The 72089-nt window shown below is 34.9% G+C and overlaps 1 protein-coding gene across 1 annotated transcript; it reads left to right on the forward strand.

The window, feature by feature from the left end:
* Positions 1–216: 216 nt before the first annotated feature.
* LOC129253021 (putative mediator of RNA polymerase II transcription subunit 26) lies at positions 217–51412 on the forward strand. Its single transcript, XM_054891234.1, has 7 exons — positions 217–307; positions 45041–45134; positions 45722–45803; positions 45974–47119; positions 48230–48361; positions 48865–48942; positions 49766–51412. Exons 1-7 carry the CDS (start codon positions 217–219, stop codon positions 51410–51412), a joined length of 3270 nt encoding a protein of 1089 aa, XP_054747209.1.
* Positions 51413–72089: the final 20677 nt, after the last annotated feature.

Genomic DNA, 72089 nt, shown 5'->3' on the forward strand with positions numbered 1-72089 from the left:
TGCTCGAGCATTGAAAAACCAAAACTCAAAGCAATCAAGGATTTTCTATCAAATAATCGATCAGCATCCAAGCAACAGAGCAGAAAGGAAAACTACTTGTGGATTAGCCGCGCACAAACACACATACATACTTACCTACTCGTGCATTTAATTTCACTCCGTTGCTTTTTTTCTTGTTAGCAATCATTGCACCAAAATTCAATGCAAACAGCATCCATGGATATGGCCGCCAACGAAATCATGGCCGGCAATGAGATAATGGCGCCCAATGTCAATGCCAATTGCCAGTATTCGACACGATATTGTTGTAAGTAGACAAAAATTGTTTTTTACAAAGGACTAACACAAATTAATTTCAAATGGCATATACCGCTTACATGCACGCCTATAATATTAGGGGAAAGTATAAAGAGTGGAAAAATAAGAAGAGATGAAAAACACAGGTGGTGATTAGATATGAAAAATAAGTAGTTTTTGTTTTGTATGTATGAAAAGGATATAAATAATTTTCCGTTCTAAAAGATGCAAAAAATTTCGAATAGTACTGAAAATACGACTTCTTTTAATTTGAAAGCGATGATATTTGAAGTGTACGCAGTAATTTCGAAACCCAGACCATGCAATTATTAGTTCTAAAAATGTACCAACATTTTTCGATAAGCATAAAAGAAAGTTAAAAATATGAATTAAGGTATATTACAATAATATAATTATGGTATATGGAGAAACGGAAGTTTTGAAAATAGAAGGGCGTAAAATTATTTGTTCTAAAAATATACTGATATTTTCGAGAAATAGAACATTCGTAGTGAAGAAATCCGTTTTTTGAATTTAAGTGCAAGCAATTAATATGCCATTTCTAACACATTCGGCGAGTACTAAAAAGTACTAATATAATTATTTGAGAGTGGAATTACAGAGAACAGAAAATTATGATCGTTCCGTTATTGGACGTACATAAAAATCTTACTTTATTTAAAAAGGTACTAAAAAATGAGTACTAGAGTACTAATTTAATTATTGAAGGGTTAAAAAAAATTTAGTACTATAATCACTAATTTAAGTAATCAAAAAAATAAGTACTAAAACACCAAATTAATTATTTAAGAGAGAAATCGCTGAGAAAAGAAGATTATTCTCGTCCGGTATTTGGTCGTACTAATTTAGTACTAAAACTTTTATTTCTGCAGAAAAATATTTATATTGTCAACAATGTATTTTAAAAACAAAGCGCATGCTTTATCAAATATTCTTCATACCAAATATTCTTTAGCTTTAAACAATTTTCTTAAATATTGGAGAAGTACGAAAATGAAGGTACTAAAATAAGGAGAAGTAGAATAAACAAACTAAAACCACTTTGTTTTAAAAATTAAGGACAAATAAGTATTTCTAGGCTTAAGAAAGCAACTTAAAATATTTGAGCAAGTCCTGCTAAGATGTAAATTAATCTAAAGTAATTATTTGTCCAATGGAAGTTTGCGCGAGGGCTGCTATTTACATATATTTTGGCCTAGCAATGGAAAACTGAATAGTGCTGACTAAAAATAGTTTTATTATATTAAAATATTTTCCATGATAGTTAATGCGGTTTTGCATTCGTCTTTTACCAATTTTTGTAGTACTTTGTCTAGTCGCGTTTTTGGTACGTTGTTTGAATTGAAAGGGATCCAACGCGAGCATGCCTTTTTTACCATAAGGTGACCATGCATAATCTTAAAGATACTCGTTTGTTCTGAGTGCATTTGATGTAAAATATTCAGATTTCAGCGGCCGCCGTGGCCGAATGGGTTGGTGCGTGACTACCATTCGGAATTCAGAGAGAGAACGTCGGTTCGAATCTCGGTGAAAGATCAAAAAATTAAGAAAAAGTTGTTTCTAATAGCGGTCGCCCCTCGGCAGGCAATGGCAAACCTCCGAGTGTATTTCTGCCATGAAAAAGCTCCTCATAAAACTATCTGCCGTTCGGAGTCGGCAAAACTGTAGGTCCCTCCATTTGTGGAACAACATCAAGACGCACACCACAAATAGGAGGAGGAGCTCGGCCAAACACCTAACAGAAGTGTATGCGCCAATTATTTATTTTTACTTATTTATTTTATATATATTCAGATTAAACCTAGCAACACTGAAAGTGCCCCATGCCTGAAATGAAAATAGCAACCCTCGTACCAATATTTTCCAGAATTATGAATCACCAGGTACCTAACAACACAATGAGCTCCAAGCGTCTAAGTGAGATATTTTCACACATCTGGCAGCTATTTTTCAATTGTGTGAGTGTGAAAATAGGAAATACTTTCAACAAAAGAATTTGCTAACTACGACTAAAGAATTCCAATTAAAAAATAATAATAATAATTTGTCGAGAAATAATTATGACTACGTCCTTATTAAGTCTGCCATTACATAAAAATATATAATAACAAATAAGAATAAATAATAAAAACTTTTTAAAAAATATTAAAAGAAAGTATTTTAAATAAAAGCAATTTTTTTCAATATACGACAAGCATTAGAAATTCTTATTTTCATCAGAATAATTGAAATATTAATTTAATACTATGAATAAGGTTTAAAGAAATAACTAAAAATTTATCTTAATACTAAGAGTTTTAAAAAGTACTAAGTTTGCAAAGAGTAGGTTCTTGTACTATAAATTTTAAAATTTGCTTTTGAAGAAAGCTCACTAAATTTTGATTTTTGAAAGGATACTAAAAACTGCTACTTTTTTTGTCTATTAAAAAGAAAGAGTGGCATAAAAAAGTATATTCCTAAAACTAATAGTCGACAAGCCCAAATAAGTTTGGAGAAGTACTAATTTTTTCAAAGACCAACTTTTAGTATCTCAAATTTTAAATTGTGTTTTTGATAGAAGCTCCAACAAAACTTAATTTTTTAAAGGGTACTTAAAACTACTAAACTTGTGGCATAAAAAATATGTTCCTAAAACTAATGGACCATAAAACCAAGTCTATTTTAATTTCGGCAAGACTAATTTTTAATTCTGGTTTTGAAAGAAAATTTAATAAATTTTCATTTTTAAGGAGTATTCAAAAACAAATAGTTTTTTTTTGTTAGTTTTTACTAAGCCTTACTTACACGTAATAATAACTTCTTACGATTCTATATTGAAATTCAAAACCTAACCTATAAACTATTCAAAATAATCAGTGCATGTTTCTAAAACTAAAACCTCAAAACCACCTGAATTCTAAGTACTAATTCTATACGGAGTACTAATTCTTGCCCAGTTACTAAAAATTGTTGGTACTTAAAAAAACTAAAAACTACCAAAACGTGTATTTTTTTGCGAATGACGTGCAAACTTCTAAGACATTTTTTGCAATATTAGAATTCTAGTCGGAAAATCGGAATTATCTATACACAATTGGATAAGGAAATATATTTATATACTTAACAAGCCGCGCCACTAAATTAATACTAAACAGGACTAATTTTCCAAAGAGTAACTACACAAAATTTAAAACTGTAAAGCACGGAAAATCGTATTTATTTAGGCAAATTATTATTTTTTTTTTCTGAAGTACCAAAAATTATTAGAAATTCAATTTTCCTATGTTAAATGTTAACCGGTACTAAAAACTGATAGTTGTAACTTGTCTAATCAGCTTATTTCAAACCTCTTATTACTTTGACTTTTCAAAAAGAAAAACAGATTTCAATAATTCCTGTAATTCTCCCTGTGAAAATGCACAAAAACTTGTGCAAGAATAGATATCAGCGTTCTACCCTAAACTGTAAAAGATTTGGACAGACTCCTAAAACGAAGTTCTCTGTTCGAGGATTATATCAAGACTAAATCAGAATTTATCAATTTCTCATTCACTAAAATTCTTAATCGACCAAGACTGCAAGCAAATGCTTACAAACACATACAAAGTTCTGTTCAAACCCCTCTACCTCATACCGCTCTCATATCTACAAATATGAAATGGACTTAGAAGTATCGCCAAAGGCTCTTGAAGCCCATTCGTCATGTGTGTAGCAAGAAATGAAAGTCAAACGAGAACGATGCGCAAACAACCAGTCCACACAGCCAGGCAGTACCCCAGTTGGGCTGAAAACTGTCCGGCAGTAAGGCCAAGTATTCGCTAATCAGCCAGTGCACCAGCAGCAAGCTTCATATACCTATCCAGCCTTTAAGCCGCCCAGCACTTACCAGCACAGACTTTCAAGAAAAGTTTTCGAAAATTACTAACCTGTCGGCAGTGTCATTTATCTTACGAGTTCAAAAACAACAAGAAATACAAACACCAACAGAAAATGTATGCATATGCATGTGAAGCATACAATCACAATTACTTGCAGTGAATGAGCTGCATACAAGTCGAGTTTGCAAGCAGTTTCACTTTGCAGCAGCCAAAGAAGCAAAGAAGTAAACGCAGCGAAAGCAGTTTGCAGACAGCCTGCTAGGCAGTTGAAAGCTCAGCACCATAACGATAACGGAAAATCGAAAATAAAAACAATAGCATTGACTGAAGTCGGTGCGCTGCACATGAAATCTAACCTCGAATGCACCTTTTTCCTCTCTTTGCTGCACTATTTTTTTTTTTGTAATTTTTCTGTTTGCTTTAAATCTTGATTTTTGTTTTGGAAAATTTCTCTGCTCTTATACAAGCAGTCAGCCTTAGATCAATGCGCAGTTGAATGACTGCTTTTGTGGATTTGCCTGATTTGGGGTGAGTTGGAAGGGAGGGGTTCAGTTTGCCCAATAGCTGCCTTGACTGTGTGGCTGGTTGTTCAGAAAAATCTGATGACATCTAAATTGGTGGATATTTGTTTTTTTTTGTACAATTTTTGGTTTGCTTTTAGTTTTTGGGTTTCTTGAATATTTTGGGATTTGTATGCGTGTTGCTGTTGTATGTGCATCCTGGTACGGTTGGTTTTATTTTATATTTGCAGTTTATGTTTCACAATAACTTTAAAAGTGCTTGCGGATTTTTTGCGGTAGTTTCATATTTCATTTGGTTTTTCGGTAATTCGGATGAGGTATTAAATAACTTATTTATTTAATTACTTTTCTCATAGAAATGCTTCCAGAATTTTTTTTGAAATTCTTTTTGCTGTCGTTACTGACAGATTGTGCTGCTGATAATATAGTTTTTTTTTCGATTAAATATAAAGCGAGCTTCTATGGCTCCTTATATTTTAATTTTATTTTCATTTTACCACAACAAAATTGTAAATTCTATTTAGAAAACAATATTTATTTAAAAAATAGTCTAAGTAATTTTAAGTGGTAGTTTTTATTAAAGAAATTAAAAATCTTAGTAAAATAAATTTTCATACATTTTAAAAATAAAATATTAAAAAACATAAAATATTGATACATTTTTTATTTAATATTTAATGACCTTTTAAAAATAAAATGCTCTGAACTGAAACACAGACCATTAAACAATTAAAGTTTAATACTTTAGTACTTAAAAATGACTAAAAAATTAATCTAATTAGCAAATTCGGAACGAATTTAAAGAAAATCAAAAAAAATTAAACAAGTTTCAAACACAAAAAATCTGAAAAATAATCCAATAGAATTTCACACTTATACAACACAAACAGTTTTAATAAATTTCAAAAATTAACTCTAGAAAATAGCCAACAGAATTCACAGTTATACAACAAAATTTAAATAAATTTAAAAAATAAATTATTACACAACAACAACAAATTTTAATAAATTTTAAACATATGGTCTACAAAATAACCCAATAGAAGTTTAAAATTATAGAACAACAACAAATTCAAATAACTTTGACAAATAAAGTCTAGGAAATAATCCAACAGAATTTTACACTTATAGAAGGTGGCACAAAATTAATTAAACATTTTTGAAAATAAAAATAAAAAATAAAATAAAAATCCAATTTTGAGTAACGAAAATCTTTGCTGACATTTACGTCTTGTTTATTTGTATACTGCAGCTGCCTAGCTCACTAGTGTCAAATATGAAAGGGCGGAAATTAGGGTGATTAATTTTAATTTTGCGCCACAAACAAAAAAATATTCTCTTCTTCAAATAAATTTAAAAAAATCTAAAAAATAGACCTACTGCGCTACACATCAAGCAATTTTTATTCAACTTGGCTCAAAATAATATTTGATGATAGTTACAAACAAAAGCAAAAATGTTTAGGGTGAAAGTTTTAGTAGTATCCTGTCCATTCATGTAGCTCATGCAGCTCCTTCTTCCAGGTCTTTTTTTCTAAAATTTTCATTCTGGATGTATAGAAGTTTAGCTAAGACAGTTTTAATAATTTAAGAAAAAGTTAAGTTACTAAAATTTTCAAATTTTCCGAAAACTCTATTTAGCTATATTGGGAAAATAATAACAATATTTTTCGGAGAAAGTGGCAGTACTTACTGCTGATGTGCATATCCCTCAGTGACGATCGCTTCAGCTGAGCTTTATGGACAGTCTTCCCTCAGATATCAAAATTTTATTACCAACTCCAAAAATTTTATCTTACATCCGAAAAAATTATTATATTATTTATTATATTTTATACTTGGCGCACGTATTTGATTCCGGGTGTATTTGATACGTATTTGTAGAACACTTTAACAGTTCACCTGCCAGAAAAATATTTGAAAAAAGGAAAATTTGCCTTTTGAATTAAAATTTACAAAAATTTCTTAAATCTAAAAATTTCAAACTTAACACTGATAAAATGCACAAAATGCAATAAAAATAATAAAAGGTATGAACCCATCAACACCTAGCAATGCATCTGCTTCCTCACTACCTACGTTTACAAAAGCATCAATCGAAATATCAGCAAGCGCGCATCAACTGAAATGACATGGCACTGTGATGTAGGTACTTGGGTGGCGAAACAGAAACCGAAGAAAGCAAGGAAATCTCTTAGCAACTCGAAAAGTTGTAATGCTACGGCTTTTTCTACTACTTCTTCTGCTTCTAGTGACTGCTGATGTTGTTACAGTGTGCATACGCAACAGCCAAATGGTTGCTTCTCAGCTGCCACTTCTGCTTGGTTTTGCTTTGCTGAATAAAAAAAGCGAGTATTCGCATGCTGTTGTTGTTAGAGATACTTTTACTTCTCACACACGCATACATATGCACATATATGATACATAGGTGCCTATAGCGAGAAATATGTGTGCTTTAGCGCCTTCGGGGTAAAATTAGTATCAGAAAAACTATCTAATAAATATCAGCAGCAAACGCCAGCAAGAAATATTTTTGAAAATGTTTGATACTTTCAAGAAATAGTTGCCCAAAGTGCTTGTGAGCTGTAAACCATAAGCAAACCGGGAAAAAGCTGGGCTTCCAAAAACTACGCTCTATTCAGATGAGAAGGATCCTGTGTCAATGTTAGTCTGCTCTTGGTAGATTTGTTGCTATTCAAATAAGAAATACCGAATTCTAAAAAAATGAATGATCTTGTCACTTTTTTATTTTTAATTTTGTTTTCGTGGAATTTATATCTTCACTTTGAATTAACTGTATTCTTCGAGTTTCTACAGCCGTTTTACTCTACTCCTGCCAGGAAGTTTTCAATTTAAGCACTTTAGTTTTCGATCTTGCTTCTATGTACTTTCCTCGTTTTATTGCTACGTTTTCCTTCCCCCCTTTATTTTCTTTCTTTCTACATTTCTGCATTAGCAATGAACGACACGAATATTAATAGGTGAAAGTTGTTGCTGACAAAGGCAGCGCTGCTTCTGGTGCTGCTTCTTGTGCTTGTATAAGTGTTGTTGCTGTTGCTTTTTTTATTCTTTTTATGTAAGCAATTTCTGCTAGTGTACTTTCTATCTTTCTATAACTACAATACTCACGGGTTTACTTCTTTTAACTGGAGTTTTTGTAGTTTTGCTAATAAATTAATTATTTTTTGTTTTTATTCATTGATGGGGCTGTGGTGATGCTGTTTAATTTTTGGGTTTTTTTAAAATAAGTCAAAAGTTATTATAATTTATTTTGTGAGACTCTAACTTAATGGTTTTGAAAGCGAATGTGACTTAATTAATGCATATATTCTAATAAGTTACATCCCCAGCCCAAAAGAAAGGAGCAATGTGGAAGTAACGGAACAGAAACCGAAATAAAAACGAACCACAAAATATATTTTGCCGCAGAAATTATACACTCGTAGTCTAAGGACGGAAAAAGAGCTCAGCATTAATTGGTACTCAGTTAAACGAAGAGATTAAGAAAAGCTACCATGGCTGACTCGAAGAACCAACCGTTTCTAAGTGCTTCGGTTAGCCATATTAATTTTGATAAGTTTTGAAGTCGGTTCTCAAATATTGCTCGAACTGCATGAATTTTTTTCATATTATTCCTAAATATTTTTTTTATAATTTTTTTTATTTATTACTTATTAGTTTTTTCCTCCCATAACTCCTATTGAAGTAGAGGGTGTCCCTAGTTTCAGCTACTGCCGTAAAGTTTCCAGAGCAATAACTGTTTCTTGTTTTTTCTCCGATGAAAAAAAATTGCATCATTTTCTTTGCCGCTGAATTCTGCTGTTGGGCTTTAATAGTTCAATTATAAACTTGTAAGCTCCAAAGATTCTACTATTTCTTAGTTTCTAACTCGCTTCTGAAGGACTAAAAATTATCAACTATAACAAACTGTTACATATGCTAGACTCTACATTTCAATGAAAATGAAAAAATCGAACTCAGGAAACTCATTTCCTCGTGTATCGAATATGATTCCAAATACTCACATCATCACCATAGTATTCAACGTGTATCCAGCCCAACGTCATCCAACCCATTTCAACGACGTGTACTTTCTGAGTAATTGTTGGCTCATCGTCCCTTGTGGGTTGTGGCTCTGGTAACCACACTTTCGATATAACCGAAGATTTTGGGCAACCTTTAAAAATTCGTACTTGACTACAATTTACCAGTTTGGGTCTAAAAAACCACTTTGGGATCACAGTGGTACATTGGTACTCTTTAAATATATCCACCCATTCAAAAGATTCGAAAAATGGCAGGGTAAACCTACTGCAGAATGGGCCGCAAATTGAGGCCAATTCTTAATTCTAAATGTACAGAATCCCTGCAGAATCAAAATAAGCATTAATGTGTATATGTAATGTATATAAGGCACATCAAAAAAAAGTAGATTTCTGATTTATCACATAGGTATACACATATAAAAAATTATCACCCTATCGGAAGATATATTATATAATTTTTGCAAATATCGTCTTAGGTTAATCATATTTGCCACTTGTGAATTGAAAGTTGCTATATGCAAACAGGCAAGTAGTTAAGCTCGTAAAGGTCAAAACAAAGATTTCCGTCACTCGAAATCATTTTTTTATTTAGGTAAAAAGTTATTCAAAAACAAAATTGGATGATTAATTTGGCACCATCTTATAGTAGATTTTCAACACTTAACATCATTTAAGTTTTATTCAGTAAAAAATTATTAAAAAACAAAATTGGATGGTTAATTGTGTGCCACCTTGTAAAGTTGTCAAATTGGCGAGCGTTTGTTAGTCGCTTCATAAATATTAAATATTCATCTTTCTCAAGTTGGGAAAAAAGTATTGGAAATTCGTACCAAGTATAACAAAAGTAACCAGTTGACCCTCTAACATCTCTTAGATATTTATATACATATTTACCACCTACAAAAATTTGCATAAATTTATCAAATCTGAATGTATTACTTGGTTTAGCTCCAGAAACGCGGACTTACTTATTTATTAAATACTTAATTATTTATTCTTGTCTTGATTGGCGGGATAACCTCTAGGAAATGTTGGGACTAAATTAATAACCAAAATTTAATTATTTATTGTATTATAATTTTTTTAAATAGTTATAGGCCTGGAAAAAGTGACATTTAATGATTTTGATTTCAGAATGCCTTGATGCGCTATTTTAGAGCCATCGCTTTCAATTCCCATAATAGCTTCATATCCCTAAATAGCAACTTCGAGATCACTTTTGTGTCGCATTTGAGACAGCTCCAACTAATTATTAATACTAGTAATATTCTCGGCATTTTTTAATTTTATAATCAAATTCAGATGGATAATACTGGCGCAAACAATTTTTGATTCTGGGCTCTGGATATCAAACTTTGGTTTTTTTTCGTTACGAATAGAAGAAATAGTAATTTTTTCAAACCGAAATTTATTTTTAAAGAATCCAGAGCAATTTCGCAAAGTTTCGAATTTATAAACAAATACTATTTTTTCATAAATTTGTTAAAAACTACAGTCAGAAACAATTTTTTTAATTCCTGAATAACAAAAATCTAATTTAATAAAAATAAACCGAGCTGAGAAGTGAAATATTCTTAGTGCACTTTAATTTTTATATAACCAACGTATCCGAATGTGTTGGTACTACCATTCAGAAGTGTACAGGTCCGAAACACCGAATGAAAAACAGGTTTTTTAATAATAGCGGGTTTTTAATAGTAGTCGCACCTCGCCAGACAATGGCAAATCTATGAGCGTATTTCTGCCATGAAAAAAACTCCTCTTAAAGAACCATCTGCCATTCGGAGGCATCGTAAAACTGTAAGTCCTTCCATTTGTGGAAGAACACCAAGACTCACACCACAAACAGGAGGACGAGCTCGATCAAACACCCAAAAAAGGTGTAAGCCCAAAAACAGGCAAAATCAAACTTTAAAAGCTGAGCGTCGATAATTTGTTGCTATTGACTGATATAAAAAACCGATAAAAGTAGCAAAATAGAGTACAAAGAGTAGAGTAGAATAGAGTAGTCAGCAATCTTGAAAATCCAACAAATTACATTTTCGCTAAGAAGTAACGAATTATAAAAGAAATCTCTTCATATTTGAAAAGCCATTTTTCATTTGCCAACTTTTTTTTATTTCAAAGCCTTTAAAGGGTTGAAATTAACAATTAAATATGTGCGGCAACATATACACACAAACATGCAGACAGGCATACCATTAATTATTTGCCTATTCATTGGTTGATTGAGCCACAAATACTTAATATTTATTGTTAATATTACAACATTTTTTGATATATTTCTCCTTTTCTATGAATCATTTTAGTTAATTAAAGCTTGTGCTATTGAAACTGCAATTTTGTGCGCTCGTACACAGGCGATTACGCAGTGATAGTTCCAGTGAATTCGCAACATACACGCACACACACAAATATAGTAAATATGAGGTGAAGCTGGAACAAATGAGCGCAATAAATCAGCTAAACGTTTCAATATATACATGCATGTGTGTATGTGTCTGTGTGTGCAAGTTTTTTTAAGCGCGTAATTATGCTCACAAAGCAATGCACCGCAAGTGAATAAGAAGAAACTGTAAACTATGACCAAAAATCATATCAGCGCATTAATTTGTGGGCGCCTGAATAAGCGAGAAAGCTCTGGATGTTTCATCACTTACATGCAGACATGCGTACATATATGATATGTATGTATATGGCCAGGAGCGTGTAAAAGCGCTAAGGAGCCAAAGAGTGCGCGAAGAAGTGAGTGAATGAGGGAGTGAGGCAGTCAAATAAGCAGTTAGCGCGGCAATCAATTTTTTGCACTGCCAAAATAATTTTGCAATTATGGCTTTTGTTTGTATTTGTGTTTTTTATTTATTTGGGGACGATGATTTGGTAAAAGCTGGTGGGATCAATGCATTGAAGCTTTTATGCGCAGCTTTCTTTACGCGATTAATATGCTTGCATGCCTAACCATACCTGGTTTATGTGTGTGCGCATATTTCAATGCATTAGCGCTGGTAGAGCAGTGTGCATAGCTCGGTGGCTTGGTGTGTGTGTGCATGTATATATATATAGCCATGTATATATAAGTGTGTGTTTTGTGTTTTGTAATAGCGAAAAAACGTTGGCGAAAAAGGCATTGAACTTTCAAGGCCTGGCGCACGGACGCCGAAATGAGATAAACAACAGCTAACGCTTACAACAGCAAACGACAAGCACAACAATAACAACAACAACAACAAATATAACCGCAATAGCAATAATGGAGCAAAAACGCAGCAGTATTAAAATCGTTTACAAAAATCTAACACAAGAGCAGTAACAATAACAAAATCAAGCAACAACAACATCCACTAACAACTATCAAAATATTATGCAATCACTCTCGTAGCCATATATGCATAGTTCAGTGTATTTTTTTCGGTTTCTATTTCTGCTTCTGCATCTGCTTCTTCCTCCTAAGCTAAAACTTTTTGATTTTATGCTGTGGAAATACCCCAAAAATATATAAAATAAATATTTGTGTGTAGGTAAAATGAAATGGAAAGGAGTGTTTATGCATGAAATACTTGCAGAAACGAAAAAATTAGAAGAAGCAGAAGCAACAGAAGATACAATATAGGACAACAACAAGACTAAAAAGGCAAATAAATTATTTGTTTACACACAGGGTCAATAGATTTTCTTTTTTCAGATTTTTTTGGAATTTTTTTAGATATTTTATTTTATTGAAATAAATTTTTGTTTTCTCATGCAGTTACGCAATGCCAAACTCTACGTACTGGAATTGGTTGTTGATATAAATTACTTCTCTTTTTTTTACTTTGTTTATGTTTTTTGTTTTGCTGGAATAAGCGCAGCTAGGGCGCGTGTGCTGCCGAAATTTCATTTTAATACCAAAGCGAAGACAAATTGAGTTCGAAGCGTATGCAAGCAGCAGTGGTGGAGGGGAAAAAGCTTTAAATCAAGTAGATTAGGAAATCATAAAGCTGTCTGAGAATTATACGCATGCATACATATAAACACAGTTTCAGCTTTTCTGTTTTTTTTATTACACTTTAATCGTTCTCCATGCCCACTGAAAGCGTTGTTGTCTTTTTTCTTTGCCTTAATAAGTTGTGTTCGAGAAAAAATTGTGATTGTGTTGACAAAAACAAGTGATGCAATTGCTGTAGTTTATATAACAGTGCAAGGTGAAATAATTGTAAACAAATGATGAGCGAAAGAAGACATGCGTTTACGTATGTATGTGTGTGCATATATGTACGTACAAATAGCAGCACAATGCTGATTAGCCTGCATGTAAACAAAAATAATGAAATGTGTGTAAATGAGTATGCGATTAAAGTCAAGGAAAATTCTGGCACACATAAGAGTTAACAGGAATTGCATAATAACCAAAAATAAAGGGTGTTACAATATGACATTTCTTAACGAAAATAAATGATTTTTTTCGTTTGAGAAGGTGGCGCAAAATTAATCACCGTATATAAGATTTTTTTACGAAATTGAAGTAAATGGAGAAACATGGATATTTTCATGATACAAGGAGGCGCAAAATTAATCACCCTATATGAAATTTCTATACGAAATTGAAGTAAATGGAGAAACATGAATTTGTTCATCAAGGTGGCGCAAAATTAATCACTCTATACAATACTGTTTACGAAATTGAAGTAAATGGAGAAACAAGGTAGCACAAAATTAATCACCGTATTCGAGATTTCTTTACGAAATTAAAATAAAAGGAAAAACCAGAATATTTTCGTGTGTGGGCAAAATCCTTGGAGGTTAAATCATATAACCATACGAAGACCTTGTACAGACCATACCCGACCTTGTATGGGATAAGATTTCCTCAGCAATCAGCGAAATATAGACGGGCACGAGGTCAGACCTTACCTGCCAAAGAAACGAGTGCTTAAGTTGAGATCAGACAGGCCCAACTGGGGTGATTGCCTTCGAAAACGAACAAAACTGTGGGAGGATTAAAGTATATTCAACCTTTGACGGTCTACATGGGAAGAGCAACTGCCGTAGAGCCTAGTGCTTAACCGCTTCCCGTGGATTTTCTTAAAGATAGTGCCGGGAGAGGATCAATGCATTGACTAATCGGGTTTAACTCCGACGCTGTCGCACTAAAGGCCTTCGATGCTTCCTGCGCGTAAAAAAAAATCCACAGCCATATTCACGAGAAACTGTACTTTTGGACTAAAGGTTGTTTCGAACCATGCAGAAGAATTTGGCTGAGCATTTCTATCTTGAATAAATTGATAATTCGTTCAGTTAATGGCTTACCTCAACCCCTAAGAAAAAAATTTACAAATTCCTGCAAAATCAGTCTCAGAGAATTGGATGAGAGGCAAGACTGGCCATTAAAAATTGTAGACTGCAAAATTGCTCTGAATGCAATCGAAACTTTGGCCATAGCAAAGGCAGGACAAGTAATTATTATTAAATTTGTTGTTTTAGGGACCTGCAAAAAGCAATTAAACAATTTTTCGGGTGAGTTTAAAAAGCAAGGCATTTGAATCCTAATTATATTGACATTTGCAACACCCACTACTGAACAGTATATAGCTGTCAAGCTTATTTAAAGTCTTAAAAGTACCTGCTGCATGGGCCTCGTCAGTTGATGAAAGGTGCAAAAAAGCGTGGAAGAAGAAAATTGTACTTAATTAATCATAAAGGTCACGCATTTTTCAACATACTTATCTTTTTTGAGGTAATTTGAAGTCCATTTTTTTATCTCCTCAGTCAAAATCAAGCACTAATTTCTGTAAGGTATGGTGTAAAATGATGTGTAAATAATTTAAAACCCATAAAGAATATCTAGCAAATACAAAGTAGAAAAATCTGGTACAAGCTAATTACTAATAATATGTTGAAATTAGCAAAAACAAAAAAATTGGGAATGTTATAAGCCAGGCCAGTAATTGCCGCCATTGCCAGTTGCGTTTTTGTTTTGTTGTTGTGTGAAAAGTAAAAGTGGCCAGGTAAGCCAACGGGAATCGGCCAGCAAATCACGTTCACTTTTATTTGCGAGCAAAAATCAACTATAAAGAAAAAAATTAACAAACAAAAAATACGTAAAAGATATATAAAATTCACTAAAACGAACGCACTAAAAATAATCACAAAAATTTAGCAGCAGCAGCAACCACACCAGCAACGTCAGTTGCGAATGTAGAAAAATGAGGAAGACCAGTCGCCAACTAATATGCCAGCCAGCACGCACTTGCAATCCCACTACAATGTTATGTATGCATGTATGTAGTTATGTAGGTGTGTGCTTGCCAGTTTGTTGATAGTCATAAAAGAAACGACTTCGAACGAAAGACTTAAGCAACGAACTCGCCAGCACACAGCACCAAGCGCGCTACTCGAAAACGGAATTAAAATTCTTATCAACGCATGCGAACGCAGCTAAAAGAGGTGAGCAAAGCAAAAAGCGTTGACTTGATTGTTGCTTTTTATGTTTTTGTAGTCGTTGTTGTTCAGGCTGCTGTGGTGCGCGGCGTGTAGTCAGCATAACTTTCACTTTAATAATACACAGCGCAGAGCCATATATATATATATATATATATGTGTATATGTATGTTAGTGCGCTTAATTGCGGTTTTATGGATTTATGTATAAAGCACACAGACACTCATGCAGAAACTTTTACGATCACTTGCGCACGTACACATATACATACACACGCTTTTTTAAATAGATTTTAGCACATACTGTTATATACATACACTTGCGTAGATCCCTATGTGCTTCACTGCATCACCTGTACGTGCGTATGTAGTTGTGCATCTGTGCTTTCAAGTGCGTTTTTACTTTTTCTTTGTGTGTGTGTGTGAGGGTTTGTGTCACCCGTGTTTTTACACCGCACTTGTTACTGTCATATATCTATGAGTATAATTTTTTTTTGGTAAATAAGTTTTTGTTCGAAAAAAGTGGGGGCATATTTTTTTTTTTAATAAGTTTGTGTTCAAAAAACGTAAATAGTTTTAGGGGAAAAAAATACACAAAGTAACGTAGACGTGAATAGAAAAAGAAAAGAAACCAGGCAGATAGCAACACAGTCAAATTTGAAATGTAGATGCACGACCATACACACATTCATATATATATGTGTATGTATAGAAGTATAAGAAATATATATATTAGACATATGTGTGCTTGTGTGCGTAGTTAGATATATACTTTTTTTTGTGATAAGAAACGTTTATGGTTTTGTGCTTTTGAGATTTTGCTGGAGGAGTTGAATAACGAGCCAACAGGTCACTTAAGGGATGAAGGGCGTATATTTGAATATATACGCACGTATGTATACATATACATCTATGTATATATGTATTCTAAAGCATATATGTATGTATATTAAGGTGGTTCAGTTTAACGATGCGTTAAGTACCAAATAGACACGAAAAGTAAATTCTACGCTATGCTATAATGGAATTTGTTTCTCATAAGCTTATGTAGAACGTGAGTCTGTTGGGAACGATGTCGGAAAATCTTGCCGAGCAAATTGACCCGCCCTAATGTATACCTAATGATGAAAGAAATCCAATGAAAGAAATAATAAATCCTGGTCTTTCATGTTAGCTTACTGAATGTTTCAAACTAATAGTTCATTAGCTTCTATTTAATAAAGCTATACAGCCTTTGAAGTTTCGCTTGGTAATTCCAAAAGTCAATATTTACCCATTTTTAGGATGGAGCAGCATGTGAAATATCAGATCTTTACAATTGGCAAACATATTCAGCAAATTCTTCCGGAATACTGCGAGGAAAATTGCTAAAGAACATCTATGCAAAAGTATTTTCTCTGGTCTAACTAAAATATTTTGAATATATTTCAAATCTAACCATAAATACGGTTTCCATATAATATCCCGACCCCAGTTCCGCCTAACGGGCACATTTATTACCAAATTACTGCTTTTCGTTTAGTGGGTATACATTCTGAATAAAAACCAAATCGCACCGTGAATAGAATTTTTCGAAACGCAGAAAGCAAAGTTTCTCCAAGAAAATATAGCAACCCTTCTAAAAAGGGTAAACTGTTTTTTATATCCACGTTCTAGAATTCTAGCTTCATTCTATCGAAGAAGATTTATATTTGATTTCCCAGGTCCATACTTTCTCATAAAAATATATCCCACATTATTTAAGATATAGATATTTAACGATTTTTCATGGTCGTAATTGGATGGTATTGATCTGGATAACGTTTATTTTCAACAAGACGGCGCTACGTGCCACACAAGCAACGAAACCATTGATATTTTACGGGAAAAGTTTCCGGACCGTGTTATTTCTCGAAGAGGTGATCACAATTGACCACCAAGATCATGTGATTTAACACCTTCTTAAAATTTTCTTTGGGGCCACGTGAAAGAGAAGGTCTACGCCAACATCCCAGGGCCGAGTCAAGACATCGAAGATGGCTATCGAGGACATAAGGCAGCCACTTTGCAATTCGGATATGGAAAATTTTATGAAAATGTTATTTTCCACTATTAACGGCATACCTCCCTCTTTATAATTAAATAAACATCCAATCATTTATATTAAAAAATAGCATGTTTCTTTGAATATCTAAATAACACCTCTTATTGGAAAACCCTTTATAAAATAATAATAGTCTCATACCTCTTCCTCTTCATTCCTCGAACTTTTTTATGTGGTTTCTGACCTGACTTGGTTTTTTTTCTACCAAGTGGGGAACCTCAGCATCTCCAAAAAGCAGAAGTTTTAAGGAAATCCTTCTGAGTGCCTAGAAGCAGCCACTATTACGATAGGAAACATCTTATCAAAGTTACATACTATTTCGTTGCCAAAGAGGTCTATTCAGATTCCGAATTGGTATTTGGTTTTATAAAACCTTCCCTTAAAACGACGGTACGATTATTATTCATTATTCCATTGCCAATCAACCCGAATGGCCAGTTAGCGACTTACTGATTTGGGTGTGTGCTTATTTTTCTTTTTTTCTTCTTGTACTGGTATGTAATGACCTGTGTGGATATGTATGTTTGCATGTATGTGTGCACAGGTCTTAATCGTTTTTTTTTTATTATTTTGTGCTAAAGTGAACGACTTTCGTTGGTTACATAAAAGAGCATTACTCTTTAAACCTCGTTTTGCTGTACTGGCTGAACTGCGTCGAAACCTTTTTAATTGCATGTAATACTTTACGATTTCTTTTTAATATTTTTTTGAAATTTTTTTTAATTTTAATTATTAGAGCATAGATTTATTAGTAATTTTGCATAAAAGAGCTTGAAATTGATGATCTGCAAAAGCTTTTGACTTTATTTTATATTTATTTTATGCTACATATCTTCCACTTTCTCTTGGCATTGAATAGATCCATAAATAAATATGTAATATAATACTAAACAATACTGGCAATTGCACCCAGTTTTCCCTGCAAGTATATTTATTTGTTCCCGTTATTAGTCGCACTGTTATTTATAATTTTTTATAGACTATTAATATTGAAAAAACCGTTTGTATAATAGTTGTATAGGGTTATAAAAAGTCAATTAGCAAATAATCAAAAAACATTGTGCATTTCTACTGCCAAGGGGCAACTACATAAAAAAATTAAATTAAATAAGTAAGGAAGTGTTAAATTCGGTCCGGACTGAACTTTATATACAGACGCACATTTTAGAAAAAAATCGTTTTAGCTGCCTGTTAATTTTGGGTATCAAACAAACTCATGGACAATGAGAGTTAAAGTGTGTAACATCAGACGAAAAGGCAGAAGTTTTAAATTTCATTTAAAAAAATTAAGAAATTTAAATAATAAGTGGACGTGATCTTATTCGAGCTCGATAATATGTAACCCAAGTCTAAATGAGGTGGGGAGAAACATGTTTACCAAGCCTGGGCCTGTTTTACTAAGTCGTTTCCGAGGCACATGCAAATGCCGAAAAATAGGTGTGGGGCCGCCATCCAGTTTCCAATTTTTTTTTTTATTCGAATCTTTTTTTCGGTTATTAAAATTACAAAATTTGAATAAATTTGATTCGTTTATAAAACAGAAATCAGGTTTTTTTTAGTTTTTGAACGCAAGCAGTTTTCTAGCCGACTAATATAATTGATTTTTGGGAATTTTTTTCTTTGGTGACAGTGATAGGCTTTTTCTTCTATTTAAAAATATTCGAGCGTTTTCTTTGAATGGAAGAAAAGGCATGACACTTCAGCGAAATTTTTTTACAAAATCAACGGTATTTTGTAATTGCTTGGTACTTGCAGTTTGTTATATTAAAATTTAATGGGCTCTAAACCTGCACATCCAGAAAAGTTCTATGAATTTTGGTTAAAAATTCGAAAATTATAAGGAATTTTGAAAAGTTTTATAAATTTTTCTTTTCTATAGCCACTAATTTTCAAAATATGCCTAGTATGAATTACTGCATATAAAAAGAAACTCAAAACTATTCCACCTATCGGATTTGTACTTTTTGCAAATGGCGTCGTACATCAATCATATTTGACACTTGTGAACTTGATAGCTGCAATATACAAACAGACAAGGAATGCAACACGTAAGGGTAAAAATTCGATTTCCATCCCTCAAAATCATTTTTTTTCTTATTTAGTGAAAAAGTTACTCAAAAACCAAATTGGATGATTAATTTTGGGCCACATTTTAGAAGATTTCAATCACTCACATTTAGAAATTTAGTACAAACAAAATTGGATGATTAATTATGCGCCACCTCGAAGTAGTTTCCCATCACTTGGAATCATTGTTCTTTATTTAGTAAAAAAAAATATTCAAATTCAAAATTGGATGATTAATTTTTCTGCCAACTCGAAGTAGATTTCCATTACTCAAAATCATTGTTTTCTATTTAGTAAAAAATAATTCAGAAAACCAAATTGGCTGATTAATTTTGCGCCACACTCCAAATTATTTTTTCATTTTTTATTTAATATAGTAAAAAGTTATTTAAAAACAAAATTGTATAATTAATTTTTGTATATCTGTGGTACCAGTTAGAAACTATGAAACGTATATTTTTTTACAATTTTATTAAATTTTTTCGCAAAAAGTGAAATTTTAAAGTTCCTGAATCAAACTAAACTTTAGTACTCATTTTGGCCACATTTATACTTTCTGCTTTTTTATCGAAAGCAGAGGAAACTATGAATGTAAGAAAATACGCGCTATGCTCCAGGAGTTAGAGGATCTTAGAATTGCACGTACAATTGTGGTATTCAACACAAATACAAACACACCCAAGGAAATTTATAAATTAGAATTAAATTAAATTTCAATTCAGAATTGCATACTTATAGGCTTACGCACGCAAAATAGCTCCCCTAATCAAATTATTTTCTATTTATTATATTTGGAGCATAAAATAGCAAAAGTAATCCTCTCATGCGGTGTTCCCCTCATAGGCCATAATACAAAAATCTTCCTAGAATTATATTATTACGATGTTCGTTGAATTCAGTTAAGCTAAAATTAGTATTTTTCCTTTTTCTTTTATAGCCTGAAACTCTACACTTCTTATGTGTGCAAATGTGCCAACACTTTATTACGGGTTCAAACTAATTGCAGCAAATTTCTTGTTAATAGCAGACAATTTACGCTTTTTATTGAATATTTAAATTTTATTGCAAAGCATTTAGCACAGTTGGCTTGATTGCCTTATTTTGGGTAAACGCGTCAGCATGCGTGGACTAAATTTTTTTTCAAATCAAATTTTGATAACTTATTTATTTATTCTATTTTAATAATTTTTTTAAGAAAATATAGTCCTTTCTTCTATGTAAAACCGCGTAAATCAAAGTTTCAAGCTTTGTGGAAACTTAAGCAAATTTCAAGAAATTTTAATAAAAAAATTTCATATTTTTTAAACAGAATTTTTAGAAATATTTTGAACACGATTCTTTATAGCCCATTTAATTTTGCTACAATTAAGTGCAAGTGAAGAAAATGCACAAAACCACCAGGAATAAAAAATTCTCCAAATCATTGCGATTTTGAGCCACTTAAAACTTGCACTTTGCATCCCACCATTCAATGGGCTATAAAACTGCATACCACAAGTTTTTCTAAAAAATCTGATTACTAATTGTGGAAATTTGATGAACATTTTTCTAAATTTTTTTAAAAACGGAAATGAATACACCTCACCTTATTCCGAAGCTTGTAATTCTGAATAATGTTACTGCTTGGGCCTAAAAATCATGCAATATTTTTAAATTTCTTTAAAGTTTGCACAAATGAGGATGCGTACTCCTGATTCCGAATTTCCTAACGGTTGATGATGGCAGTCCTTCACCTTACACCATGAAATGGGCAAAAAATCATGCAATTTTTGATAAGTTCAAATATACAACAGATAAGGATATTCAATCGTTGTAGAAGAATCGTTTGCTGTACTATTTACCTCTCTCTTTCAATTTAGGTAGACGTAAGTTTGTCTTTTTAATTATGTATTCATTTTCATTATTCTTTAGTTTTAGCAGTCAGTTTGAAATCATATTTTTTGGACTTCTTCATTTAAATAGGTAAATAAAACGTCTCTTAAATTCGAATTTTTTTCTAATATCACCTCATCAGCACTTTCCTGCGAGCAAAACCAGTTCTGTACATATTCAATTTAAAAACAGAGCACTAGCGCATTGCTCGTTCGTACTGGTATTACTCATACGCCCTGTTGTTCCATAAAAATTTGAAATACTGATAAAACAAATTATTTGGTTTAATTTAAATGATCAGGCTGAATGTTATCATTGACCTGAGCTACAAATATTGGCTTTGAGGATAGCGGAAAGTTTCTACTTTTTGCACGGACTTGCGATATCAGAAGACCCTACGAGGAAAAATTCCAGAATCACACCATCTTGCTGGTCAATTCAAGTCACCTTCTCGTGCCATAATCATACCCTCAAATCATTCATAATAAAGTTTTATCATTTGAGTATATCAATGGTGATTTGGTATCATTGACTGAATGATAAACAACAGGTTTGACGCTGTCATAACAACATGTCTGCTACAGTCAGTTAACATTGCAAGTACCTGTCAGAAAACACTATATAGACAGATCCTAATTTATAGGTATCTATAAAGGCAATAAAATTGTGACACTATTTTTCCCAATAAGTGATGCCATGAACAGTCTGGCCTTCCATAAAATATCCTTTTTTAAATGTAAATCTAGTAAAGATGGTGAAGTACGATCTAGAATAGAAATTTAGTAGTTCTGTGCGATTATTTTTGAGCGTATTTTGACATCGATTTAATTTTTCACTTTTTTGGTTATAAACACATATTATATTATGTAAACTTGTATGAGAGTGCATCACTCCACATACAAAAACAAAACGGGACTATTTTCCATTGAGATTATAAAGAGTATTATATTTTAAGAAATAGATTATAATATTATATTTTTTATATATATTATAATAATTTTTTTAATCTTCAGAAGAATATTAAGATTTACTTGAATTGGGCGGATATTAAAATAATTACAAAAATCGACTTTTGTATAAATTATATTAGTTTGTAAAAAATTCTTCCCAAAAATCACTTTATACGATAGAGGGGTTTGAGCTTAAAAGGTTTGCATAAAAATGTTTAAAAAATAATCAAAACATGAAATTTTTAAGCCATGTTTGAGCTTTTAGAAGGCAGTTTTAAGGAAAACTTAAACGACTCTGCGGAATTTAGACTCATAAGATATTTTTGCATTCCTTTAATTTCTTGGAAAATTCCAAGCTTCTTTAATAACATTTAAAAAAAAACTTTTATGCAGACTTTTTAAAGTGTACACTCATCTATTTTCTACATTTTTCTACCTAATATTTTTTTATAAAAAAAATTATCTTTAAAACGCATTTTTATATTCAGGGCACAAAACTCGTAATTTTTTCCAAAATATTGTTTTTTGGTGAGAGTTTTAGAATATAATAAAATTTCCGAGGGAAAAACTCAAACTGAAGTGAAGCACGCTAATGCACAGCTAACGAAAAAAATATATTATTAAAATATTATTTTAACCATTTTCGATTATTTTTCTTTTTTTAATATTCATTATTTTTTTCTTTTATAAAAGTTGAGAGGATTCGTTAACAAAAAGCAATATGAATCCAAGTTTCAAACTTTGCGCAAGACTAATAAAAATTCGTCAAATTTTCAGCAAAATTTCAAAATTTTTTAATCGGAGTTTAAAAATAAAATTTGCATACGCAATTTCGTAGCCCGTTAAATTTTAGTCTAATAAAGTGAACGTTTGAAGTTGTGGAAAAATTTCGCTAATTTTTTATATTTTTCCTTGACGATGTTGCACATTTCCTCCGCAAAGTCCCCATTCTCATTTTCTCAGAGCAAAAAAATTTTCGGAATGTTGAGTGACTTAAATTTCCACTTTATTATACTAAAATTTAATGGTCTAGCAAACTACGTACTCAGATTTTATTTTTAATAGATAGACCTACTATATTCACCAAATAACTCACTCCTTTTTTGAAGTACTCACTACCTCATGGAACTAATAAATAATTTCGACAAATGGCAAGCAAGGTCAAGTTTTCTCAGATAGTCCCTGGAAGGATGCAGAAAATTGTTCCCATAAAACTTGAAGATAAAAATAAAAAATAAATTTTATAAGAAATAAAATAAATTACAAGAAAAGGTATGAAGCGCTAAACAGTCCACAAGAAAAAACCTTGTAAAACTCAGTCATTCCAGATAAATCAAATAGAATAAAAGAGGCGAGGTGAAAATGGGCAATGAAAACTTGAGTTTAAGCACAAAAATTACAACAAATTAAACGCAACGAAGCGCCAAGCGATAAAAGTTCATGAACCTCAAGTGGGCAAAAGTGCAACTATGTACAACAACAACAGCATGAATGCTCATCAGCGGCAAACAGCAAAAACAATTACAACATTTCAGCGAAAACTAATCAAAGACTCTTCTTGGCGACAACAACAATGCGAGTTAAAAGCAGCTGTTGCATTATTGATTGGCGACGCAGAGCTAAAAAATAAAAAAAAACTAAGCAGCAGTGTGTCCGACAAACGTATAGATTGGCAGACAGGCGGACGGACTCTTAGACGAAACGGCAAAGCGCCTGGACGGGCATTTAAGCGAATGAACGAATAAACGACTGATGGACTGACGAACAAGCAGTGCAAAGCTCTTTTTGAATGATTGAGACAAGTTCACCAATGGCAATACCAACACAAAGTGCAACGCCACTACAGCAACAACAATAACAAACCAGCAATGACTAAAATCTAGCAAACGGTAAATGCACTCGGCGCTGCAGCGACAGCGACCGCACTGAATATAATAAAAGTAAAAAGTAGCAAATAAAAAATTAAAAAAGTAACAATTGAAAATCTCATAGATAAAAAAAATGTCCGAAAAGATATAGCAAAACTCGTTTGCTCCATTGTAAAAGCCAAAGACTTTTCCATGACGTTGAATGCTCTTTCCATGGTTTGATTTGTATTTGCTATTGTTGTTATTATTGTCGTTAATGTAGTTTGCTTCTGAAAATTATAACCTATTGCCATGTGAGTGTGTGTGTGTTTGTTGCCGAGGGAATTTCCAGCTGCAAGCAAATGGCATGAAGTCGTGCATTCAACTGTCTGAGTTGAACAACAAAAAATACCAATAGAAAATAGAAAAAAGTGCCTCTATGAAATTACAACAAAAAAAAACAAAATAAATACTAAAAAGTGGTGAAACGGCAAAGAGAATGTGAAGAAATGTGTGCGCATAAGGTCTAGAGGAAAAGTGAAGCAGCGCATAGATGTATGAATTTGTGTGTGTGTATGTGCGAACAAGTACATTGTGTGTAGGAAAATATTTAGTACCAGCTGAGAAGCTGCATGCGCCGCAACAACAATAAAAACAATAAAATTTAATTGCAATAATAACAACAAAAGTCTGCAATTTCTGCTGCGTAAGACTTGCACTCACATGGCTCACATGACTGTGGTATGGCTGACTACAACTACATCTTCGGTTATTTCCTTCACCGCGCGCACTTACTATCGCCCAGCGCTACACACTCGAGCAAATGTACATACATAAATACATACAGAGTGAAATAGTAGATTTTCTGCGGCGCATTTCACTTTGCACATACATACATATGTACACATAGACTGCTGTTATTGTGTTGTTGCTCATATATGTACCTATGTATGTGCGCACTATACTTTCGCAGCAATATCAAGTTTCTTTCTGAATTTCTTTCTTAGCTACTCAGTTGTCAGTGTAACTTGTAAAAACTGGCTGACTTCTTTGTTGTTATTGCTATCATCCAGTATTATTGCCTGAGTTGGTGCTACAACATTTTGCTATATGGCTTGATATGCTGCGCAAGCTGAAATCGAAGTGGCCGCTGTCACTGTAGCTTCTGTTAGCAGCGCGACTGTTGTTGCCACTTTGCCGCTGACATCCGCTCGCATCTCTTGATGGTCAGACTGATAGCGACTTGTGACTGCGGGTGCTGATGATCATAATCGTTGCAGCTTCATGTTGCTATTTGCTATACTTGTAAGCATATTATTTTTATGAGGCTTAGCATAATTCAGCTAAAATTGCGACAACAACAAAAGAAGTAGAAAAAGAAGAAAATTCAGTTTTGTTAACTACAACGCTTTTACTACACCAACTAACTCTGATGGCTGTTGTAGTCGTCGCACGAAGCAGTCAAGCCACCAAATGGTAGCGCTGGTATGTACAGCCGCATAGCATTGGGAGAAAGTAAAAACAAGAATTTCGACACCGGACGATGGTGATGGACGTTCAGACAAATCTTTCGCCTATGCATACTTTTTATATGACGTAGATGTAGCGGTGGCGGTCAGAGTGAAATGTATATGCGTACTCGTACATGATGTGAAATAAGTAATGAGAATTGCTTATTTAAAGAATTACCAAAATTTGCCAATGATAGGTGAGAATATAAACAGAGAATAATATTGTTGAAGATGATTCCAAAAATGCGTTTGATTTTAGCTAAGGCTGAAAAATTGGAAAGGAAGTACTCAACTTTTTCAACCTCTTCCTCAAACCTCCTAACCTTAGCGAATGCCTGCCAAATAGCCATTTACCGGTTACACAACCAACTACCTTCGAGATATTCTCTCTTGAAAGACCAAGCAAATCCTTTTTCCATCCCTTTTTCTTATTTACTTGCGGCCACAGTAGCCCAGCTGTTACGCATGTGCCTTCATCTCGCCATGACCTATTGGCCTCTTGGATAATGTTGTTTTTACTCATTATCTCAGCACTTCTATCACTAAGCAATTAAAGAGTAGTACCTTTCCCGGCTAGCTCATCAGCTTTACAGTTTCCCTCAATACCTCTGTGCCCCAAAACCCAAGTAAGGCTGGACGTGAATACAACACTAATATCATTTAGGACTGTCCGTCATTCCTGTTCAAACTTTGATCTTAGTATAGCCGCATTCATTGATTTAAGGGCCGCCTGGCTATCCGAGAATATATTTATTGTAGTTTTTGTTACGGCCCACTTATTTAGATACTTCTTTTGCCTGATAAACGCTACAGTAGTCTGTTTGTGCAACAGATAATTGCAATCCTAATTCCTTCGAAAATACTACATAGCCAACCCTATCGTCTGGCTTGGAGTCATCTGTATAGAAATTTAATTCTCCTTTTCCTTGAGCTTTGTGTTTGTCACTCTTTTCTTGACGGTATGCTCGGTATGGCAAGGTTTACTCTTTCCTATAAAAAATCCAATGAAAAATATTAGTTCGTTTTTTACTTATTAGCGAATTAAACTAAATTCGTGTGCTATGGAGCAATTTTAAATAAATATTTCGTGTTTTATTGAAAACTTCTTGGTATTTAAATAAAGTTAAAGAATGTTAGATACATACCCAAGGGAACAACATGTTTATTTTAGCCGAATTATGTTAAACAATAACATAATAAATGGTACCAATGTAAAGTTAAAAGACATCAATTTAAAGTTAACATATTTAATGCAATCCTAACATAACATTCGAGTATTATTAAATGTTAATCATAAAATATGTCAATGTATTAATATTTATAGCATACCTGCCTGCGCATATGGGCCGCTATGGTATATGAAAGTGAATACGCCATAATAGAAACGGATAGGTCATTACCCTGTTGTAATATCAACAACAAAGCAGAGTGAAAGTATGCTCCCTCAACTCTATAAAGACTTTACATTAATTAATGCACTCTTGAACCATACGAAGGAATCGTATTGAACAAAACGAAGACAATTCCTTTGAATGCATTCAAGTCTATTAATACAGCAAAGATTATAAGGTACCCATATAAAGACTGCATTTCTACCCCAGACCGTAAGAGCGATATATGTAAGTGGTAATTTTAAAGTGTACGGATCATTAAAGTCCAGACCAAAACGCCGAATGCGGGCAAGTGTAGAGTAAGGCTTCACAATGCTAGAATCTCAATTATTGAGTAATAGGAATTTAGAGTCAAAGATTATACCCTGATCAGAAAAACTCTTGGATCAGCACATAAGGCAGAACAACTTTGTTAGTTTCCCACTGCATCAACTTCAATTTGCCTACCAACAAGGTAAATCTACTGAGACTGCAAAATAGGTATATTGCTTACCAATAGGAGTACTTTATGTAGTTTGGACAAAGGAGAGGCAATGTATTGGATTCCCTGTTGCAGAAGGCAAGGGAATATCCCATCAGGTCCAGGAGATTTATGTGGGCTAAATATAGATATAGCTCATTGTACCCGATTTTCATGGAATACCTAATTTGCTAGCTTTAGGTCCTCCCTGTCAGCATAAGCTCTTTTCCATAATACTCTGGTCTCATGACGTAGTCTTGTTGTATTCCACCAGGGAACATCCCTTCGCAGTTTTTTTCGCTTTCTCCTGACAACTTTCAAGAAATGCAGACGTAATATTTGAGTGGAATTCATTTGCCTCCTTCTTATGCTCAGGTTTAAGCATTAAGTAATGTTTAGAGTAACTAGCCCTTTTTTCTAAGTTAAAGTGAAAGACGTTCCAATTTGAATTTCTTGGATTTCTGTAAAGTGTTCTGAAGAAGACACTCACCTCTTGCATTGATGTTTATGCTGCCTCATATCGTGTTCGCGGCCGCCGTAGCCGCTCACTCAAGTCTTAATAAAATATGAGGTAGGCTTAGAGAATGGATTCTAAGAGCACATTTAGTGCTTTATTTAAGTCGGTTTTTATCACACGTTACTGAGATCTGACTGGCGCATAAGCTGTTGCATATACCATCAATGTTATTTATACACCTGCATTAAAACGTATTATTAATTTAAATTCACGGCAACTCTCATCTTTCTTGTAGAACTAGCAGAACCAGATATGCCAAGAATTAGATCACGTGCTTTTAGCTCTAAAGATGATATTAAATAGCATTATTACATATTCATATACATATATATTTAATAATACAAAGTGGCGCAAAATTAATTACCCTACCAGAAGATTTATAATTTTTGTGAATAGCATTGTAGATCAATCGATTTTGACACTAGAAATAAATATCTCCAGCACTCAAAATCATTTATTTTTTATAATCTAATCTAAAATCAAATTCACATCTAAAATTTTAAGAATTTTAAGAAAAATTTGTCAGTAGATGCATGTGCGCTTCAAATGTTATATATTTTTTGGCTATTTATATTTGGCGGCCGCCGTAGCTGAATGGGTTGGTGCGTGACTACCATTCGCAATTCACAGAGAGAACGTCGGTTCGAATCTTGGTGAAACACCAAAATTAAGAAAAACATTTTTCTAATAGCGGTCGCCCCTCGGCAGGCAATGGCAAACCTCCGAGTGTATTTCTGCTATGAAAAAGCTCCTCATAAAAATATCTGCCATTCGGAGTCGGCTTAAAACTGTAGGTCCCTCCATTTGTGGAACAACATCAAGACGCACACCACAAATAGGAGGGGGAGCTCGGCCAAACACCCAAAAAGGGTATACGCGCCAATTATATATATATATATATATATATTCATATTTGCGTACTTTCCACTGTAACTACTTATACACTTAAACTATGCATACATACAACGGGCATGTTTATAATATAAAGTAGACAAGAAAATGAAATAAAATTTTGAATAGAAATTAATTTCTACCATTTCAAATGCCACATTAAAAACAAATTTCTTCCAATACCTGTCGTAAAGAGAAAAATCACAGTCATAGCAAATAATCTATCGGGCGATGACTTTGGTGGCAAGTGCTTATGTACATAAGTAAAAGTGCACAAATAGATATATAGTGTGTGTATACACAAGTTTGTGATTGTGATGTGCTCAGGAATTTTAACATAAAACCGGCCAAAGAAATGACTTGCTAATCGTACCACTGTAAAAGCAGCAGCAGCCTCAGATTGTTGTGAAGTAAATTAGGTGTTCACGTGTGTGTATGTGTATATGTATGTATATAAATACATAATAAGTATATATGTAGTTACATACATTTTACGGCTACTCATTAGTAAACCTAACTCCCGTTAGTATTTTCTTTCGCAAATCCACTTAGCCGGAAATGCAGCACCAATTCAAAAATCTCTCATTTTCAGAGCTCGTTTTGAATAGGAATAGAGACTTTTCTCTAACTCTTTGTATAGTTTTACTTTTTAGTAACCCAACACTCATAGTCAAAAATATGTCATGGAAAGTAGTAGGACTATAGATATATAAAATAGTTTAAGCCTAGGCAATTGGGACGTTAGTTTCATATCTTTGCTTTTGACCAAATCAATATCAAAAACAAGAAACATCTATAACTCTGTTGTAAGCAATGCAACTAAAACGCAGTGCATTAGAAAGAATTGAGTTTTGCGTCTGTTAGCTCATACTGATTTTTGGAATTTTTTTTCAGCCGCGCTCTGATGCATTTTCTCCATTTTTTTATATGGAAGACACCTTTCAATACCGTCAGCAGAAAAAATTGTTGATTTTTGAACCTTTTGATACCTGCAATTTATTATACCAAAACTTACATATAAAACTGCATACAAGAAATTTTCCTAAAAACTCTGAGTAAAAACTTTGAAATTTGCTGAAAATTTCACGAATTTGTAGTAATTATATTGTATACAAAGTTCGAAACTTTGCTGCATATGGTTTTTGCTGTAGTATGAACCACGTTTTTATAAAAGAATAATTGAAATTGAACAGTAATTAAATAAATAGTCAAAACTTGGCAATATATGGGATACACGTTCTTTTAATGTTGACTGTATATGAATAACTAAAAATAATTAAAATAAAAATATGCTACTAAGCTATGGTGAAGTGTCGAATAAGTTGCCCCAAAATTAATCAATTTTGTTCTGGAATAAATTTTTACTAAAAAAACCACAATTATTTTGTGTGATACAAATTTGTATTTTGCCCTTTGCGAGACCCAATGCTTATATGTTTGTTTACTGCAAATTTAAATCTTCCGCCATCTTATATGAGGCTTGGAAGAAAACGTTTATGGAAATTTTGCTTCGACAAAATAGGGATGATGACTATTGCCCTGGTGAATATTTGACCGAGCTCCTCCTCCTATTTGAGGCTCTACACTTTTAAGCGTAACTCCGAGCTGCAAATATTTTTTATGTGGAGTTTTTCATTGTCATTTCCTGTCGAGCCGCTTTTAGAAACAACTTTTTTGTACGAAGATTCGAACCTACGCACTCCCAAATGGTAGTTGCGCACCAAGTTATTCGGCCAGTTATTGTAGATAATTTGGAAAATTAATTGGTTTTACTTTTAGTTTTGAAGAGTTTGACGAGATTATTTTTGATAATTATTTATTAAAACATATGACGTGGCTAAACGTTTGGCAAAACCTTAAATCGAATTCAACTCTTTAAACTGTCCAGCACAGGGCTATCTAACACAGCACTCGACTCTTTGATTGTCCAGCACAAGATTTAAAGGGAATATGTAAATTATTATTTCTTCATTGCTGAAGTTTAGAAACTCTTCCTAATAAAATTTGAATTAAAATTTAAATATTTTTATGACAATCAGAATTTGTTCATTTAGGTTAGGTTAGGTTAGCCTGGTTGGCAATAAGCCGCGCATAGACCTTTTGGTCCCTAGCGATACCAGATGGAGACCGACCTCTATGAATACCTGAAGTAGACATCATGTAGGATGTCAGCGCTTTTAGCGAATCTAAGTAGGACTGGGAGCTCCGCTTTAGAGACGTCTTCCAGACCCTCAAACAGTGGGGCTCCCAGGCATTTTAGTCGCGTTTTTAGTAATGCCGGACAAGCGCATAGAAGGTGTTCTAAAGTCTCCTCAACATCCTCTCTGCATTTCCTGCATTTGTCCGTGTTAGCAATCCCTATCTTGTACGCATATGCAGCCAGTAGATTGTGGCCTGTTAGCATACCTATGATAGTTCTGCATTCCTTTCGCGAGAGCGTAAGTACAAATGGAGTCAGTTTTTTGTCGTTAGTTCTACACATGACTTTTGCTGTTTTACATGTGGTCAAGTTAGTCCACCTAGCTTCCACTTGCCTTTTCATGTGGTCGTCCATTTCGTTGTATATTGTGTTTAGCGGTTTTGGTATGTCGTTTTCTTGATCAAATGGTAGCCTCACAGCACTTTTTGCTATCTCATCTACTATTTCGTTCCCCATAATGCCTTTGTGACCAGGTACCCAGTAGATATGCAGCCTATTGTTTCCGGCTAGCCTTTCTATGGCCTCCCTGCTCCGTCGAACATTTTTGGACTTAATACAATATGAGCTTATTGCTCTTATTGCTGCTTGACTATCCACGTATATATTAATTGTTGAGTTCTTTCTTGTTCTAGAGTAGGCTAGCTCCGCGGCCTTCCCCACAGCAAAAACTTCCGCTTGGAAAATACTGCTGTGGTCTGGCAGCTTGATAGGCTGCCTTATTCCTAGTTTTGAGCAGTAAATACCTGCTCCCACTCCATCTGGAGTTTTCGAGCCGTCTGTATAGATGTGAAAAGTTCTATGGCCAGGCTTCATGCCTTTGTGCCATCCCTCCTCTTCAATTGTAGTGCGAAACCTTCTCTCCCAATTAAAGTACGGAGTCATGTAGTCCGTGCCACCTGAGCTCCACTTTCCTATTGAGCTGTGACCGAAGGTTCTGCAGGTGAATACCCCCGCAGCCATTAGCCTCCTCGCGGATTTCGCTGCCAGGTTTTCCGCCATGAGATTTGTTCATTTAGATGCAGCAAAAATTGCTCTAATCAAACAAGTTGCTTTGTCTAAGATCTATAGAAAGAATTAAGAAATTTTTAAAATGCTGATTGCCCTTCAGTTTTTTAATTACGTTTATTATTGTGGAAATTATTTATCTTATTTCATTTTAGATTAGATAAATTCAATTAAGAAAGCTTACTGATAGTTCTTCACGGCTAAAAACTTGTAATAAAGTATTCATCTAAACAAAATAAGTTAATGAATAATATAAACTTTCCCACCACAACGCCAAGTACCTCTGCTCTGCTGCCATCCCTGTGCGCCGCATCAACGTTTGAATAACTCAATGCACATATGTATGTATGTATACGTATATATGTATGTTTGTATATGTGCATAACTGCAACCGCTCGCATGTTACTCAGCTACACCCAAAAGATTAATGAGATATTAACCTACATTTACGAATGGCTTAACGAAAGATAACGAAAGCTAAAGTCAGTCAGACACAGCAAAGCAAAGTATTTAACTGATTCTGAGTGTTACGGCTTTTAGAAAATGTGTACGGTTATAGATATCAATAGTCACGCTGAGAACCCCAAAGGAGAAAGGCAACGAAAACAGGAATAGCTATAGAAAAACGGAAAACTTAATAGGTAGTGAAGCATAAAGGAAAACCCCAACAAAGGAGAAGAACAACAACCGAAACTTGCAAGCATACGAGTAGAAGTCAGTGAGGCAACGGGGAACGAGTAGCGCAACAAGCAATGCTTGCATGAAGTGGTTTTCACTTCGCCAACACGTTAACCGATATACTCACATACCCACATGACGGTAAAGCTATTTAGAAACCTAAAGAAAGAAGTAAAAGATGAAACACAGGAACAGAAAAAAGAACTACAACTCCAATAGCAATGCCCACCGCCAGCATTCGAACCACCTTGACCCACTGCATAAAGTGCGCTTCAAATTGCTATGACAGCAGAAAAAGTCTCTTAATGTATTTATTCTTTTTTTCAGAGCAGAATGTTTTGTATACAAGACCAGGCAAGTGTCAAACCCACTCGACAAATGTAAAGACACAAACAACGGAAATCCGCCAGATTATGAGTATGAAGAAAATGGGAAATTTTTTATGGTGCATATCAGCATTTATCCCGGTAGACAGCTGAATTTCTTTTCAATGGATTGTTTGCTGTTTGTACGTTTTGCTTGCTGTTTGTTTTTTCTTCTGCAGTATTTTTCATTCAGGGCGAGCCAAAATGGAATACAACAAACTGTGTGTGAGGTGTTAAGGAATTCGTTTTTTTTTTTCTTTTTTATTTCAAAGGGTTGTGTGTTTCAGTGTGCGTGGATTTTGAAATCTTTCAGCTTCGCACGGTTGCGAGAGCTCCGATTGTAAACTTCTTAGATTCAGATAAATTTTAACAATGGCCTGGGCTACGACATGGGGCGATTATTGCCTGATGATTAAACCTAGGTCGTATGGTTGGCTGGCTGGCTTATTAAGGTCAGCTTAAAATTATACCATATTTGACTTTTTGGAAGATATATTTAAGATAAATCCTAATACCTCAATTAAATCTCTGTCGACTTAGCCCTCTAAGATATTATTCGTAAGATATTTTCACATTTTTCTCATTTCTTGGAAAATTTGCCCATTCACGTTCCAAATTTTTTTCGCAAATATCATTATTTTTTTGTTGTTGTTTCTTTTTGTTTTTGTAGATACACTTTTATTTAAAACTTTTCAGCATAAATTTTTCTATTACTTGAAGTTCAACTTAGACAGAAATCGCGGGAGCAATTGGATTGCCATTCTAAGCAACATTTAGGCAGCACTCAAGGCATTGTCGTCCGCACTAGTCCTTGAGTGTATCGAGAAACTCAATTTGTTAGAAACGCACAATCGCATTCAGCTCATATGGGTTCCAAGAAACAGGGGTAAAACTGAGAACGAGATAACGGATTCATTGGCTGGAGAGGCTGCGGCCTCCTTATTAATAAGACTGGACCCAGTCCTTGCCATAAGATAACCCTCAACATCTGCTTAAAAGCGAAGAACTAAAGCTAAGAGAGATGAGCTGGCACCAAATTCCCTTCGCTAAGGGGCCCGCCCTGTAAGGGAAAGGGTAATCTAAGGAGGCTCAGACAACTCATAATACTCCTTAAGGGCAAACTAAGAATTCTCATGCATCTGCACTGGATTGGAATGTGGCCCACTGGCTCCTGTCGTTTATGCAACCAGTTTCAGAGACCCCACCACTCCTAATTCCCAAATTTGGTGCTTCAGCGCGAAGAAGGATAAGATACATACTCTAAGCCCATCTCAGCTCCATCTTAGGTTTATTAAGGGAAGTGGATTTGAATGAAATACAGGGATGAGTAGAGGGCACAAAAACCATGTGGTCGAAGTACAAACCTTATTCTCCTTCATTCCTTCATTCATTATCAGAGGTAATTTTTTGAAAGAAACTAATTTGATTTATAAAAATCTCGCTTCTGGTGGTATTCTCCAATTGATCTTCATCATGATGAGCCACATAGAAAACGAAAATAATCACGCCAACACTGACTCAACTGTTCAGTGAGGTATCGTCACTGATTTCGTCACTTTGTCACATACATACGTAACAAAAACTATTCTGAGACTAGCAACAATTTGCTAAAATGAATATCTGATACTGTTTTAAAAGAAATTTTAATGCGATTTGGCACTACATACAGAATTATTAGTAGGAAGCTGTCGCAACAAACCTGTGCTTATGCTCTGTTAAGCCATTAAATGTATTTATAGATAACTTAATTTATTGAAATTAATTTGTCTCTATATTTTCCTCCGCCTGCCTTTGAAAAGCTTTCATCAAACTTCTCGTTTTTTTTGAAGTGAAAACTTCTTTAGAATCGTTGGGAGTGATTTGGGAAAAAGTGAAACGAAAAAAGCGACCAACTTGGCTACGAAGCGTTATATTATATGTTGATATAAACGTAGCGACGAACTAAATAAAAATAACTTTTATTTTTTCTTGTGATTCGAACCAAGGATTTTGGATCGGAAGCTCACATTGCTAGTCGCTCGGCTACCGCGCCATTCTGTAGGTGCTGGCCTAAAAGTTATTTAGTTACGAAGCGTTATATTATATGTTAATATAAACGTAGCGACGAACTAAATAACTTTTAGGCCAGCACCGACAGCATGGCGCGGTAGCCGAGCGACTAGCAATGTGAGCTTCCGATCCAAAATCCTTGGTTCGAATCACAAGAAAAAAATTTTTTTTAAACAGATATTTTATTTTATTTTATGATATGTTTATGAGGAGCTTTTTTCATGGCAGAAATACACTCGGTGTTTTGCCATTGCCTGCTGAGGGGTGAGCGCTATTAGAAAAATAGTTTTCCTTAATTTTGGTGTTTTCACCGAGATTCGAACTGACGTTCTCTCTGTGAATTCTGAATATTAGTCACGCACCAACCCATTCGGCTACGGCGTTTGTTTAATTTTACTGATGCAAAAATGAGGGAAAATATTTGAATAAAGTTTGCTTACTGTTTACACATTTTCCAAAGGTGACGGAGAACCAAAAAAAAAGTCGATTTTCAAACAAATACGAGTGCATATGTGTAATTGTGTTAGAGTTTCGGTCACGCCCCAGCAAAACCTGCGTGCATATGTGTTTGTAACATTCAAAAAAATGTAATTGTGTTAGAGTTTCGGTCACGCAGGTTTTGCTGGGGACGCTCATAATAGCAACCGCGTGTGTATTTTTATATTCGTAAATATTTTCATTTTTAAATATTTACCGCAATTATGCCGAAAAACAATGCAGAAAAGTGTCGTGAATATCGACAGAAAAAAAAATCAATAAATAGCATCACGGAATTCATTCACGAAAATTTAATAAAGTATACACCAGAAGTATCGCGGATACTTAGACAAGATTACGATAAAGTTCCAATGATTTTAAGTGGCGATTTTAACGTAAATTTTGCATTAGACACAGCGGTTCCTTCAATTGACTTTCTCAATACAACATTCAATTTAAAAATGTGTAACAATCGCACTGAACCGACAACACGATCAAAAACAACAATTGACGCGGTATTTCAAAGATATGTTGACAACATCGAAACCAAAGCATTTGTATCATATTTTAGCTATCATAAGCCACTCGTATCATTTGTTGAAATTGAAAACATTGAGGATGAATAATAATAAAATGAAGAAAATAAAATATGAACTTTATAGCAATATTATAATGAACCTATAATTATCCCGCCCCTAATGCTGCTTTCGTCTCATTCTCTCTCAGTTTGTCTTACGGAAGGTTTCACTTCTATCCCGTCTAACCGTTAGACTGGTATTTTTTTTACTTTTCTTCAGCATTTCCTATACCCTTTTCTCTTCCCCACCTTTAACTGAAAACAATATTTCGTATATAGGCGAGAAATCTCGCATCTGAAGATCACGCTTATAGCCCGTCTTCTTTGCACCGAAGATGCAGTCCACAATTTCATGCTAAAAATATCTAAATTTTCATTCTGATAATTTGATTATAATCGAACAATCGTTTTAAAAATAGAAAGGCGCCAAAGAATGCTAAAAAGCAAGTCAGGCGAATTTAGTAAGCACGTTTTGCTGTAACAGAACAAAAAGCCAGCCTTTAGTTGCGCACGAACTAATCGAAAATAGGGAGAAAAACAATAGCTGCGCGCTACAACTACAAAAACATCGGTAAAAATAGTATGCACAAGCAATGAAAGTAATTCAAGAACAATGAGTAGGCAGAAATGTAAACAAAGGCGAGCGAGCAGTCAAAAAAAAACCGGAATATGAAATCGTTTACAACAACTGCAGAGAAACTCCCAACAACAATAGCAGCAACCCACAGAAGAGCCAAAAAGAAGAACAATCACGTCGATGGTGTGACCATTAGAGATTCTCATAAAATTTATCTCGCAATTCTATGTTTGGCAGCCGGTTGAAATGAACAGTGAGTGCAGCCAAAGAAAAGACTTAAGGCGCAAACTTGCAGTCGGAATATTCGTATGTACATGCACACATGCATACAAGTGAGAGATGAGTATTGGAAAGAAACGCAAAATAAGAGGAGTGCTGATATAGATGCCTGCAATGAATGAGCACAAAAAGAACAAAAGTAATCAAGTAAAAGCAACAACAACACATAAGCATGCACGCTGTGGAAATAGCAACAGAGAGTCTATCCAAGCAAAATTAGCAGCAGCAGCAGCAGCAGCTGCGACGTCGGCGACAGTGACGTTGTAGAATGTGGCTAAAAATGTAGGTCAAAAGAGAAACTAACGGTGCTATGTGCACGCATGAATGCCGGCGATTGTGCTGACTGACTTACCGACGAGGTGGCTGGCTGACAGACAGACTGACTTGCTAGAAGACACGGGCGCGCTAGCAGACTTGTTAGCTGGTTGAAAGTGATGAATTTCGTTTTATGTATTATCGGTGTCGCTTGTTGCTGTGGCGTTGCTTGTGTTTGAGTGCAAGACTGAGAAGAAATTGTCGGAAATTGTTGGAAATTGCTGGCTCCTACTGTACATATTGAGGGAAATGTGCATTCGTTACCTGAATGCCGGTGGTGGGCACACAAAAGGAAGGATGGCGAAAAGGTTGCTGCGGCTCATATAGTAATAAGACATAGGAAAATGTATGTTTATCTTTTGTGAGCACTCAAAGGGAATAAAAAAGAAAAGAGGATTTAGTTGCATTGGTTTACGATTTTTCGCTTAGAACTTTAAATAATAAGTAAATTATTATAATTTTTTTTTTGTGAACACATTTATTTAGTGCATAGCATACGGGGTGGTTTATGAAATTTGCTGTATTAGAAACTCAAGTAATCTCTTTTTTTAATTCTTAAGAATTTGGAGTATGTACTGAAAATTTTGTCTACTTATGGGAGGGGTCCGCTTATGAGAAAATATAAAAAAGTTAATAATTTGTTATGGAAGGGCTAACATATGCGAGGGTGGTTCGCTCATGAGAAAAAAATTCTGAAGGATTTGTGGCTCGTACTGATAAAAATCTCCGCTTATGGGATGTGTCCGCTGCACTTAATTGGGTGTAGCTCCGTCTCATACAAAGTTTCGTGGTTAAATTCATTCCATATTTGACAACTTTGCTTATTTGCATTGTCGATCAAGTCCAAATAGGTCTTGGGTGCAATACTCAATTAAAATTCAACACGGAATGGCCATTCTGGGGAGTTTATCAATAAATTGATTGCATACTCAGAAGAAAAGATTTGAACTATTAGATTTCATCATAAATGCATGAAAGTAGACCATTTTTGGCGAACAAAGTTTTGTAAAGTTACATTAATTTTTTTGTATACCAGTTATTGCCAAGGAAATAAAAAAACAATGTTTGTTAAAAAATTGTGTAAGCAAACAAAATTTTTAATTTTGAATAAAAAATCTTTTTTTCGGAATTATACAGTCAGCGTAAAAAAAAAGTGTGCATCACGCATTGATAAGTTTTCACTATTTATTTATTTTGTAATTTCTGTTATTTTTGTATAAAAATATAGTTCATACTACAACAACCATCATATAAAGCAAAGCTTCGACATTTGTATATAATTTGCAAATATTCGTAAAATTTTCATCAAAATTTCAAACTTTCTACTCAGATTTTTTAAAAACATTTCTGGTACACAATTTTATAGATCATTGAATTTTGGTATAATAAAGTACAACTTTCAAGTAGATCAAAAATCACATTGATTTTTGAGAATTTTTTCGGACACGGTCTTATGCATTTTCGTCATTTAACGCCTGCTCCAATTTTTTTTTTAATGGAAGAGAACACCCAACACGTCAGCAGTAGTTCAAGAAAAATTCCAAAGCAGTTTACATTGTGTAAAATAAGTACCCGGAATTTAAAAAAAACACACATTTTTTCATATTATTCATCATTATTTGTTGGATCACCTTCAAAATAGGCTCCTTTTGAGCCGATACAAATATTCCAACGAACAACCCAGTCATCCACGGCCCGCTGGTAGGCCGGCGCCGGGATGGCCTTCAGCTCCTTTAGCGAATTTTTTTTAATGTCTTCAATCGACTCAAAACGCCTTCCCCGAAGTGGAAATTTTAGTTTTGGGAAGAGAAAAAAGTCACAGGGTGCGAGATCTGGCGAATACGGTGGCTGTTCGATAGTATTTATTAAGTTTTTGGTCTTGTATTCGCGTACAATCAAGGCTCGGTGCGATGGCGCGTTGTCGTCGTGCAGAATCCACGAATTGTCCTTCCACAATTCGGGCCGTTTACGGCGAATGGCTTCACGTAAACGCCTTAAAACGGATAAATAATATTCCTTATTAACCGTTTGGCCCTCTGGAAGGAACTCAGAGTGCACCACGCCTTGGTAATCAAAGAAAACCGTGAGCATAACCTTCACTTTTGACCGGCTTTGGCGTGGTTTTTTTGGATACGGCTCGTTCTCGAAGCGCCATTCAGACGATTGCTGACTGGTTTGCATATCGTACTCGTAGACCCATGTCTCATCACCAGTTATTATGCGTTTCATGAACATAGGGTCCGTATTAGCTCGGGAAACCATGTCTTCAGAGACCTCCTTCCGATGCTCTTTTTGCAAAAAATTGAGTAAAATTCGCCAAGTAAACAAAAGATCAACTCACTTTGACTGCAGAATAAAACACACTAAGTAATAGATCCCGTTCTAATAAGGCTTGTGCATTCAAGGACATGTGTACCAACATGAAAAAACCAAATTTGAAGTGTCAGGTATTCCCGGGAGAGTTTAAATTATAAATTCCGGGTACTTATTTTACACAATGTACATATTATAAATATTATATAATGCATACGTATAGGTGTGTGATGTAGATGTGTTCTTGAAGATATGCGAATCTTCTAAGTATTGTAACAAAAATAACAACTAAATCAACACCAATCGCAAAACTGCCTGCGCTGAAAAGAAAGTGAAACTTTTGAGTTGCTTTACGGGTCTTGCGTTCACTAAGTACTTGCGGTTATTAATGTTAATATAGTCGGCATTGCCATTACTGTTGTGCTTTTGCTTTACATCGTCTGCGCGTGACAATTAAAAGGAAAAAAATTATATGCAAGTAACCACGTGTCGTTGAAGTCAATTAAAATGGGCGTAAATTGCATTTGTGTTACCCTGAAGGAGGTTGAAAAATACTGACTATAAGATATAGCACATAAGCCCTATCTGCTTTGCTGTTTTGAGTATTTAGGATTTTATACCTGTTTTTTGTGTTGCACGATTTTGTAGAACATCGCTCTACATGACGGAACTAGAATCGTAAAAATCAGCATAGTCCCTGAAAATTGAACCAACATTTTTTTTTCAAATATTAGCTTACTCTAAAAAATAAAGCATTCTATGTTGAATCGCGCGCTGAGGTAGACTGTGGAACACCCCCTGTCGTACGCTTTTGAGAGACGTGGGACCTCAGAAAATATTAGGCTCGCACAAAAAGATTACACGTTTTGTCAATGACAGTGACACTTTTTGACAGTGTTTTGAGTGTAAAGGTTGATCCCGGAATTTCGTGATCCCGCAAATTGAAATCCTGAAAATCTCGGAAACCCGATATTCACCCTGAACCACAACTTTCTTAATTTCAACGGAGAGCTTAAGGGCCAAATTCAAGATTTTCATCATTCAAAATCATTTTTTGTTTTTATGTAGGAAAAAAATGATTCACAAGCAAAATGGGATGATTAATTTTGTGCCAATTAGTATTACTCTTTGTGCAGGGTAGTTTGATACTAAACACGGACGAAAGTTTTCAATAACCACGCTCACCTTTCATATAAGCGAAATTTTCAAAAACAATCCCGAAAATTTCGGGATCCCGATATTTGTCACGAACCGTAACTATCTTTAATTCAGCGCGTAAACGTCAAAATAAAGGTCAATTTTTTTTCATTTAGTAAAAAAGTTATTCAAAAACAAAACTTGATAATTATTCTTGCGCCAGCTTGTATTATTCTTTGCCCAAAGTAGTTTAGCATTAAAAACGGGGCCTACTCAGAACATTTCTAGAGGCCATGCTTAGGTGAGGTTAGGTTATGATTGTAGTCGGTCTGCACGACCAACTCACTTAGACCTACAGACCCTTTGTGATACCACTGTACTACACGGGAACCTCATTTACCTTCCTTCGTGGAACCATTTTTTTTCTCTTATGAAACGTAGTATTGATCCCAACCCCACGCCAGACAGCTCTGCACGAAAGTAAAAAAGTATTTACCTAGACAACCTGCTCGGATTTTAGCTAGAGCTGGACAATTGCAAAGGAATTGCTCAACAGTTTCTTCCTCTTCCTCATATCTGCAACTTCTGCAATATTCATGGGAGAAAACTCCTAGTCTCGAGGAATGCCTGCCAAATAGCCAGTGACCAGTTAAAGAGGCTTTGCTTAACAGTTGAAAATTCAGATACATTTTTTTTATTTGTTAAATATTTCTGAGTTTTGTTCTTTGGAACTTTGATTTATAAGGTTTTCGTTGTACAATGAAAAAATTAAGCTTGAAATTTAGACTGGAATTATATGAGCACAAGTGTATTTGTGTAAAAGTTTTCCATTTGAAGTTTTTTTGCCTTTTTAATTATGTTTTTGCTTTCTAAACTCTTCGCTTACCGCATCAAAATGTAAAATATCTCGATAACGACAACAGCATAAAATATCTTAAGCGTACAATGATCCGCAGTTACTGATAAACGATATGCTAAGCAAGTAACCAATATGCAGGCACACATACACACATAAATTTACAACTGCACAAACATGCATAAATATAAATGAATTATAATATAATATTGCAAAGAAAATATTCCATGCGCATTGCAACACTTTGGAGCATCACTACAAAGGCTTCAGTGCAGCGCAGCGACGCAGCGACACTCACCGCAGTTCATTTTAGTTCAGTTCATTTCTGTGTAATTTTGTTCGCTCGTTCATTTAACGCTTTCTACCTGTTTAGCATTTATTATTTGTCTAGCTAGCGACTATCCAAACTTACTAGTGCACTTGTCTACTGCTTACTGCTGTCTACTACATTTCTACTACTTTTTTAATTCCATTCATTTTCTTATTTTACGCTTCATACTTGAATTTTTGTTTGCGAGTATTTATTTTGTACTTTATTTTTTTTTACTTATTTATTTTGTTATAATTGACTTCAATTTCTTTGTGTCTAATTTGCTTGCTAACTATTTTTCAAAAAATAAACTTAACTTGCTTTGTGTTTTTGTAAAGATCCGGTATTGCAAAATGAATTCGATTTGTAATTTAAAATTCCTTGGCAATACAGAGTCAAAATACAAGTGTCAAGCTTCTACTGAAAGTTTCACACACTCGCACACATACATGCATGCATTAACTGGTATACATTTATACACAAACTTTTCCATGTATGTGTGTATGTGTGAGTAACGTGATTGCAAACAAGCACAAAAGCAATGGCATCACACTTCATATATACACACACATACACAAACATGCATATATGCGCAGTTGAATCCGTATGTAGTTTGTGTGAAAGAAATTCAGAAATTCCAAAAACTAACTAACAGAAAGCACTTCAAGACTTCCATATGTGCATATGTGACGAGTGGCTTCTACTCATACATGAGCATTTCTTCACACGCACACATACATACATGGCATACTAGTAAGCTTACTTAATATATACAAGTATGAGGAAAAGCAGCACCGAGCAAGCAAGAAGTTCACTTACACATACACACAAGCACATTCAAAGTGCATATATGTACATACGTATGTATTTGTGTGTTGAGCACAGAAAAAATTTCCAACGTCATAAGCGAAAGTGAAATCTGCTAATGAATTCTTCAACGTTGAATAGTTTTCGGTGATTACAACAGACCAGTCCAATCAACAACGCAAATCGACTTTTAAGTTCAAGTCAAATTGAATGTGGACACACGAGTAAACGGTACTCGTATAAGCACGGTTTTTATGTTTATATGTATGTGCGAGTATGCATGTATGTGCATGTAATGTTTGAGTTGTGTATAAGCACAGTTTGTTGTTGTAGTTATAACTGAAATTTGATAAAATAGAAGCGCAAATGAGTTAAAGGCATTTCGGTAAGAAGAAGATTCATTACGACAATAACGCATTTGTGGCCTCTGCGTGAGTGTGTGTTTGTATGTGAGTGTGTGGTTGTTTAAGTTCCGCCAAATAACTGTCACTTTCTTTGGGATTATCGGTTGGGTACGGAATGGAAGTTTCCACGCACATACATATTTACATGCAACGTTTGTTAAAGGCCTTCTTTTGGACTCATCAAATACACGCATACATACTCATATATATGAACTCAAACATACTGATGTGTGCGGTTAAATGCTTCGAAGAAAATATTTGCATACATCCAATCGATTAAAATTCTTTTATTTAGTATTTTAATAATTTGCCAAAGGAAGTTTCCACGAAACCACCTCTCCAGAAGCTCCTTATACAATACTTCTTAGTTGTGTCACTCGAAAGTGGGAATAAGAGAGAGGCAAAGGTAGTAAATCCGTACAGAAGATAAGATAGATTCTCACTCTAAAACCCAATCATTAAAATACTTATCCTTTAACGATGGATGTGAATATAGTCATATTGTTGCTGTTGTTGTTGTAGCAGCAGTCATGATTTCTTCTCCTTTTCTTTAGTGCTGCTGTAATCAGCAAGCGTTTAGACATGTCCGGCGAGAACGCGCCAGTCGTTATTTGTTTCTCGTGCTAACGAGTGAAATTAGAAGAGCAAGGCTCCAACTTCTCCACTCGGCCTTTCCAGTTCATGGCAGAATTTTTACTTCCTCCGCCACCACCACCATTCAACGCACTGAATACTTTCTAGGTTGTTATGACCAAGCCAGCAAGGTCGCTGGATTCTTAATCTTTACGGCTCTGATGGCTACGGGGTACCCAAAGTCGCTTTTGTTGGCAATCCCAAGGGAAATCTTATTCTGCTTTAAAGTCATAACTGCCAATAGTCACGTGGTTACTGTGACGTGAATGAGCTGGCTCTTTACTTGATTATAGAGATACTTCGTCGTGCATTGGCAAAATATACTATCCGAGGAATTGAAAAATTGGTAAAGGAGTTTTCATTAAATTTTGCTGGCCCAAGGTTTCAGAGGGCCACAAGCCAAGAATAGAACATAATACTTAAGTTCAAAAGAGCATAAGTTCATAAGTACTTAAGTTCGTAACTATATAAATTCATAAATACATATACATGTAAGTTCATAAGAAAATAAGTACAAAAACACATAAGGACATAAGCACCTCAGTACCTAAGTGCATAAATACAAAGTTCATGAAATTTACATGTAAGATCATAAGTACAGAAGTACATACGTTCATAAGTGCTTATGTTTATAAGTACATAAACCCATATTTACATAGGTAGGTTCATAAGAATATAAGTTCATAGTTCCGAAGTACATAAGCAAACGTGCATATGAATATAAGTACAAACATAAGGACATAAGTGCAGAAGTACATAAGTTCATAAGCGCATAAATCTATATGTAATTCATAAGTACATGAGTACACAAGCTCATAAGTGCATAAACACAAAATTCATAAATTCATAAGAGCATAAGTACAAAAGTACATACTTTCACTAGTACTTAAGTTCATATATAAGTATGTAAGTTCACATGAACATAAGTACATATGTACAATACAAAAGTAAATAAGTTCTTAAATATATACGTAATTTTGTAAGAGCATAAGCACAAAAGTTCATAAGCTCCTAAATACATAAGGTAGCAATACATAAGCACTTAAGTTCATAAATACATAAGTAAGTTCATGATTGCAAAAGTAGAAAAATTCATAAACTCACAAGTACGCTAGTTCATACATACATATATTATTATGTAAGTTCACTTGAAAGCCTCACTACAAGCAGATCTCGAAATGGTCGCACGTCGTATACTTTTACATACATTTACTTATATGAAATCGCTCTTATTATTTAATTTTCCTTTGTAGCTTTCACTTTCATATTAATTACCGTATTTCTAACTGCTCACTCTTATATTTCTTTGCAGGGGAAGCAGAAAAAGTCAAAACATTGATCAGATTACGTGCGGAACTCTCGCCGTTATTCACAGGCAAACGTAATGCCTCTAAATATGCATGGGCGTAAGTAAACTATAACAAATAAGCAGATACAAATTAAAAAAAAGTATATTTCATAATTTCACAAAAAATTATTATCCCAATTTAGAATTTTTTTGCTTTACTTTTACTTTTGCTTTTTAAAAAAAAATTGTAATTCTTTAACTTTTATAAATTTTTCTAAGTTGACCTTTACTATATTAACTGTAAAATATATAAAAACTTCTATTGATTATAATATTCTTCTATTAATAAATAACATTAAAATTATGAAAAAATTGTAAGTTTTGAAAAGTACAATTTATTGAAAGTTAATTAACGTTTATTCAAAACAAAAAAAAATTAAAATTATTATTATTATCACCAGTTTTTAGTATCTAAAATTTTATATATTTTTTTGTAAACGGAATCAAGCCGAATTTTATCCATCCTACATTCATTCTTTCTTTCTTTCTCTCTGATCCCCTTTTTACTTTATCTTTCATCCTTTCTCTTTTTCTCCGCCATGGCCATTTTCATGCATTCCACTTCCTCTCTCTCCAATAACTCTGCCAATCAACGTTGTCCATCTAATACACTTCCGCTTTTATTCCCACCCCAACAATTTGTAGGGTTGTCGAGCGCAAATTGAATGTTCCGCTGCCGCTTTCGAAGATCATAAAAAAATGGAACAACCTGCTGCAGGAATACAAGGTAAGTACTAGCTCCAATTAGCAGATAACTTTGCTGGATCACCCATACTAATACGTTACGCATGTCGTTTTTCCATTGCCGCTCATCATATGCTTCTCATCACTCTCAAAACCAACCACCCGATCTCTCTTTCTCTATCTTCTCCATTTCACGAACCCTATTTCGTACAGGCCATCAAGATGTCCGAGGAGCCAAAGCGTCGCGAATGGCCTTTCTTCACACTCATGGACGTCTATTTCAGCGATCAGGTCAATGATCCTTCGTTGCGTCTATTTTCCTCTACCAAAACGCTGCGCGAGACCATCGACGACAGCGTCTTCGAAGAGGATCCCATTATTGTGTCCGCCATTGAGGCAGCCACTTCGGGCGCTTACATGGACATTGACGAGCTGATACGCCGTCAGAAAGAGCGCGCCGAGAAGAAGTATGCGCTGGGTGGTGGCAGTATTGGTGATTACAAATACGACATCAAACCGATGCTGCAGAACAGCAAATTCAACAGTAACGACACGTTGAAGCTTTCGAAGAGCGTCGATGATCTGAGCATGCAACAGTACAAAATCAAGGACGAGCTCATGCGCCAACACGAGCAAGAGCAGCAGGAAAACATACTCAAGATCAAACAGCATGCGCGCCAACAGCAGCAACAAGCCCAACAACAGGCACAGCAGCAGGCACAACGCGAACGCGAGCGTGAACGTGAGCGTGAACAGCAAGCGCAACAGCAACAACAACGTTATCTACATGCTGCGGCTGGGCAACAACAATTGCCGCCACCACCATCACCACATGCAGTACATCGCTTGCCACAACAACCAACACCACCACCAGGGCTGCAACATGCCTTGCAACAGCAACATCAACATTTGCTGCACCAACATCAACAACAACAGCAGCAGCAGCAGCAGCAACAGCAGCATCACCTCCATCATCAGCAGCAACAACGTCAGCAACAGTTGCAACAACAACATCAACAACAACAACAGCAGCAGCCACAGCAATTGTCGCCATCCATTGCACTGCCACCGCCACCCACACCGCCCACCACTGCCCAGCAAATACATATCCAAACGGCCCAGCATCAGGCTACCCAACAACAATTGCACTTGCAACAACAACAGCAGCAGCACAATCCACACCACCCACAGCAGCAACAACAGCCCTATGCAGATCCCAACACAATCGATCAGTACCTGCTGTCGTGGAACAATTTCCATGGCAATATGTGTCGCGGCTTCCACACGCTACAGAAGGACGAAAAGATGGTGGATGTGACGATTGCTGCCGGTGGGAAAATATTCAAAGCACACAAACTCGTAAGCATACAAATGAACGTAGCATTCCTTGGTGGAAAGACGAAGGTCCTGTAAATTTTTATTTAAAAGAATTTTTTGTATACCAAGTAGCTGTTTGATTCACGGATTAAATTTAAAATTTTTCTTAGCATTTCTTACTCTGTAGTCTCCTTTGTTTATTTAGCACTTATAGTATTATTGAAAGCACGAAGCGATTTTTTGGACGATTATCATTTGTTCGACGAACATCATTTTTGGTTTGTTTTTTTAACATAGAGTGGATCTCAAAAGCAACTGTTTACTTAGAAAATTAGTTTTGGTCGGCCTTTTCCCTGGCTGGAATGGCACTAACAGAAACTTGTTTTCTACTTAGGCATTCCTTATGTAAAGGAATTTTTAATAAGAGGTGTTATTTTGATATTAAAAGAAAAATTCTATTTTTTAATATAAATGATCGGATGTTTATTTCATTATAAAGAGGAAGGTATGCCGTTAATAGTGGAAAATAACATCAGGCATATGACCACCACGACCACGCTTACAGGACAATATCCTTTTCATGAAATTTTCCATAACCGAAATGCAAAGTGGCTGCTCTATGTCCTCGATTGCCTCGCGAATCCCATCTTTGAGGTCTTGAATCGACCCTGGGCTGTTGGCGTAGACCTTCTCTTTCCCTCTTTTCCAAAGAAAAAAGTCATAAGGTGTTAAATCACATGATCTCGATGGCCAAATGTGATCACCTCTTTGAGAAATAACACGGCCCGGAAACTTTTCCCGTAAAAGATCAATGGTTTCGTTGTTTGTGTGGCACGCCGTCTTGTTGAAAATAAACGTTTCCCCAGATCAATACCATCCAATCCCGGCCATGAAAAATCGTTAATAATCTCTCGATAGCGATAAATAACACCTGCTATTGGAAAACCCTTTATTATAAAAATTTTAGTATTTTTTATTATTATTTTTTTCCTATTTTTTTCTTTAAAATCTTTACATTTCTTTTATACTATAGTCTCTGTCTTTATATCTCTTTCGGTTTTTCCATCCATTCCTTGTTCTATAAACAAATTTTTTTGTATATTCTTTATACGCTTCAACTTATAATTTGTTATCCCTCTTTCATCTCCTCAGGTACTCTCGGTTTGTAGTCCATACTTTCAACAAATATTCCTGGAGAACCCATCAAGCCACCCTATACTTTTAATGGCCGATGTAGAAGCACCGCACATGGCTGGTCTACTGGATTTCATGTACAGTGGGCAGGTAAGTTATTTGATTGTTATCAACATTTTCAACTTTTTGAAGCCGAATCGTTAGAAAACTTAAAAATTTGCAGTTTGCAGAATAAAATGCAGAATAAAATGGAATAAAAGTTAAGATTGGAGTCGCTCAAAAATTGGTTCGGAAAATTTGTTTCCTTCAATATTGAGACTTTTCTTCCATATAAAGCACTTGCTTGGAAGTCTTTTATATGAAAGAAAATGCGCAACACCATAGCCAGAACTTGAAACTTGGATTTTGAATGGGCTAAAAATTCTGAACAAAATGTTAAAAATTTTGAGTTTTTTTTAATAAGTTAAGCTTTTATGAATTTTGTACAAAGTTTGGCTCATTGAGTTATATGGATTTTATTGCAGAATGCACTGTGCTTTTATTAAAACATAAAAAAAATTAAATACAAAGAGAAAAAAAGTTAAAACTTAGTAACTCGTCGCGCGCCTATTATTTTGAACACAGTTGTATGTATCTGGTTATTGTTTTTCCAGGTGAATGTTAAATATGAGGACCTACCAGTTTTCCTAAAAGTAGCCGAAGCAATGAAAATCAAGGGACTACATACAGAGGTAAGTTGATGTTGAAAATATATTTTATTTACATATCTAAATATACCGATTTCAATAGCGACCAAGAGAAGATATGGCATAGCATAACTGCGGGGTATTGCAGGTGTGTTTTTTCATAGTATTTTTGAATAGAAGCGACCGTAAAAACTGGGTTGTTGTGAGCCGTCAATATATATTTTTGATATTTTTAAATCCCAGCTTTATAGACTCTACTACTATTGTTGGAAAGATAGGTTTAAAAACTAATATATTTTATAAATATTTTATATAAAAAATATTTTTTTACTGGCCTTGGAAGGCTTTGTCTTAAGAGGTTCCGAATTTTTCGGCTGTGGGACCAAAAATTCCCTGCTTGCACACACCGTAGTCGTCATCAGAGTAGGGAGCTATGGTATTGCTTTCTTTTTTATTGGGAAAGGCGGTGAGTTCCAAACCCAGTACATAACCAGAAGACGGTTTCGCCTTCTCACATTAGCTCGCCCACAAACGGGTGTTGGGAAGCTACCCAGGGGATGCGTGGGTGAAGCCCGGAAATTGTGAGCTGCACAATGATCCCAATCTCTTACGAAAATGTGAAAAAGGGATTGCATCCCTTTGAACTTACCAACGAATAGCAAGCAAAACCTATTATAGGTACCCTCGTTATGAGGAGCAAATATATTAATTACCAACCATTTAGTTTCGAAAGCTCTTAACTTTAGAATTTGCCAGTATGTTTAACAATAGGATTCTTTAGTCATCTAAAGCTTCCTCTATCATGACTCAATTAATAAAAAATACTACTTCTTTAACCAATACCTCTTTTTCTTACACTTTTAATTAGAAAAACATGAACGACGATAAGGATAATGGCTCTCCACATGATGGGGACTCCTCGGCAACGCCAACCGGCTCCGGCACCCAATGCCATTTCGATCGCGCCACACATAGCGTTAACATAACCGGTCACCCTTATGGACAATCTCCATTACAACCACAACAACTGCTCCAACAGCCACCAGCACCACCCCCACCGCAGTCAGCCGCTCAGGCGGCACTTGAACATAGCATGAATGGTACCGGCGGACCACTCTCACCCTCGCCCGGTTTTGGCAGCTTTCGTGATCACATCAAAACCAAAACCAGCTTCGCCGAAACATTTATGAAGAATCTCAGTCGTAACAATAATAATAATAGCAGTATCAATAACTACAATCACTTGGGCAATTCATTGCCGGAGTCGACCGCGGTGACCCGCAAGCCGGATAATTTCGCCATTTTGCAAGCAAACAGCAAAAAGATTTTGGACACGTCAAGGAAGCCACACAAATACCTGGCGAAACGAAAGATACTGATGCATTACAATGAGGAAATGAATGAGAAGCGCCGAAAGGAGATTGAATGTTATGGCAATGAACCCGATGCGAATAGCAATTCGGAAGTCACGCTGGTGGAGGACACAGCAACAGCACCGGAATCCTTGGGTCTAACTTCAGTCGTCTCGGTGAGCACTGTGAGCAACAGCAGCAGCAATAACTACAAAATACGACTCATGGAAAAACATCAGAATGATACAGCCGCAGCAGCAGCAGCTGCATCTGCATCTGCTGCTGCCATCGTCGTCGCGACTACAACCACATCGAAGCACAATAACAATGATAAAACAAATAATGATAAGGAGTCACATGCCCACAAAGAACCCACGCGGATGGAAGAGGAAGCAACGGAAGCATTGAATCTCGTGCAAAATAGTACCAACATCAGTGGAGCCAACAATGGACAGAAAACCGCAGCCGACACGGATATGCATGCTAAGGAGTCGGCGCCTACTGTCGCCATTACACCGCTAGTGCCGTTGATCAATATCAAAGTGGAGCAACCGGATTTGAGCTACAATATGGGAAACAATACAGGCAGTGGTCTCAGCAGTGGAGCGAGCAGCAGCGCTTGCAGTATTGGTGGCCGAAGCAGCACGAGCACCTCCGATGAAGATGAATTAGAGCGAGAGCGTGAACGAGAACTCGAACGTACATTGGAACGAGAGAGAGAGCATGAATGTGAGCGTGAACGTGAAAGAGAACGTACAATAGACCGGGAACGCGAACGGGAACGGGAACGAGATCACAGCCAATATCACGCTGATTACAATAATGATGAAATTGAGAGAGATTCAAATAACAACAATAGCAAGGACACGGCAAACTTAAATAAGAATGCGGCGCTCATACAAGCGATCACACGTAATATGGAGCATCCAAAGAGCGACAACAACAACAACCACACGGAGCTCGATCTGAGTAATACACATTTGGGGGGTTTGGGATTAGTAACAGGCATTGCCGACAATGATACCGTTAAAAATATAGCGACAGCTGAAATTTTGTGCGGACTAAAGAGTAAAGTTTTCAAAATGGAGAAATTAGATGAGGAGCGAGAACGAGAACATGAAAATTGTCGAAGCTTAAGTGAGATAAAAAATGCGGGCGATTGACAATTGAGCGCATTTAGACGTAAGGCGCATTGAGGGGTGGGTAATGAGGGTATTAATAGGCACAACGAGGACAAAGAAGATTAATAAATTGGCAAGGCAATTAGCAATTTGTGGCCGCAAAAAATGTTGAAGCAGTGGAAAGGATCATTTTTTCAAATTTGCTGAAAACATTTTCTTTTTTTTCTGCTTTGTGGGACAAAACGCCGCCTAAGCGTTGGATTAATTGATATGTTGAAGTGCATTTGTTTTATTTTTTATAATTTTTGTTAATTCATAATTATTTATTTTTACTTTTATGCATACAAACGTACATATTTTTATTTTCTCCATTAATCTAGTAGAAAAAAACACCTTAAATAGCTTAAGTTAAAATACAAAATAAAAATTAGATTTAAGAAAAGCAAGAGGAAGAGGAAGAAGAAGTAGAAGTAGACGAAGCAGAAAATTTATTAGGAAAAAATTAAATAAACAATTCAGAGTAGCGATGGAGGAAAGGTGTTTAAGGGGATTGGAAAAAAATCAAAGCTTACCTTTTATGGCACAAGCGAAATAAAATTTTAAAACTAAATGAATTTTATCGTAATTTGGCAGTATGAAGTGAATGACTTTGCAAAAAATATTTGTTCTGCGCTAAAAATTTGCAGACAAAAATATAAAAACTATTTGATAAAATTAAACAAAATTCGCATATGGTTAAATTCAAAGTATGTTTGCATAATTTTACCTGATCTACAAGCCTTCAGAATGAACTAAAAAAATATATATAAATAAAAACAAATTTTAAATAAATATTTTAAATGATTGCTGCAGCTTAACTTGCCAGCTCTATTTTACTTTCCTTTTAAAAGTTATTAAAATATTTTTATTGTTTAATACTAAAGGGAAATAAATATAATATTATATATAAAATAAAAAACAAAAATTTTATAATTGTAGAAAAACTAAAGCAAAACAAGCCTATAAAATCCTCAACAAAGCAAACGTTTTAAAAATTATTTTTATTATTAATTTATTATAAATTCTAAGTGCAAAAAATTACTAGTGCGGGGAGCGTAAGGCAATGCTGAAGCCGGAAAGTTGGCACAAAAATTAAGTAAAACATAAAAAAAAATATTATATATGTATACCATCGCAACAAAAATATTTAAAATTATTTTTCGAAATAACTGCAAATTATTATAATTTCAATTTTTTATACTTTTCTGCAATAGCTATTGTTTTACGCACTTTTGAAACAAACAAAAAATTAAATTTTTTTCTACATTTTTTCAAAAAACAAAAATATTTGAATATCACTTTTCTCAATCTTTCATTCACTAATTTTACATATACATATACATATACATAAATAAAAAATAAAAAATCAATATAAATTTTAAGTTTCTAATCGCAAAAACAAATTCAAGTAAGATAAATTTTGCTTACACTAAAATGGTAGATGTCATTATTTTAAAGGAAGCGCACATGCAACTATTTTATATTTAATTAAAAATACTTATAATTCTCTATTATTTATAAATGCAATAACAACTTGTAAGTACAGTTAAACCGCCGCCGTTTTAATGAGCTAAGAAAATTCACCACATTGAGAATTGGCAGCAAAAATAACACAGAATCGCTTCACAACCTACGGTAACTATTTATAATCCACCACAGTGCTTCTAAAACTACGGTGGCTCTCAAAGCGAGGAGGGCAGTGTTGAAAAAGTCAGTCGATTTTAAAGTCACGAGTGTGTGTGTGTGGAATTCGCCTTATCGCTAGCGCCTGTGACTCCATAATTTTTCATACTTATTTATTGACTTAATATATACATATTATACATACATGCATACAGAAGAGAATACATAAATACAACTTTGCATTCATATTTCCAGTTATTTCCAGTTAATGTATTTAACACATTGCATTGAACTTATTTATTTGCTCGTACAAAAATTTGGTGTATAAAGTTTATAAACAAACGTACATACATACATACAGACATACATATTGTACAATTATTACATTTTTTTCTTTTTGCATTACTGAAAATGCAAAACTTTGTTAAAACAAAAATTGTTCAATAAAGCAATCGTACATAAGTTAATTTTGATAAAATGGAAAATTCTTTACAAAAATAAATACAAAAATTGTTTTATTTCATGAAAATAAGTTATTGTATATTAAGTGACAAGAAGATTTTAAGTACAACTACATATGTATGTACGAACTACATTTTTTATATTAAATTTGCATAATTAGGCGTCTCGACACTAACACTTGAGCTGAAAGTCCCAGGCCTAATTGTCCATAAAGAACAACGCAATCATTCCAGCACCGACCTAACATTTCAATACCACTTTTGTGGAACGATTTGTTTTTGCTTCAAAATAGGTCTCAGTTTCAGCGATAACCTCTTCAGTCGAGCGAAATTTCTTACCGGAAAGCATTTTTTAGGTCTTCGTACAGTCAGTAGTCCCTGAGAGGCAAATCTGGCGAATACGGTAGATGTGGGAGCAACTCGAATTTCAGTTTATCTAGTTTTGAATTTAGGCCAACATTTGTGAAGCAATTGGTATTTTTTGTGACGCTCGCATTGGCAGCATCTTCGAAGATTTTAATTTTCAAAAGTATGCATTTCCCTTCTCTGCAAAAAACATCCACTCTCGGCGTACTTATTCGCGAAAAGGAGAACCTCGGCGTCGTTCTCTGCTCTTCATCGCATAAATCAAACAATGGTTTCAAACAAACAAGAGCGGGAGCCCAACGTCCAGTACGTTATTTGATGATATTTTCAAAATGACGACAACACAACATGGGGACAGCCATTTGCACTTAAAATATTGTCATCGCATTCAATCGAATTTGACAGTTGTTATAAAATGAACAATTGAGTGTCGAGATGTTGAGTAACTTCCAAAAGGCGGAATTTTAATACAATTGGCTTTTTTTCAACCGACAGCAAAAAGATATTGTTTAACTAAGAACGAGTAGGAGAAACAAGAAATGAGGGAGTATTACCTGGGCTTCTGGCTGTGCACGTTTATAGATTTACTTAGTTGCGCTTCATAACTCGTAAGCTTTGTTAATGCACACCTTTTGATCATTTTATTCAGCCTTGTACTTTGGAAAACGTCGCACTTATTGGGAAGAGCTTCTTCATGCGACTCATTAGTACATGCGTGTACAAGGTGGCGCAAAATTAATAGTTTTTGAATAACTTTTTAACTAAATACCAAAAACATGATTTTGAGTGATAGAAATCTAATACAAGGACGCGAAAAATTAATCATCCCTTTTGTTTTTGAATCACTTTTTACTAAATACAGATGAAACTTCAGGTGATGGAAATGTAAAAACCTGAAAACCTGAAAACCGACAACCTGATTTTGAGTGATGAAAATCTTTATGTTGACCTTTATTCGCTCACCAAGTGTCAATTGACACCTTATTTTCATAATTGATTGACATAAGACCTTATGAAAAAATTATAAAATTTCTTCTAGGGCGATTACAAGGGCCACCTTGTAGTAGATTTCCATCACTCAAAATTTAAAAATCTGCGGCCGCCGGAGCCGAATGGTTTGGTGCGTGACTACCATTCGGAATTCAGAGAGAACGTAGGTTCAAATCTCGATGAAAGACCAGGCAATGGCAAACCTCCGAGTGTATTTCTGCCATGAAAAAGCTGCTAATCAAAAATAGGTGCCGTTCGGAGTCGGCTTGAAACTGTAGGTGCCTCCATTTGTGGAGCAACATCAAGACGGACGCCACAAATAGTATGTGTATGCGGTAATACATATGTATATATATATATGTATATATATAAGTTATCAAATAAAAAATTGGATTGCGCCACCTTGTACTATTTATGCAGTGTAAGCTTTTAATTTACCGTTTCAGTGATGCAGCGATCTGCTCGGTAAATGAAATGATAAAAAAAGCGTAACTTGCTGCATACTTAGAGGCGGCAGCACAACGCAAACGATATTAATATAATATATATTATATAAAATAAAATAATATTAAATAAATAAAGTGAGTTTTATTTTTTTACCACATCTTGTTTAAGTCATAATAAGAACGATTTGCATTGCCAAACTTAAATTTATGGAAGTCCAACCTCAGTTGTTTCAAAAACTGGTTGATGCGACTCCAAATGTTTAACCAGAAAACCGATACCAAATGCATACATTCAAAGTCCTAGCCCGAATTTTTTTGTTTTATTTGAAAAAAAAAAAAAAAAACAATGGAGAACTTCTAAAAATGTAGCAGAAACGTATTATATAATAGTGCCCTCTGTCGATAGCCACCAACTTATTGCCTTTATCTAAGATCTCAACCATTTGGAAAACCCAACGAAATATTACTTTCACCACACAGCCAATCAAACATGAACGATACACACACATCTATATAGAGGTACGCATGCATACACGTCTATGTATAGCAGAGGATGTGTATCATACGATACACGAAGAAATTCTAGCGGGCTACGAGCGCGTCTCAATAGGGTGTGTTTGCACACTCCCATTGTGTGGGTGCCCACACACGCGCAATCGACGGGTCAACAGCAGGATAACAGCAAGAAAACTCACCATATAAGCGACACTCAGGCAGGGCATGCGCATTTGGCGGGCAATTGAACGGCTGGCTATATGGGAAATTTTGTAACCACTAAAGTGCCAAGTTCGCTGCCTGACTGACTGCCAGACTGGCAGTTGCATTGCATTTCGGTGTTGCGCGTTTCGTTTTGTCATTTCGAGCATTTTGTATACAAACCAAAACTATAATAATGAACGAAAGATACGAGTACCCGAAGGTGAAGACGACAATCAAGACAACAGCAATGAAACGACGATGAAGTCCCCGTCCAAAAAAAATTAAACGAGCAGTCGTAGTAAAAAACTAAACATACACGTACATAGAGAGCGGAGAGCAAAGAAAAAAGGCGAAGAAATCGAAGCAGTCGTGAAAAAACCGGTTAATAAATAAGTTACGAATTTTACAAAAGAAAAAAATAATTCAAATAGTGCATATAAATGTAGTGTTAATTAGAAAAAAATTAAACATAGTTTACAAGTTCGAGATAAAATTAATAACAGCAAAGAGTCAAGCAAGGGTCGCCCGATCTGCATTAGCAAAAAAATGTGTATATAAAAATCTGGTGCCGGGCCAATGGAATATTTTTTGTAATTTTCATATAGAGAAATTGTGAAATGCTGCCCCGCTAAAGAACGCTTTTCCGAACTCATTTTAAGAAAAACTCAAAAACAAGCTGTAAAATGGGAAAAACTCAGAGACAATCAATGGAAAATTTCAAACAAATCAAATAAAGTCGAAGCACCGCCGCAAATTGTGGATAAGCAATTGGAAAGGCGAAGGTGTATCCAAATAGAAATTCAAAAGGGCAGCAACTGTGTTCACACATACTTGTATGTATGCATGCATACATACATCAACACGGGAATACTTGGCAGCTGCTTCTACAAGAACGCATTAGTGAACGCGCTCAAAAGTACACAACGCCTTGGTAGGTAGGGCTGCGCTGGTGCTATCCTGGATGCCAGCATTCAAGCTAACATACATATATACGTAGTTAGTGTATGTATGCGTGTACGTAAGTACATCCATACAAAATGTCTTGTAAGTATATCGCCACAGGGATACAGAAAGAAGGTGCTAAGTATGATGTGCGCGCGAGTGTGAGTTGTTGCCTGATTTTGTTAGTGGTGTGGCTTGAGGGAAGCATTTAGGGAGCGGCAGCGCAAACATCAGATGAAATCCAACTCCAGTAAATGTTGTAAAACCGCGGGTCTTCGAAGCACAAAACTACTCGAAACATTACATTAAAACAAGAAAGTAACGAAAATAGTGAAAAAAGAAGTGACAAAGTGTACACTACAACAGCAAAGCAGCAAAAACGACTGCTAGGCAGTTAGGGGGTTAAAAGAACACAGGAAAGGTTTTAGGCTCGTACGCGCGGCAAAAACTACAACGGGAGTGGTGTATTGTGGCGTCAATACAATTTAGCAGTGCGTAACGGATATGCACATAGTATGGGACAGAGGGTGACACCGAAAGAGACTCTAAAATAGGCAAAAACTCAACCCCCGCACGCTAGCGCTGTCGATGTCCCTACTTTTGCTGTTGGTCTTCTTCTTTTACTTTTGCTGCGCTGCTGAGCTAAACAACCCCGGCTACTTTGGCAGTAAACAAAATTAACACAACAGTAATAAGTAACACCAACACCAACAACAAAAGTAAACGTAAAAAAATGGCACAAAAAGTAATAGAGAAATTAATATAAGGGAGGCACTGTGCCTGAGAACGCGCGAGTGCATGGGAGAGCATAAGCCTGTGGAAAGTGTTGCCACTCCGAGCATTCATACATGTACGAGATTTATTTGAAAATAAGCTAAAAGTGCGTTCCCATATGCAGTAATTAGCAATAAATCCACGAAAAATAAACTACCTGTTCGGATATGGCAGATTAGCTGCAAATTTGACAATCAGATGTCAAGGTTGTTTTGAAAGTTTTTTCTTCATAGAAATTGATTTGGTGGAATATTTTAGTGTTTTTGGTTTGTTTAATTGTCATTAATGATATGAAAGGCAAAGAGAAGCAAAAGTTAACCTAAATATGCAATTTTCTGCTAGTAATAGACAGTTGGAAGAAATGCGTGGAGGATGCCTACTGCAGCTGCAAAAAATGATAGCAGCAATACGCATGCGAAATTCGATATTACATTTTATAATAAGCAATAGCAGGCCAAAGCGATTATGGGCACACTCTTTTTTTCTGTAATATGAATGAGTAATTAATAATATCTAACAAAAATTGTATACGAATTAGAGCTTCAAATTGCTTTTCTTTCCCTGACACAGAACATATAGGATTGTTCTGGAAAAAGTATCGTTATAATTTGAGATTATTTTATCGAATTAATCTTTCGAATGTCGGGAGTGAAATTTTTTATGGATAATCCCGCTTTTTAATTACGGATTGGGAGTTAAGCTCGAAGAAGTAGATAATCTAGTTAAATGTGAAACTATTATAAGTTTTTATTTTTCTCGAAAAATATTTATTTATTTATGAGTATTATAAATTTATTTAAATTATTTGATTCCCTTCAAAGTAACTGTCGGGCTCTTTTTGAATTCCCTCCAGCGCTTTCCACATGCGCTTTCTTGCATGGCTTTGAACTTCAGTTGTAACAAATCTTCGTCTATTCTTGGACCTTTTCTGTTTTGGGGACAAAACTAAATTGCAGGGGGGCAAGTCCGGTGCAGACGGTGACAAAAAATGAATGCAGTGTTGTTTTAGCCGAAAAAATACAAAAATACATACCTATCAAAGTGCACGTCTTACTTTTATATATGTCAAACCGGATATGGGAATAAGTTTCCGCCCTCGTAAATCCACACTTTGCTAAATCGGTCCAGAAATATTTAGAGGTACTGAATTGGGAAATCTTGCCCCACCCGCCGTATTCCTCAGACATTGTACCTTCGGATTACCATCTGTTCCGATCAATGCAGTCAGCCCTTATTGGAGAGCGGTTCACTCCTTACAAGATCATCCCAAACTGGCTCAATGAATGGATCAAGTCAAAAGAACTCGATTTTTTCAGAGGAATCCGTATGCTGCCTGAAAGATGGAGTAAAGTTGTAGCATCCAATGGCACATACTTCACATAATATGAGGTATTATTTAAAAAGGCTAAAAAAGGACAGAAACTTATACCCATACCCATTAGTTGTGCTGATAGTGTAAGCATATGTTGGGAATATTTGTACCACCATAACAAAAACACTTCGAAAATCTAATGTATTGTGCATGTCACCAGAAATGTTGTAACTGACAATTTTTAGTAATTCTGTAATAAATTGTGCCCAATTTTGATAGCCACAACTCGGCACGAAAGACGCCATAAGTGGTAGTGAAAATGCTTCTTAGGCCTAATTTTTTGCTTATAGTTTACGTGCGCCAGATGGTTCTTTATCATGGTTCTTTTTTGTGGCAGAAATACTCGCTATGGTTGGGCTCGCGAAAATTTGTTTGGCAAGCACGAAATGTGTCTGTTTTGTTTGGTTTGGGGTTGGTTAAGCTGAGTTTGTTACAGAGTTGCATTTTTTCTATTGCCAAAACCAGTTGAGGTAATACATGCACATGCCCCACAAAGTCTGCGTTCACCCTACAATAACTTTTTAGTGAATGAAACACACAACCTGATTTTATAATTTTTATAAATTTGTATATATTTATATGTTTATTATATGTTTAAGTTTCAAAAAGAAAAATAAATTTCAAGATTCCTCACATAAGTTTTTAGATAACGTTCAGTTCAGTTTTTAGTCTGCGTTCAGTCTTAAAGTTAATACCAAAACATGATATGCTATATGCAAAAATTGAATCTAATATTTAGTTGGATATCCACGTTGCTTCAGGACTTCACTCAGCGTATTTGGCATTGAACTTACTAGTTTCTCTGTTTCCTCTGCTGTTATCTTCCTCCATTCTGCCTGCATGACACTCCGCAAAACCTCTTTACTAGTAATCACTTGCTGACGAATTCTTTTTTCCAATAGATCCCACAGATGCTTCATGGGGTTAAGATCTGGGGACTCTGGCGGTGTTTTAAGCTGTTTTGGGGCGTTGTACAAGAGCCAAAGCTTAACGATCTCAGCTGTGTGCTTCGAGTCGTTATCTTGTTGAAACCAAAATGTTCTTGATAAGCCGAGATTTTCTGCACTTTGCTTTAAATTCCGTTTTAGTATGTTCAAGTATCCCCATTTATCCATCGTCGAATCAATAAATTCTAACTGACCCACCCCATTTGCCGCCATGCAGCCCCAAACCATAACCCCGCCACCTCCGTGCTTAACCGTGTCAACAAGATTTTGCTTTTCAAGAACAGTTCCAGGTGTTCGCCAAAAAATTTGACGGTCTTTTATTCCGAATATACAAAATTTACTTTCGTCTGAAAATATTACTTTTTTCCAGAACTCGGGAGGCTTATTTATGTACTCATTAGCAAACTGAATGCGTTTACGTCTGTTCACAAGAGAAATGAAAGGCTTTCTTCGGGCGACTCTACTATGGTATCCAGCTTGACGTAGAACTTTTCTGGCAGTTTCAGCGCAAATACTTTTTTTAAATGTTTGATTTATGTTTTCAACTAATTTTGAGGATGTTATCCGGGGGTTAACATTTACCAAGTTGATTATAGAACGCTCTTCCCGGGTCGATAATTTTTTCGGACGCCCTGACCTGGGCTTAGATGTAAAAATTCCAGTTTGCCGAAAATTTGTTACAACTCGCTGAATAGAAGAATACGTTCTCCCAATAGATTTTCCAATATTTCGGAAACTTTTTCCGTCTTTCCACATTTTTATAATTATTTTCCTCTCAGAAACGCTTATTTCTTTTCCCTTTCATTCCATGTTCTTTAATTATCTCCAGTTATAAATAAAATGTTCAACAAAGCTTTGTTAACATTCAGTCGAAGTAATGCGCAATCAAAAATTAATATAAACAAGGAAAAATATCTTAAAATTAACGGTATCATTAAAATAAACCGGCTGAACGTAGACTTTTGGTGCCACATTTACATGGTGCTGAAAGTATTTTCCCGTTATCTAAAAACTGAAGTGAGGAATCTCTTTTTTTTTTGCCCTATAAAGCTGGGAATGTAGTAAATAAATAAATTGCAAAGATTTCAATTTAAGCATAATATTCTATTTTGTTTTTAATAAATTTAAGAAGGCTATTCGGGTGAACGCAGACTTTGTGGGGCATGTGTATATATTAAAAGTTATTACAAAAATCATTAAAATTGAATAACGAAATATAGAGAGGGTAAACGAATATGTACCAAATGTCATATCTTGAAGAGAAGACAATCGAAATTGTATAAGAAATTTTTCTGTAAGCATTTTTTATGCAAATATTATTTGAGCTTCAAACCCATAGACGCGGCAGATCACAATGTATTTACTTTGCTGAGCTTGGTTTCACAAACCAAATTTCAGCATAACCACGTACTTTGGTAGTCGGATAAAAATTTCAAAAAAATTGCGAAGAAATAGAAGAAATAGAGCCTTTTATTTTACTAATTTATAAACCTATGGCTAGTTTTTTCTTTTTTTTTTTTGTGAGAAATTTGATTCTATGTTATATTTTCTTTGAGTCAACAATACACACAGTAGCTGGAATTATAATATAAGAATCCAGAATTTGGACAAGGTTACATCAAATGCGAAAAAGAGGGGATTACAAATCTTGGAAAAATATTATAGAGGCAAAGTTTTCTACCCTTCCTCATTCAAAAATAGTATTAATATTGTATTATCTATAATCATATCTGCAAACTCAAACAAAGCATTTTTAACTAAAATACGTGCGCACACAGCAACTCTGCTTAAAACTATTTTAGAAAGTACAATACATCTTCAAAAAAAGGATCTGGCGCCACATGGGATAAAACCAGTGTTCCTTAAGAGAATTAAATAAATTTGTTTAAGCCTTCTTTCATTGTCATTTATATACGATAATTCGAGAGTGAACAGAACTGCTTGCTTACTTAATTGGCCGTAACAACCCGTTACCGAGTTACAGCCTGCTGAAACTACCAGAACTTCTACTCTATTTTTTTAACATACTTTTCTGGAATCTAATTAATTTTATTCCTAATTTCAAACTAATAGTATTTTCTCCAGGGTTGTCAAATTATCGCATATTCATAGGGTTACTTTTTTATCAAAACGTTGCATTCGATTTTGTTACAAAAAATGGAGGTAAATCGTTCAATTTTATTATATTCAAAATATATGTTATTTGTGGAGGTTCTTGTTCTTTTTTCATAAAAGGTTTGCAACATTTTTGTAAGGGGTATGTCAACATTTTTTAAATAAAATGATATTAAAAAAAATTAAATTAAATTTTCATACTGTTGGCATATAATGATTCTGTCTTAGAAACACACGGCTTCCGGGCAGTAACCCTAAAAATGTTGCACAGTGTATTAAAAGAACCAGCGGAATATGTTTTCGAAGCTTAAATAATATTAATATCATTTAAAGATATGTTACGTAAAGACAATAGGAACTTAGCAAAACTATCTTTTGAATGGAATCCACAAGAGAAAAGAGGTCGTGGCCGCCCAAAGGTAACGTGATTGAAGACGGTCCGCACTGACTGAAAGCGAGTAATTTGGTTCCTGGAGTCAAATTAGGGACTATGCCTAGATACTATTTCCGCTCTATGCTCCAATTAAGAGCGGCGCGTCTTATAGACCTATGCATGCATTTTTGCATTCTTATTGTTTCAATAAATAATAATAATAGAAGTAGTAGAATATAAAGGTATGTTAGAAAGTAGAGATCGATTGGAAAATTCAAATTGCATAGCATACATAGCATACTTTATTCTTGTCTGACCAAATGAGAATAAGGGAAAAACAACCTTACCAACGTGGTTTGACAACGAGCGACCTTAATGAGTCATAAGCCGGAGCAACATAATAAGTACACTTAGATATGATGGTTACCAATAGTTTCATTTTCTCCCCACTAATAGTTTTTTTCAGTTCAATGTTTTTCATATGCGTGTGACGGGTGTTTTTTAAGATATGAAGCTTTAAAATACAATACAAAATACAAAATGCTTAATTTAATTCATAAAATTATTTTTATTTCAAAGTTCATTGTATGCCATTAATGTTTAAATATCATTTAATGCATTTATCTACGTTGTTGTTGTTATATAAACATTCCCTATTCTTTTACGTGGAACAGTGCTAGAGTGGCAAGTCTTTGACCGCATATAAATCTGGGTTATTCCGGCAACGAAGAACCGACTGTAGTGGGAATGGTCGCGATTGGCTGCCCTGCTGAACTGCAATCCATTTATTGAATTTTTAATGACTTTTTCGAGTAATACTGGTCTTTTATCCGCCATAACTCGATCAATATTGGCTTCCATCAACAATTGTTGTTAGTCTGTTAGCGTACACCATTCACTTAACATACCCTCATGTAAGATAAACAAGTGACGTTACGTTACATGATCTAGCAGGGATATTAACAGGACCTAATCGAGAGATAATATTTTCAGTAAATTTCGTTTTTATCAATTTGGTTTTTTAGTGAAACCATTCATAACCGAACAACTTTTCGATAGAAAAAGGATATCCTTTTAACTTTTTCAAAGCAAAATTAACAAACATACGACAATTTAAATTATCTGAAGGCTTTAATTAATGCAGCAGCTGGATCTAAGATCTTTGCACAGAATTTTCCAACGATTAATTGATAACACCATGGAACAACATCAACACGCACACCACAAATAGGAGAAGGAGCTCGGCCAAACACCCAACTGAAGTGTACGCGCCAATTATTTATTTTTTATTTATTCAATAATTGATAACTCTGGATCTTCATTTACACTTTAACGTACACTGACTATTTCTCCTTCAGTACAAACATTTTTTTGGCGTAGCATCAACATGAGTAAATGTGGTAGAAAATGTATTAATATATACGAGTAGTAGGTATGACTAATTGCTTGCTCTGACGGCCAACTATTTCGACCATAAGTTACACGTAATTTTCTATGCCTTTCACTAATGATTTTACCCTGCGCCATTTTCCAAGTAAATTTTAATAATTTAAAAAACCTATTTTAGTTTCATATTAGTCGTAGTTAATTAATAAATTTTAATAGCCTAAACAGCACCACTGGCAACTCCATTAATTTTTGCTCACAACTTACAACTCGCAAACTCTGCTCTCATTAAAATTTTACTGACAGGTGGCACTTGCACTCTTGCGCTTTTGCGAGCATAATTAATATATTAAAGGGTGGCGCCGCACATATCGCAGAAGCTGAAAACGATAGTGTAGATAAAATAAAATTAGACTCCACGAATGCAGAGCAGCAAAGTAGTGGAGAGCTTAGCACGTAATACTTGCATATGAAATATAAGAGAGGCAGCAAATTTATAAAAATGTAAAACATAGAGGGTAGGGTTGGCGGAAGAGTGAGTAGGCAAAGGGCAGCACTCGCCATTGAGGGGTTGCTGAGCAACATTAGCTAGTGGGGAATTGAAAGCAAGAGCCAGGTTGATAAAAGAGCAGAAGTTAGCTGCCAGTTGTTAGCTGTTTGCAGCGCTGCTGCCGATGCCCTTTGCTACAGTTGTGTTGTTGGGACAACCGACTGCAAAGCAAAGCGCGGAAGTGCGGCGCAGTGCTTGAAGGGTAGACGGGTCATTCATCCCCCTGTTTATGGGCTGTTTTTGTTATTTTTTACTATTTTTCCTACAGCGGTTCCTTTTGGAATTTTGTTTTTGTATGCGCCCTTGCAGTTTACTGTTATACACATTTCTAAAAAATGTTTAAGCATTACTTACTAGTAGAAGTAAGCGTTCGGAACAGTGCGAGTATGCGAATGTGACAGCGAATAAATAAAGTATGGGTGGTGGCCAGTGCCGCCAAAACAAACGAAAACTGTGCGAGAGCAAGGGAGAGGGGAAAGAGTATGTGAATGAGAAGGAGGAAGGATGAATAATGAATAATGAATAATGAAAAAATAACGCGGAAAGTATACAAAACTTATGTGTATGTGCGTGTATATGAAAAATGTCGAAAGAACAAACTGAACTAATAAATCAGCAATGGGTCGATGGTTTCGGTGGGTGGAGGTCAAACACGTAGGTACAAACGAACGGAAAATGCCATGCACACTAGCCCTACAAGTTAATACATACCTAAATGTAAGCACACAAGCAGAGCTGCAGCGGATGTGGATGAAATGGTGGGGCTGGAGATCAGCGTGGCTGGTTGGTTGGCTGATGGGTGATAAATTTGCATATGTGTATGTATGTATAAGCATATACATACCCGCATATATATAAGTATTTACAACTTGTAGTTTAGTATCAAGACTTATCTCTATTTAAAGTTTTTTTTTTTAATTTGTTAGTAAATGCAAAACGGTTAACTGTAATTCAAAGTTATTGCGCCTGTTTGCTGGCACTTGTGGAAGTGTGCGCACGAATGAATGGTGTTTTCACTACCGAAAAGTATACCAACCAAAATCGCACGAAGCCGTTAAATGGTTTGCTTTTAAAAGGAGTTAAAATTGTAATATCAAAATGCGGCAAAGTTGCAGTTTTCTGAAGAAGCAAACGCCATTGTAAGTCAAGACAGTTAAATTAGCTATCTAACTTTTTGGAATGCAAAAGCGTAACAAATTAATGAAAGGCGCTGCCGTACGATTAATTAATGATTTTTTGTCGAAGAAGTAGACAATGAACTTTGTAGATGCTTAATTTTACTGAAGCAAATTTAAGTGCCTTTAATTTGATATATCACCGATTTTAATCAAATAACGGTTACTCCAGATCTTAGAAATTTTTATGATCTACATTTTGTCTTTTGATCCCAAAACCGTAATTTGGCGATATGTCGAAAAGTACAGGACAAAAAAATTATGTAGGCTTTCGGACTCAGCGACTGATTTAAGATATGAATTAGATGGCCAGCTTCTTGGGTTTGTGGCTACAAACGAGTGTAACCTGCCGCATGCATATGTTGATTCCTCCCTACGGCAGTCGGTTCTACGTTACCGGAACGACACGTACTTGCATATATCCGGCCAAGGACTCTTTCCTTAAATATGTATAAGGGACGTCAACTACTGCAATAACAACAACCGCATACATTCCTGGTATTTGGTCAAACTTCTAACCTCCATTTTCTTTCCTATAGTGGCTTGTTGTTGTTGTAGCAGCTTGTTAAACCCTGTTATGGCGATGTAGTTACCGGTCGACTTCGTCTAATTCATCTAACGATAGACGCTGAAAACGTGCTGTTCCGAGAGGCTGGATCCAGAGGGAGTAGGTTTGAAAGGGCATGTGAAAAGGCGGTTAGTGTCGTGCTGAACATATATTGGATATGTCTGTGTCGATTCTTGATAAGTAGGAGTCTGCTACAGTATCCAGAACATAATTGGGCCAAATTACGATGGTCTCCGGAGCAGCTGAAGCTCTTCATCTGCCATTGATTGCGATTGGACTCCGATAACGCCATTCAGTGGTCGGGAGCTTAGGAAGGTTTAAGTGTTCGTCTGTATACTGCCCGGTATAGTAGTTGTAAATGTGTTTTGTCCTGCTGGATGTCGTCAGAATAGTTCAAGAGATAGCTCCTGACGTGCCTAGAAGGTGGCTCAGGTTCTAGCAAGTGTGTGCAGGAGTAATAGCTTCGATAGCAGCCTAGGAGAAACAGCCCAGTAAACTAGTTCTGTCTAGCCCTCCTATAGCGGGTATTTACAGTTGCTTGCCGCTCCCGAAAAACACAGTTTTTCTACTAAAATAAAATTTCTCCATTACTAACGATGACTGATAGCTTCTAGAGAACATTTTTTGACACATCCACGATGAGCATGCAAGCAAACTATGCAACGCCGGTTCGCTATTGCTGCCCTTAAATATGCTTTGATTTTCCTTCTTTTCCTTCGAACTCAAAAAATAGTTGCTTAAATGCGACATTTAATATCGTGCCTCAGAAACTCTCTAGTAGGAAGGACCACTTTTAAATACTTTATGAAACTTTGATAAGTTTATTGAAACAGATATTTATGGAAGCCCATATGTGTCTTCCACCCTTTCCTCCACTCTTGTTACACCACCAATCAGTACTGCATTAGGTTAGGTTAGGTAGTGCTGACTCATATGTAAAATGTCTCACTTAGACTTGTAGAGTCCATTGTATTGCCGGTGGTATGTATTTGAAGTCGAAGATATTATTTTATGTAATTCTTAATGATCTCCCGAGGTTTAACAAGCCGTTCAGTCTTTTGCCAGCAATATCCTTCAAGGACGAAAAATATGTTTATCCAGGGCAGCGGCAAAGTAGGTGTTTCAAAATACTCCTAGCATTCGTTTCATGGCATGTATTCGCCGCATCGCTCTGGACTAATCCTATTTGACCACGTGATGTGGGGTGAGACAGAGTCCTGTCAGTACTCCAAACAATATTTTACCGTATTTTCTAGAGAGTAATAAAGTAAAGTTTTGCAGTTTTTCCTTAGCATAACTTTGGCTGTATTGCACGAGGTTGAGCTCATTCAGTTGCATTTTTCAGAAAGGAGAGTGATGGGTATATGTCTGACGTGCTCAATCTCAGCAAGGGAATACCTACCTTAGCGGGCTTGTCGTTTCTCTCATTTGACTTGTTTGACTTTATCTTTACAGCCTAGACTCTCACTACTATTCAAGACATTGCTTGAAAAAAATGGAACACTGCTAAAAAAACTTCGAAAGGCTCACACGGGACAAACTTAAAGTTCTAGCCAAATAATTACCAAATAAATTCTATGATTTAAAGTAGTTATTCCAATACTCCATTTAAAACTAACGAGTTGCTTCTTTGGCATAGACGAGAAGCGTAAACTGGCCATAGCACTAAATCCACTAGAATCACACCAGTTCATGGCTGGTGCATTTTCCTTGAGGGACTTATTCGTTTTTGCGCTAAAGAGTGCGCTAACTTCTGAGTACACATATACTCATGTAACATCCACATACATTCATACATGAATACAAACACGAATAGTAAATTCTCTCTTTATTGTGTGTATGTTTTTCAACACCTCCGCTTTGTCGCCAACAAATTCTTACAGTGTACAAATTTATTGCATTTGCGCTCTCGCAAATTTCCCCACTTACACTGATGGTCTCGCCAGCAGAGAAAGCACACAAAGATACGAGTCTACGCACTAACTTTTGCTTCCTCCTGTTTTTACTGCGGCTTTCGCTGTTAATCTAGCAGTGTTGTTGTTGTATTTGTATATGTATTTTATAAAATTTTGTATTTCATTTTGAGCCGCCGGTCGAGGGCGGTGGTCGTTTTAGAAGAAGAAGCATCATTAGTTCAACACAGTAAAATGGAAGAGCTCCAACAAAATGCCAAAACCTAAACGCCAGCAAACAAAACATAAAAAAACAGTGGATGCTTTTCCTTTTTTGGCGATTTTCACATACATTTCAAATCGGAATGCAATTAAATAGTTAAAAAAGCTTATAAATATTTTGTGCGCATATAAAAATCACAAATAAAGAGATTTGACAATTTGGTGATGCTAAAATTGGAAGCTAATTCAGTTAACTGCAATAAAATGTATGCCTTGTATTGCGTGTGTGTATGCCGAAAAGTATGCAGTGTAATTTCATTGAGTTCTGCGCTTTTTTTGTTTTTTTGGTTTTTTTTTTTGAAGTGCAAGCGCAGTGTACATATGTGTTATGTGCATTGATGTTTCGAGCGACACGCCTTTGTCATGGCAGCGGCTGTAGAATCAGCGGGAAGCGCACGCAAACCAGCTGAGTGGTGAATTGGACATTTGATGAATCGTATGTTTCAAATCTATTGATTGTGTTAATTGAAAGCGCCCTCAATATAGGCACAACGCTTATGGATGGGTGGGTAGACAGAAAATTCCCATAGAGTTGACATAGACTGTGATGATTTGAAGCGCCGGGGTATAGACTACCCAAATTTATTCACATATTTTATTGAGTAAGGTGTGAAAGAAATACAAAGTCTTTGGTGAAATTAGTTCTGCTTATGTCGAAAGTTGCCAAAAAGTAAGCAACAACAAGTTTTAAACTTCTTGAAATGTTTTATATATTCGAGTACATAAAAATTTACACGCCTTGGTGTATTGGCCTTGATCCAATGGATTTAACATAACAAAATAGTGATCAGCTCCTAAAAGTATGTAACCAATACACTTGTAAAATTTCATATTTAATGGCATTGCACTGTTTACAAAAGTATTCACACAATATTTCGAAGTAGGTAATGAATTTTAGAGAATCTTGCAAAAATGCAAGTGATTGAAATCTACTACAAGGTGGCGAGAATTTAATCATCCAATTTTTTTTATAACCTTGCTCGTACAACAAAAATAATTTTTAGTAATGGAATTTTCACTACAAAGTGGCGCAAAATTAGTCATCCAATTTTGTTTTTGAATAACTTTTCCTAATTAAAAAATGATTTTGAGTAATAAAAATCTACTACAAGGTGACGCAAAATTAGTCATCCAATTTTTTTTATAACTTTTCTCTTAACACGTTCGCGGACACTAAAAATTTCAGGGAGCTGCAAAAATAGACAGGCAATTATTTTTGAAACTAGTTGTAATATCCAAAATCTGATTATACATACATATATAGTCAGAACATCGTATTTTAACTGTTATATGAAACTACTTAATGAATCAAGTGGTCATTACTTTGAAATGTATATTAATTACAAAAACTTAAAGTTATATTACATGAAATTAAATGAACAAAACTTGGCTTTAAAATTTGAATGCTATAGCATTCACGTCCGCGAACGTGTTAAATAAAAAAAAACGATTTTGAGTGATGGAAAACTACTGCGCAAAATTAATCATCCAATTTTATTTTTGAATAATTTTTTTTATTAAATAAAACAGTATGATTTTGATGGTAATCTGCCACAAACTGGTACAAAATCGATCATCCAATTTTGTTTTTGAATAAATTATTCCCTTATAATATAAAAAAAACGATTTTGTATGAAAATCTACTACAGGTGGCGCAAAATTAAACCAATTTTGTTTGTGAATCACTTTTTTACTAAATAAGAAACGATTTTGAGTAATGGGAATATACCATAATGTGGCGCAAAATTAATCATCCAATTTTGGTTTTGAAAAACTTGTTTGCCAAATAAAAAAAATGATTTTGAGTAGAGGAAATCTTTATTTTTGTCTTTACAAACTGCATTGCTTGTTTGTTTGTATACTGCAGCAATCCAGTACACAAGTGTCAAATATAATTCTTCCGTGGGGTATTTGGCATATCAAACTTTTGGATTCTTCTGCTTGCAAAACTACGCAAAGCATGCCATTTAAGCCATTTGGTTATAAACCTTTACTTTAATGCAAAAAATCAAAACTAAATAGCGGGGAATATTTTTTTGTTAACCGCAATAAAACGAGATTTATATGCTGTGATATACCGTCGCATAATACGAAATTTGCTTAGCATTTGATCTCCTCGTATCAATTCCTCGCACAATGTTTTCCTTTATCAAAGATTATAAAACGTTATTAACGTAAGAAGTATAAATTTATTAATATTTATTTATTTAAGGAATACCTACTAGGGTGGTCCAAAAATGCATGGGAAAAAATTTATATTAAAATTTTTATGCTGCCGCCCCCCATAATGGTAAAGAATGAAAAATAAAAAGACCCGTATTTTTTTTTTTTAATCAGACCATATTTAATGGTGCCGCCGGGGCTTTGAAATATCCCATGTATTTTGCATGGGAAAAAAATACTTTTTCGTAGATTTCATGTAAAAACCTGGAAAATGAATATATTTTAACCGGATACCTCAGTTTCTCTTCATAATTGGTCAGGGAATAACAACCAATTATGAAATAATTAATTTTTTTGTATTAACTATTTTTTATAGAACCCCAAAAAGCCCCCATAAAACGAAAATCTAAGAAAAAATCGAAGAACAATATTTTATATTACTTTTATGAAAATAGTTAATACAAAAAAAATTAATTATTTCATAATTGGTTGTTATTCCCTGACCAATTATGAAGAGAAACTGAGTTATCCGGTTAAAATATATTCATTTTCCAGGTTTTTACATGAAATCTACGAAAAAGTATTTTTTTCCCATGCAAAATACATGGGATATTTCAAAGCCCCGGCGGCACCATTAAATATGGTCTGATTAAAAAAAAAAAAAATACGGGTCTTTTTATTTTTCATTCTTTACTATTTTGGGGGGCGGCAGCATACAAATTTTTTTTGGACCACCCTAATACCTACATATGTATATTCTATAAAATTAAACAAAAAAAGTGTAATTTCTCCTGAAGGTATGCATAACGACTCCTTTACGCTCGCTGACACTCTCCATAAATTAGTATACCACCGGCTTAATCTCTCAGCAAAATAACGAAGTTGTTAGTTAATCTTCAACTTTTTGCAAGTAAATGGGAACTCCTGCACCGAAAAGTATGCTATAAAACGCTGATATTCTAAGCAAAATATTGAAGTATTGAAAAATTGAAAAATTTCATAAAACAACCAAATCTCACAAACTATTGTACAGAAAAAACTTAAAAACAAGTATTCTCTGCAAACCAAATATGTAGCAAGAAGAAGATCACTAAAAAGTAGGCTATCCCAAACTGCACCAGAGTCACTTTTAAGCAATTCGAATTGCTAGTAATTATCCGTTATAAAAAATGTCACCCATTTTACGGCAGCACAGCCTGAAATGGTAAAAAGAAAAACAACAAATGTATTTTTCTGCCTAAATGTATGCACCACTGTCGCCACAAAAACTTCAAAATTCATCAATAAAGTTGTGATAGGAGTTGTAATAAAAATTTGCCGATAAATTGAAACTCTCTGCATATATGCGATGCGGAAAAGTATACTATCAAATATGGAAATAACAGAAAATAAACATAAAGAAAAATACTGCTGTGAAAGGATTTCATATGCATAGAAAAGGCATTTTGAACATAAAACATGTGGGGAGAGGCAGTTTTTTACGAAAATACCTATAAGTAAATGCATAATAAATTGTAAAATAATATAAATAATAAAATAATATAAATTATAAAGTG

The sequence above is a fragment of the Anastrepha obliqua genome, chromosome 1, assembly GCF_027943255.1.
Source record: "Anastrepha obliqua isolate idAnaObli1 chromosome 1, idAnaObli1_1.0, whole genome shotgun sequence".
In the NCBI taxonomy this organism is placed as follows: Eukaryota; Metazoa; Arthropoda; class Insecta; order Diptera; family Tephritidae; genus Anastrepha; species Anastrepha obliqua.

What these genes read in the sequence shown, in the direction of transcription:
- LOC129253021 (XM_054891234.1), top strand. Translation starts at nt 217, where the DNA reads ATGGATATGGCCGCCAACGAAATCATGGCCGGCAATGAGATAATGGCG. An exon ending in ACCTGCTGCAGGAATACAAG is followed by an intron (nt 45,804 to 45,973) that starts GTAAGTACTAGC and finishes TATTTCGTACAG; the next exon opens with GCCATCAAGATGTCCGAGGA. An exon ending in TATTCAAAGCACACAAACTC is followed by an intron (nt 47,120 to 48,229) that starts GTAAGCATACAA and finishes TCATCTCCTCAG; the next exon opens with GTACTCTCGGTTTGTAGTCC.